Source organism: Hyla sarda, chromosome 1, assembly GCF_029499605.1.
Source record: "Hyla sarda isolate aHylSar1 chromosome 1, aHylSar1.hap1, whole genome shotgun sequence".
NCBI classification, from domain to species: Eukaryota; Metazoa; Chordata; class Amphibia; order Anura; family Hylidae; genus Hyla; species Hyla sarda.
In genome coordinates, this window is record NC_079189.1 from 529,566,294 (window position 1) to 529,638,382 (window position 72,089).

The 72,089-nt window shown below is 43.9% G+C and overlaps 1 protein-coding gene across 3 annotated transcripts; it reads left to right on the forward strand.

Moving 5' to 3' along the window:
* The first annotated feature begins 10,768 nt into the window (after positions 1 to 10,768).
* TMEM171 (transmembrane protein 171) lies at positions 10,769 to 52,952 on the forward strand. Of its 3 annotated transcripts, XM_056552427.1 has the most exons (6): positions 10,769 to 10,831; positions 11,035 to 11,361; positions 19,291 to 19,376; positions 27,566 to 28,231; positions 44,185 to 44,314; positions 51,136 to 52,952. In XM_056552427.1, exons 4-6 carry the CDS (start codon positions 27,604 to 27,606, stop codon positions 51,359 to 51,361), a joined length of 984 nt encoding a protein of 327 aa, XP_056408402.1. In that variant the 5' UTR covers positions 10,769 to 10,831; positions 11,035 to 11,361; positions 19,291 to 19,376; positions 27,566 to 27,603; the 3' UTR covers positions 51,362 to 52,952. The 3 variants fall into 3 exon arrangements, with proteins under 3 accessions (XP_056408402.1, XP_056408403.1, XP_056408405.1); XM_056552428.1 differs by lacking the exon at positions 19,291 to 19,376; XM_056552430.1 differs by lacking the exons at positions 11,035 to 11,361; positions 19,291 to 19,376 and having other exon boundaries at positions 10,782 to 10,831.
* Positions 52,953 to 72,089: the final 19,137 nt, after the last annotated feature.

Sequence of the window (72,089 nt, forward strand, 5' to 3'; positions counted from 1 at the left end):
TAATAAAGGGGGAATGAAATGGCTCAGGGGGATCAAGGGGAAATTATGTGGTACAGGAAGTAAGGGGGGGGGGGGGGGGGGGGGGGAGGGGATAATTTGGCAAAATGCACGGGGGAATAAGATGGCACAGGGTATAAAAGGGGGGAGATAAGGGAAGATAACTGACACTGGGAGATTTTACTGTAATATTGCTTTTTATTGTGTTTTATAGTTAATTACACTCTGGAGTGAGTACAGTATTCTGTCATTTAGGAAGTTTTTCAAGCCTTTTTCCCCAATAAGGGACATCTCTCAACAGCGGACACTTTTTTATTCCCCGTGACTGTCCTCTATTGGGAGATTCTACTGTAGTATCTTATTGGTTATATATGCAGTGGTATTAGGTTTACATTGCATAAGGTCCACCAGGGGAGTTGATTCTAAGGGCCAACCTTCTCTTGGTCCCAGAGAGTTAATACAGCTTGCACTGAAAGGTTTTAGCAAATTAAAAATACTCCTACCATCCTTAGAATCAAGACGCTGTATGCAGTGGCCACAGGGTACACACAGAACATCCTAAAACTAGCTACCAATGGAACATTCTGTGTGTACTGGAGTTTTCAGTGTGACAGAGTAAAGAGCTATAAGCTGAGGCCTACAAGAGCTGCTCAGGAATACTTCCTCCTGGCATTGGCAGATTGATGATCTCATATCATCATGGCACGGTACTTTTTAAAAAAACTTTGATTTGTTTTACACCAAAATATGTACACAAAAAAAATAAAAAATAAAAAAAAAAGCCAGAGCTACATTTGTTTTCCTTAAAGCATACTGTCCTTTTGGTAGGCCATGCCCCCTTGTCAGTGAGTCACAAAAGTATCTAACAAGTGTCTAAAAACACATTAAAATGTGGCACATTTAATGTAATCAGTTTTTTTTTATGCAATTTGCTGATTTTATGCAAAACACAGCTAGTGTGTCTATACAAGTGTGAATTTTAAATCTATCTATCATGGTGGTCAATAGGTATTTATTTCTGTGCATCAAAATATATAATAAGTTTATTTCAAGCATATTTAGTGGTGAGTTTTTTAAAAAAGATTACTGATGTGAATTTTAGAAAGAAAGAAAAAAATTCATATTTCTTGCAAAAAAAAATACCAGCCATGGGGGATCAGAGGGGGAAGTTTTGAAATGGCACGTAGGGTTCAGAGGAGAGATTGGAATGGCAAAGGGGGATCAGAGGGGGAGGATTGAAATTGAACATTCGTCAGCACCCACTTAGAACAGTGAGTAGAGGCGGCAGCTGCTGCAGGTAGGGCCAGGGGTGTGGTGGACTGACAACTGAAGGGGCCCTGAGCAATAGAGGATCATGGGGCCCCCTGTGTGCCCATCCATGTTTACAGCAGGACACATATGGGCGAGTATGGCAGGGCTGATATAATGGGTTACAGTTGGACTCCTATGGGGGAGTACAGGGCAGATATAATGGGGGAGTACAGCAGGGTAGATATGGGGTTACAGCAGGACACAAAAACACATGACTGCCCCTTTCCATCTTTATACACTCACCCATGGGGCTGCAGACCTGTTACAGGACTTCCCCATTGCTGCTTCCTCTCACAGGGTTGAGCATGCAAGGGAGGAGCTGCTGCATTTTCTACACACAGCTTCCTGCGGTACCAGAAGCAGCTGCCGATCTCTGCATATATTGGTTCCAGGTATAGGTGTAATACAGAGGGGGGGAGGAGGAGGATCACAGCACAGTGGAGAATTCACACACTGAGAAATCTGTGTGCTGGAGCAGCCAGGACCAGGAAATGCAGTGAATAAATTATGCAAATGAGCTGACTCCAGAGGAGGGGGGGAAGGGCAGAGCAGCTTTTCCTCCGCACTCCTCTCTGGTCACCAGTTACTGAGGTCTTGCTGCCTTGTAGCAGCCATGCCTACTAAGCAGGGCTGTGGAGTCGGTAGATAAATGTTCCGACTCAGCAGTTTTTTTGTACTTCCGACTCCTCCTTATTAATATGGGAATGTATTTACAAACACTTACAGTTGAATCCAAGAAGCTGTTCCACCAAGTTCTTCTAAGCTCTTCTAGCAGAGAGAGGTAGTTGGGCAGAAGCTTCTCCTTTTTGTGTGCTGATCTGCTGCTGAAGATAGAGCAGTTGGAGGATCCAGGAAGGGGCATTTATTATAAAACATGATTTCCCTAGTAGAATCTCATAGTCATGTTTAAAGTTTGAGCTAACAATCGGAGTTTACAAGTTTTTATAGCCTTAGCTGAATGGCAGCAATTTTTCCAATAGTTTACAGATTCAGTCTTGAACTATTGACCCTCCATTCCCTTCACTTATACAAGTGTCTCTAGTCCTGCAAAAAACATATTTACTTAGGGGGGCATTTACTAAGGGGTTTAGTCATTTTTTTCTGACTATTTTTGGCGCAAAATTGTCGCAATTGCGCCTACCCTATAAATTGTGCGACTTTCCCTAGCAAGAGCTAGAAAGTCAAATTTTTTTTTCCCGCTTAATTTACGCAAGTTTTCAGTTTTGACTTGCAGTGGTCAGGAATTTATTAACTGAGACAGTCGCAGTTGCGCAATAAACTGTCGCAACGGCCGTAAAAATTGACTAAATTTACTCCAGCTCCAACATGGAGCAGGAAAAGCTGCTGCCGCCCGGGCTCCGACATACTTTCTCCCCGCTACCCTCACTGCGCTACCGGGGCACTACAGTCACTACAGTGATTTACATCCCACCCCTCTCACCTGCCAGCGCCACACAACTCCCATCTGTCTGCTGTTGCAAGACTACAAGTCCCAGCATGGCCTTACAGTGAGGACACGCTGGGAGTTGTAGTCTTGGAGCAGCGGGAGCTGAGCGGCGCGGGCGGGAGACAAGGGGGGGGGGTAGCGGGGAGACCGTATGAGGAGCCCGGGCGGGAGACAAGGGGGGTAGCGGGGAGGCCGTATGAGGAGCCCGGGCGGGAGACAAGGGGGGGGGGTGGGTAGCGGGGAGACCGTATGAGGAGCCCGGGCGGCTGCACTGTAATGTCAGCCCGGGCTCCTGCCCTGAGAGCCATAGGCTTTGGCTGTCAGGGCATGCTGGGTGTTGTAGTTTTGCAACAGCTGGAGGGCCACAGTTTGCAGACCACTGGTGTGTGGTCTGTAAACTGTAGTCCTCCAGCTGTTGCAAAACTAAACAGCTGAAGGGGACCGGCGAAGAAGTTCACTTACCCTTCCGAGGCTCCAGCGACGATCGCTGACGGAGATCGTCGCGCGGCAGTGTCGTGCAGCGCTGGATCCTACGGAAGCCGGTAAGTTGCGCAAGCTTCCCAACCAGGGTGCCTCCAAATGTTGCAAGACTACAACTCCCAGCATGCCTGGACAGCCTTTGGCTGTCCGGGCATGCTGGGAGTTGTAGTTTTGCAACAGCTGGAGGCACCCTTGCTGGGAAACACTGGCCTAAAACAGTGTTTCCCAACCAGGGTGCCTCCAGATGTTGCAAGACTACAACTCCCAGCATGCCTGGACAGCCATTGGCTGTCCGGGCATGCTGGGAGTTGTAGTTTTGCAACAGCTGGAGGCACCCTTGTTGGGAAACACTGGCCTAAAACAGTGTTTCCCAACCAGGGTGCCTCCAGATGTTGCAAGACTACAACTCCCAGCATGCCTGGACAGCCATTGGCTGTCCGGGCATGCTGGGAGTTGTAGTTTTGCAACAGCTGGAGGACTACAGTTTACAGACCACAAACCAGGGGTCTGCAAACTGTGGCCCTCCAGATGTTGCAAGACTACAACTCCCAGCATGCCTGGACAGCCATTGGCTGTCCAGGCATGCTGGGAGTTGTAGTTTTGCAACAGCTGGAGGGCCACAGTTTGCAGACCCCTGGTTTGTGGTCTGTAAACTGTAGTCCTCCAGCTGTTGCAAAACTAAACAGCTGAAGGGGACCGGCGAAGAGGTTCACTTACCCTTCCGAGGCTCCAGCGACGATCGCTGTCGGAGATCGTCGCGCGGCAGTGTCGTGCAGCGCTGGATCCTACGGAAGCCGGTAAGTTGCGCAGGCTTCCCAACCAGGGTGCCTCCAGTTGTTGCAAGACTACAACTCCCAGCATGCCTGGACAGCCTTTGACTGTCCAGGCATGCTGGGGCTTGTAGTTTTGCAACATCTGGAGGCACCCTGGTTGGGAAACACTGTTTTAGGCCAGTGTTTCCCAGCCAGGTTGCCTCCAGATGTTGCAAAACTACAACTCCCAGCATGCCTAGACAGCCTTTGACTGTCCAGGCATGCTGGGACTTGTAGTTTTGCAACATCTGGAGGCACCTTGGTTGGGAAACACTGTTTTATTCCAGTGTTTCCCAGCCAGGTTGCCTCCAGATGTTGCAAAACTACAACTCCCAGCATGCCTAGACAGCCTTTGACTGTCCAGGCATGCTGGGACTTGTAGTTTTGCAACATCTGGAGGCACCCTGGTTGGGAAACACTGTTTTAGGCCAGTGTTTCCCAGCCAGGTTGCCTCCAGATGTTGCAAAACTACAACTCCCAGCATGCCTAGACAGCCTTTGACTGTCCAGGCATGCTGGGACTTGTAGTTTTGCAACATCTGGAGGCACCCTGGTTGGGAAACACTGTTTTAGGCCAGTGTTTCCCAGCCAGGTTGCCTCCAGATGTTGCAAAACTACAACTCCCAGCATGCCTGGACAGCCTTTGACTGTCCAGGCATGCTGGGGCTTGTAGTTTTGCAACATCTGGAGGCACCCTGGTTGGGAAACACTGGCCTAAAACAGTGTTTCCCAACCAGGGTGCCTCCAGATGTTGCAAAACTACAAGTCCCAGGTTGGGAAACACTGTGCCCGGCCTCCGCCCCACCTTACTGTAAGGGCATGCTGGGAGTTGTAGTCCTGCAGCTGGGGGCAGGGGACAAGCTTGTCACATTTATTATCTCCTGCTCACACATCTCCTGCACCACACAACTACAACTCCCAGCATGTCCTTACTGTAAGGGCATGCTGGCAGTTGTAGTCGTGCGGGGCGGGAGATGTGTGAGCAGGTGATAATAAATGTACTAACCCATTTTTTTTGTTTTCTTCTCATTTCAGATCCGTTTATCCTGTGGACTCCTTCGGATTCGGTGGACTACTTCGATGACCAGCGTTTTTCTTTGTTTGATTTTAATAAAATGGTTAACGAGGGCTTGTGGGGGAGTGTTTTTTGTAATAAAAATTTTTTAAAACCTGTTGTGTTTTTTTCTTACTTTACTAGACAGGCTTAGTAGTGGAAGCTGTCTTATAGACAGAGTCCATTACTAACCTGGGCTTAGCGCTAGCCACAAAAACAGCTAGCGCTAACCCCCTATTATTACCCCGGTACCCAACGCCACAGGGGTGCCGGGAAGAGCCGGTACCAACAGGCCTGGAGCGTCAAAAATGGCGCTCCTGGGCCTAGGCGGTAACAGGCTGGCGTTATTTAGGCTGGGGAGGGCCAGTAACAATGGTCCTCGCCCACCCTGGGAACGTCAGGCTGTTACTGTTTGGTTGGTATTTGGCTGAGAATGAAAATAGGGGGGACCCTATGCGTTTTTTTTTTTTTAAATAAATAATTAAATATATTAAAAAAACGCATAGGGTCCCTCTATTTTTATTCTCAACCAAATACCAACCAAACAGTAAGAGCCTGACGTTACCAGGGTGGGCGAGGACCATTGTTACTGGCCCTCCCCAACCTAAATAACGCCAGCCTGTTACCGCCTAGGCCCAGGAGCGCCATTTTTGACGCTCCGGGCCTGTTGGTACCGGCTCTTCCCGGCACCCCTGTGGTGTTGGGTACCGGGGTAATAATTGGGGGTTAGCGCTAGCTGTTTTTGTGGCTAACGCTAAGCCCGGTTTAGTAATGGACTCAGTCTATAAGACAGCTTCCACTACTAAGCCTGTCTAGTAAAGTAAAATAAAAATAAAACACAACAGGTTTTAAAAAAAATTTATTACAAAAAACACTCCCCCACAAGCCCTCGTTAACCATTTTATTAACATCAAGCAAAGAAAAACGCTGGTCATCGAAGTAGTCCACCGAATCCGAAGGAGTCCACAGGATACACAGATCTGTAGAAGAAGTAACCAAAAAAAAAAAAAGTGTAAGTACATTTAGGGAGAAAAAAACTGTGTTAAAAAAATTTAATAAACACACACACACACACACACACTAAACGCCGTTTACCACTTCTGAGCCATGACTACAATTTACAGTGATCCCTCAACTTACAATGGCCTCAACATACAATAGTTTCAACATACAATGGTCTTTTCTGGACCATCGTAAGTTGAAACCAGACTCAACATACAATGCTACAGACAGTCCAGATCTGTAAAACGTGTCAATGGCTGGAAGAACCAACCAATCAAAATGGGCATTCACTGGTAAAACCCCTGTATTACTGAAGTGTATGCACTGACTGGTGTCTGGTATTACATGTTCTGTACACTTTACCTGTATCAGGGTTAGCTGCTCTTTTGGACACCAGGTGAGGGCAACTCCATTACTTGTTTTGGACATTGCCTGTACTGTACAGGACCCCTGAAGAAGCTCCTGTCCTCTACATAGACCAGTGTTTGCCAAGCAGGGTGGCCCCATTTTTTGCAAAACTACAACTCCCAGCATGCCCGGACAGCCTTTGGCTGTCCAGGCATGCTGGGAGTTATAGTTTTGCAACAGCTGGAGGCTCCCTGCTTGGGAAACACTGACATAGACAGTGATTTACAGCTCCCAGCAGATCTTTCTTACTTTTATATGTAAGGATTTGCTTTATCTACATTAGTTATCTACTTATTTTTCTTTGTCACTTTTTCCTATTTTTGGATGACATTTTGGTGCCTTTAGAACCAATTACCCTGTTTCCATAGTTATGGTCTCAACATACAATGGTTTCAACTTACAATGGTTTTCCTGGAACCAATTAATATTGTAACTTGAGGGACCACTGTAGTTATTGAATTATTTAGATGTGGTGAAAAAGCTAAAAAAAAAAACTCAAAAACAAAAGATCCAGAAGGAAACCAGCAGCCAAACCTATTCAGACAGCAGGAAAAAGGAACAGACTATTTTTTCTACTACATGAAGTAAATGTCCCACTTTTGCCTATGTGTGCCAAATTTATTAATGCCGTGCAGCAATTTAGTAAATTTGTCGCACATAGTCAAAAATGAAGTAGAAAAAAACAGGGTAAAAACCAGACTACATAGTAAAAGATTAGTAAATGCCCCCCTTAATCCCTTATGAGTGAGAGGCTAGGTTACCCATGGGTTCCCTGTAACAGCAAAACACAACACTATGGAAAGTATATGTATTGCCGCTCCTAATTGTGCGTTGTGTGCCACATAGTGAAGCACATGAAAAGCATGCTTCTTCACGGTCACTTAACATGTTCGTTTTGCGGTTACGTGAGGCACTGCATGCATTGGTCTGGTCTTTATTCTTATAGTAGAGAAGTCATTAATTATAACTTTTTGTGAATTGGGACATTTAAACTTGCTTTATTTTTTTTTTCACTCCAATCTAAATTAAGTAGGAGTCGGAGTCGGTGCATTGTTAGCGGACTCCGACTCCAGGTACCCAAAATTTCATCTGACTCCACAGCACTTCTACTAAGTGTTTAAAAAAAAAAAAAAATGACATGCTGGTGGCGGGCCCCATATCTATCCCAGGCCCGTGGGCAGTGCAAGACCCGTCATTCCCTGGGTTAATCTGATTGTGGCCGGGCCTCTATTTAACATACTAATTTACCAGCAGGAAGATGGAAATACCGGCTGGGTAGCAACCCTAATTATTATCACAGGCATATGGGAGTGGATCATCACAATCCCTGTGTGTGTGGGGTTTTCTCTTGGGGCAAAAATGAGTAGGACTCCGAACCCCCGGGAGTACCAGGGACCTGCAAAGAAAGTAAAAGTGACAAAAATAAATAAAAATAACCAGATTCAGATTTTTCCCTGTGGCTGGGGGTGTTCCTTCTTTGGATGACATCTAGGTTTTTCTCCCTCTCTTTTATAGGACATGAGGCCTGCGTGGAGGTGTTCACAAGCATTGATAAATCAGCATCAGGGCCTGCCAGCCAGAGTTAATTTCCTTGTAGGAAATTATATATAATTATTATTATTATTATTTTTTTATTTTTTTTAATCCCTGGAGACAATGCAAAAGCTAGGGTCCAGTGGTTGCCTGGGATGCAGAAAGACCTGTGTTTGAATCCAATTTCTTATGGTAACAGGAGTGGTCCCGGAAGACTGGAAATTAGCAAATGTCATGCCCATTCACAAGTAGTAGGGAGGAATCAAGCAACTATAGGCCAGTAAGTCTGACATTAGTAGGGTTTCCATTAATTTCCCCACTATTCAAGGATAGGTTTGTGGAACATCTAAAATCCCATGGATTGCAAGATGAAAACCAACATGGGTTTACTTCAGGGAGATCATGTCAAACAAATCTTATTGATTATTTTGATTGGGTGACTAAAATAATAGATGGCAAAGGGGCAGTAAACATTGCATATCTAGATTTTAGTAAGGCTTTTGACACTGTCCCCGATAGAAAACTTATCAATAAACTACAGTCATTGAGCTTGGACTCCAATATTGTTGAGTGGATTAGACAGTGGCTGAGTGACCGACAACAGAGGGTTGTAGTCAATGTAGTATATTCAGGCGAAGGTCCTGTTACCAGTGGGGTACCTCAGGGATCTGTACTGGGACCAATATTGTTTAATATCTTCATTAGTGATATAAAGGTCTCGATGGTAAGGTGTGTCTTTTTGCTGATGACACAAAGATCTGTAACAGGGTTGATGTTCCTGGAGGGATACGCCAAATGGAAAAGGGTTTAGGAAAACTAGAAGAATGGTCAGAACTCTGGCAACTGAAATTTTATGTGGATAATGGGAAAGATAATGCACCTGGAGCGTAAAAACCCTCGGACAGAATATAGAATATTTGACACAGTCCTGACCAGAAGACTTAAAAGGTAGGAAGACAATGTAATAGAGCAGCAGGAAACGCTAGCAGAATGCTTGGATGTATAGGGAGAGGTATAAGCAGTAGAAAGAGAGAAGTGCTCATGCCGCTGTACAGAACACTAGTGAGGCCTCACTTGGAGTATTGTGTGCAGTACTGGAGGCCGTATCTCCAGAAGGATATAGATACTCTAGAGAGAGTTCAGAGAAGAGCTACTAAACTAGTACATGGATTGCAGGATAAAACTTAAAACTAAAGGACCTTAACATGTATAGCTTGGAAGAAAGAAGAGACAGAGGGGATATGATAGAGACTTTTAAATACATAAAGGGAATCAACACTGTAAAGGAGGAGAGCATATTTAAAAGAAGAAAAACTACCACAAGAGGACATAGTTTTAAATTAGAGAGGCAAATATGTTTATATGTTTTTTTTTCTTTGCAAAAAGTTAAAATATTGGGAGCATGACCATTGTGACATTTTGAGACAACTAATATTTCACTGCAGTTAAGAAAAAAATAATTAATGAAATTGTAAGTATAGCAAAAGTAAGCAGTGATCAGAAATGCTTAACTCTTTCTGTTGCTTAGAGCAGAATTCTGCCATGATCCTGCTCCGTACTGGGCAGCCTCCAGTTGATATCAGCCAGGGGCCCAGCTAATAATCAACATAAGGGTATTAACTCTTTAGATCCCACAATCCTAGTCAATCACATGACCTAAATCCAGTAAAATACTGATGCCAGTGGATTGGGGAGGCTGATTGGGACCACTGTGGACTAAACACTGTGTCCTGATCAGCTGACATGATCAAGGGTTGTCATACAAGAGCCTTCATACAACCTGTATACAGAAAAATTAAAGTCCAAGGGTTTAGAATGGGACAATATTAATTGTGTGGCCCTACAGAATAAGACCCCCTTTACCCATCCATTGCCCAGCAGGCTTTCCCTTGAGCACGCACCAAAGGGAAACTGATGGTAGAACGGATCCCATTCATTCCCATTCACAAGTATGTCCAACCATCCGGGGTCCAAGTTAAGATGCCGAATGATTGGACATACCAGACGCTCCCTTGTCTGGTGTCCAGAAACAATGGACGCAGGATGCTATGCAACTGATGACAACTAATGCACGTTGTCATCACTTATGGCATCAGTTGCATCGAGATTAAAGGGGTTATCCAGGAAAACTTTTTTTTTATATATATATATATCAACTGGCTCCAGAAAGTTAAAGAGATTTGTAAGTTACTTCTATTAAAAAATCTTAATCCTTTCAGTACTTATGAGCTTCTGAAGTTTAGGTTGTTCTTTTCTGTCGAAATAATCTCTGAGGACACGTGTCTCGGGAACCGCCCAGTTTAGAAGAGGTTTGCTATGGGAATTTGCTTCTAAACCGGGCGTTTCCCGAGACACGTGTCATCAGAGATTACTTAGACAGAAAAGAACAACCTTAACTTCAGAAGCTCATAAGTACTGAAAGGATTAAGATTTTTATAATAGAAGTAATTTACAAATCTGTTTAACTTTCTGGAACCAGTTGATATATAAAAAAAAAAAAAAAAAAAAAAGTTTTTTCGTGGAATACCCCTTTAAGGCTCAGTTCCCTATGCTGGACACCGGACATATGTGAACCCAGCCTTATCCATTAAGTATGTTGTGTAGAAAATAAACCAGCTAAATGTTCAGCGCAGCTGCCAATTGGACAGATTACTGCATGCATCACAGTGGGCATTGGCTATGACATCACCACGGAACAAGTTTTTCTCCTGAAGCTTCCATGATATTTTCACTGAACGCAGCACCAGAAAGCCATTTTCGGTAGCTAAGCCTTCCTTTGTGTGAACAGGTTCGTCTAGGGGGTGCAAAAAGTTAAGATTTGGGAGCATTGCCATTGTGGGACAAATGCTGATATTTTATTTTATTAAATGTAAAATTTAAGAAAAAAATTATAACTGAAATTGTAAGTATAGCAAAAGTCAGTTTTCAGAAATGATTAAAGGGGTTATCCAGCAAAAATCCCTATACTAACCTCTTACTTGGTCCCCTTAGGCTCCAGTATTACCAATTCCAATCTCTGCCATGTTCCACTTTCTGGTGCCAGGAGTCAAGAATTCTGCCAACTCGATTTCCCCATTTATTTACCAATATATGTTCATTTATTAGATGAAAATAGGTTTCATCATCAGAAAAACTCTTTAAGCCATGTCTGAAGTGAATGGAGCTGGCCTCAGGCCCCTGCACAGCTGGGTGTCCAGGAGCACAGTGCACAGAGAAAACCAGTTGCAGGAATCACAGTGCGAATCCCAGAGGTCAGACCGCCAGCAATCATAATTGTGATACACAAGGAAATACCTCTTTGTCAGCAACTGACCACAAGTATGTCTGTTCAAAATATATATATATATTATATATATATATATATATATATATATATATATATATATATATATATACACACACACACACACACACACACAGCGACCCCTCGACTTATGATGGCCCCGACATATGATCATTTCAACATATGATGGCCTCTCAGAGCCCATCGTATGTTGAAGGCAGCATCAACATGATGCTGCTGGGTGTTGGGGCCATCGTACAAACAGCTATCTGACAGCGCTGACAACTTCAGCAATTGACAGTTGTTTAATGTCCCCGTGTGTCCCGTTCTGCCTCCTGTTACTCACATGCTGTCCTGCTAACTCATACAGGCTTCCACTGTGAGCTCCATGTAAGCCCCCCCCCCCCCCCCCAGTGCAGCCATAGCCAATAGCCTGCAGCATCTTGCTGCAGGCATCCAATGAGCTGCTGGCTGCCCTCCCCTTCCTTTCCCATAGAGCTGTAGTCGGCAGGATGGTAATAGGGGACTTTCTGTCCCCCCTGAAGGTATTTAAAGAACTGTACAGTACTGTATGCGATGTCACACATCACATACAATACATATACACACAATACACCCCATACATCAATGTTTCCCTATCAGTGTGCCTCTAGCTGTTGCAAAACTATAACTCCCAGCATGCCCAGACAGTCAATGGCTGTACATGCATGCTGGGAGTTGTAGTTGTGCAACAGCTGGAGGCACCCTGGTTTGTTAAACACTCCCCATACAATGGTCATCCCAGAACCAATTAGCAGTTTCCAATAGAGATATGTATTCAACATACAATGGTTCCAAGGCCCCAGAACCAATTACATTTTTACATAGACATATGTACTCGACATATGATGGTTCTCCTGGAACCAATTAATATCATATGTTGAGGGACCACTGTATATAAAACTCAACATATGTGTGTGTATGTATGTGTATGTGTATATGTGTGTATGTATGTGTGTGTGTATATGTGTGTATATGTATGTGTATGTGTATGTGTTCCACAAAAACTTCCAAACGGCTAAAGATATTAACATGAAACTTGGCACACATGTTACTTATGTCAACAACAAACATAGGATAGGTGATTTAACCCTTACTCACCCCCATTTGCCAGGGGCGGGGTTTATGTTTAAAGTCCCATACAAGTCAATGGGAAATATGTTACTGCATAACTTCCAAACGGCTGGAGATATTTCGATAATACTTGGTCACATGTTACTTATATGTCCACTTAAAATATAGGATAGTTAATTTAATCCTTAATTACCCCCCATTTGTGAGTGTCTGGGTTTTTGTTTAAAGTCCCATGCAAATCAATAGGAAATGTATGTTCTGACAATATCCATACGGCTGGATATATTTCAATACCTGGTACACATATTACAGGTCGGGATATGAGGTCGAGATAGGAGGACGGGATGGAGGTTGAGGTAGGAGGTTGGGATAGGAGGTCGGGATATGACAACAATATATGAGGACAGGATATGAAGTCAAAAGCTTCCTCTGTTGATTTTCCTCCACAACAAGGATTAGGAAGGAAAAACCGGGCAACGCCGGGTACTCAGCTAGTCTAGTATAAAAGTTAAACAAAAAAGCCCTGAAGGAGAGCCCTATGGATGGCAGGGACTCTTCCTGAGGAGACTTGGGAAGGGTACAGGACCATGTCCTGTATCGGGACACCGCACATGCATCAGAATTAATTTAAGAAAATATATTCTCTGATACTATACATAATTTAACTGTGAAACTCTGGCGGGGCCAACCACCATGTGCTGCCAAGCTTCCTGAGACAGTCCAAAGCCAGAGGGCCATCAGTAGATGATGCAGAAAGCCCCAAGATAAAATACTAACACATGACAGTAAGATGTTCTAGAATGCTCGGAACTTTCTTAGTATGTGGAGGCCACTGGGCGTTAGCAGGACGTACTTTGATTACTTTGTGACGCCAGGGCACCGTTTATACGAACCACGGTCAGAAGGTGGGAAGCAGTCTTCCTGGGCCAGACACGATGAGTCAAACACACCAACGTAAGGTTACGATTAACTGCTTTTACTGAGCTTAGTGAGTTGGTAGAAAAACAAACAGCTGGCCTTAGTGTGAGTGCAGCATACCCATTCTGAGCCGTGTGGTGCTTCTCACTGGACAGAATTATAGAATTTGAGGTTCTGGTAGTTAGGGTCCTTCCAAGGCACTGTAACTGATTCTGCAGGGACATGTCGTTCTCCCGTGAGTGACACTTGTAGGATGACCAGTAGTGAAGTAGGCCTCTGCTTAGGACACACGACACACAGCACATCTGAACTTAGCTGTTGCTCAGGAGCCTGGATGGAATTAGGCCGACTAACGTGGTGTGAACCAAGCCTCAGTCCTCAACCACGTGACAGCCACTTGTGCTGAGACACCACAAGTACAGCTTTTACATTATAAGCATAACAAACACTACAGGTACAGTACTGACTAGGCGACACCAAGCCTTTTTAATTGTGAATTCATCCCTGATCCATGAATGCAGATTACCTCAGCTCAAGGTTAGGGTGTGCCCAGTCTGTGCCTTAATGCACGTCTAGCCTGTTCCTGCTTCCCTGTACTTTAAGGATACATTCACACATTCATATTTTCTGCTGTAGATTTGCTGTAGGAGATTTTACTACCCATTAGGCTAGGTTCAGACTACAGAATTTCCGCCTTTCAAATTCTGCTTTGAAATTGCAGGCAGAAATTCTGCTTGCTAAAATGTATAGTGTAGTGAATGGGTTTCCGTTCACAAACTCACTTCGGAATTTCTGAAGCGGCATTTGTGAACTGAAAATCTGCTCGGAAATTTCCGCCTGAAGAATGGCGTTGCTCATTCTTCAGACAGAAATACTCGCGAAACACATTGCAGTCTATTGGAGACTGCAGTGTCCGCGCGGTCCTAGTGCCGACTGATTCAGTCAGCTCTGGCCGCACTCTGAATCTCCTGGCGGAAACTTTCTGCCCGGAGATTCCAGTGTGAACCTAGCCTTAAAGTCAACGGGAAGCATAATCTGCTGAAGCAAATCTGTGGCAGGAAATATGCACTTGTAAACTTTTCCTAAGGGTTGTCCTATTCAGATGAATGAGGCCTGCAGAAATCTGTGCACGCCCATTAAACCATTGACGTTCAAATAAACGGAATTGATTTTCAGTGTGTAATTAGTATAGGTGTTTTTTCTTTGCCATTTTTATCCAGTCTCTTTCATTACATGTCATGTGATTCTCTCATCATATGACTCAAGGAGTTCTATTGGAGAATTGGTAAAAATGCCAGAAAAAAAAAAATGCTGGTACCTGTGGTTCTTATCAGTTGTCAACGGTGCTACAAGTAATGTGGCAGTCCCATGTAACCCAGCCTTAGCTGCACATCCCTTTTATTAAAGGTTACCTCTCATCAAATAAACTTTTGATATATTTTAGATTAATGAATGTTGAATAACTTTCCAATAGCATGTTAATGAAAAATATGCTTCTTTCTATTGTATTTCTCCCGATCAGTCCTGTCAGCAAGCATTTCTGACTCATGCTGGAGTCCTAAACACTCAGAGCTGCCAGCCTGCTTTGTTCACAGCCAAACAGGCTGTGAACAAAGCAGGCTGACAGCTCTGAGTGTTCTCCTTTGTGAACAAAGCAGACTGGCAGCTCGTAGTGTTTAGGACTCCAGCATGAGTCTGAAATGCTTGCTGCCAGGACTGGTAGGGAGACCCCTAGTGGTCATTTCTTCAAAGTGGAAAATTAAATAGAAAGAAGCATATTTTTTAATAACATGCAATTGTAAAGTTATTCTGCATACATTAATCTATAATATATCAAAAGTTTTTTTTAATGGAGAGGCTGCTTGTGTTGGTACAGTAAACTGTTACTGTGATGTTTTGGTTGCGATGCCCTTGGTATTTGTTGTATGTGCAGATAACTAGACACAGAAACAAGGAGAAGGTGTAACATAATTTTACTTTTAAAACTTCAGAAGTAAACAGCAGTAACAGATTGTTTCACAAAACTCCTAGGCTGAAGGGTTTTCTATTGTGTGCAGAGGAGAGGCGTTCATTCTAATGTATCAGTAGCTAAATAATAAGTGGACCTGACTTAAGTCCCTCATTACAGTATAGCCTGACTTGTTCCATGACTCTAGGGCAATTCTAAGGGTCTATTCACATGTACAGTATTCTGCACAGATATGATGCGCAGGATTTGAAACTGTATTCATTCAGTTTACATTGAAATCTGTAGCAGAAAATCCTGCGCATCAAGTCTGCGCAGAATTACTGCGCAGAACTGTACTCCCTGATGCCGGGTCTTTTTAGGGGTGAGACTGAGGTTATTTTGAAGACTTGTGCACAGGATCCCATATCAATGGAGATAAGTCCCAGCTGGGGCATCCAGATTGGTATCCCCTTACTTGGAAATTGTTATTGCTCACCGGACCAGGACCTCAAGGCAAGTGACACCCTTTTTTTTGTGTGTGTGCCATCAGGCCCTTGATAACTTCTCCTGAAAGCTCCCTTCGTGAATGTAGTAGACACCTTGTCCACATGGGAGGGGCTAGGTGACAGATTTGCTCTCTCTCTCTTCGTTCTTTGATAGGCTTTAACCTACCTACACCTGACATGTAAATTAATCCATAGTGTATGTAAAATTACATTGTGTTTTTCTCCTCCCATAGGAGGGGAGAAAAAAAAATGCCAAAATTTCATGAGAAAAAAAAACGCTATTCCATCAGCATGCTGCAATTTTGGAAAACGGACAGCAAGCTTAAAAATGACATAACAGATAAAAAAAAAAAAAAAAAGAAATATCCCAAAAATCCGCCATTTGGTTTCATATTTGCCTAGTGAATCCTGACTAACATCTGACCAGAGTGTTTTTTGCCCAAAGAAATACCATACAGAGAGTATGAAGTTTTATGAGGCAAATATATATAAAAGTGTAATTCCAGCCTTACACAATTTTTGGTAGGTACAAACTAGGCATGTCCCGATACAGATACTAGTATTGGTATCTGGGCCAATACCCAGCATTTGCATGGTATTGGTGACTTGTTTAATGTCCCCGATACCAAGTCCGATACCTGCTGCAGTGCTGCCCCGTTCTCCTGTCCGCATCATTGTGTCCTATGGAGGAGCATGTGACACATACGTAACTCCACCTCCTCCACTGCGCCCAGCGTAATGCTATGGAGGAAGCAGAGCGACGTGTATGTCACGTGCGGACGGGAGAACGGGGCAGCGGAGCGGCAACACCCGTGCATGTGACACTACTGGTGTATACTACCATTGTCTACAAGGGGGGGGGGCGCATGCTGTATACAAGGGGGGACACTGTCTAGAGGGGGCTGCTGCTAATGTCTGCAACTATCTATTCTGCCTACAAGGGGATATTACCTACTAATAAAGGCAATCTTATAACAGAGTCACCTGCACTAACTTGAATTTATAGGTAGCTAGTGCAGGTGACCCGGTTTCTACCGCTGCTCACAGAGACCCCCCATGTCTGCGATCGGAGAAAATCGCATGTCAATTCAGAATTGGGAAGGCCACTAGGAAGGCCAAACTGCAACTCCCAGCATGCCCAGACAGCCAAAGGCTGTCTGGGCATGCTGGGAGTTGTAGTTTTGCAACATCTGGAGGGTCACAGTTTGGAGACCACTGTTACAGTCGTGCCCAAACGGTAGCCCTCCAGATGTTGCCAAACTACAACTCTCAGCATGCCTGGACTGCCCAGGCATGCTGGGAGTTTTAGTTCTGTAACATCTGTCCCTACAGATTTAGCAATTTTCATGAATTTTTTGAAAATTGCTGCTCTACTTTGAAGCCCTCTAATTTAAAAAAAAAAGTAAAAATATGTCCATTTCATGATGCCAACATAAAGTGGACATATTGGGGGAGATTTATCAAAGGATTTAGACTGGTTTTTCCTGTCTAAATTTGTCGCACAGAAAGTTGCAGTCTAAATATGTGCGACTTTTCTGCGACTTTTGCTCTAGAGGATTTTTAGAACATGATGCATGCTAGTCTATTTTAGACGGAAATGCATTGGAAAATGCATTGGTGCTGAATTTATCAAAAGCGGATTTTCAGCGACAAGTCGCATCGGCTGAAAGTACGCTGAAATGTCAGACCATGCTGGAGCAGGTTTATATATAGACTAAAGCATAGATCCCAAAGTCTGTGCGCAGAATTTATCAAGAGCCGTGCGCCTTTTAATAAATTAGGCGCACAATAGACCGGACTAACCCTCTGTAGTTTGGTCTAAACTGATGCGGGACATAGACAGCTTTGATAAATATCCGCCATGGCAAAATCACGGCATCCCGAACAGCTGTAGGACAGCAGGCATGTTTCTACCTTCCTCCTTGCCGTCCGATCGCTGAATGACTGCTCAGTGCCTGAGATCCAGGCATTAGCAGTCAAGCGGCAGAATTGATCAATGGTTTCCTATGATAAACCATTTTTCAATGTAAAAGATCAGTGTGTGCAGTGTTATAGCCCCCTATGGGAGCTATAACACTGCAAAAAAATAAAATAAAAAAATTTGAAGATCATCATTTAACCCGTTCCCTAATAAAAGTTTGAATCGCCCACCTTTCTCCATTTAAAAAAAAAAAAAAAAAAACTGTAAATAAAAATAAACACATGTGGTATCTCCACGTGCAAAAATGTCTGAACTATAAAAATATATTGTTAAACCGCACGGTCAATGGCTTACGAGCAAAAAAAAAAAAAAGTCTAAAATAGCGTATTTTTGGTCACTTTTTATATAATCAAAAAATGAATAAAAAGCGATCAATAAGTCCAATCAATACAAAAATGGTACAGCTAAAAACTTCAGATCATGGCGCAAAAAAATAAGCCCTCATACCGCCCCATATGCAGAAAAATAAAGTTATAGGGGTCAGAATGACAATTTTAAACGTATAAATTTCCCTGCATGTAGTTATGATTTTTTCCAGAAGTACGAGAAAATCAAACCTATATAAGTAGGGTATCATTTTAATCGTATGGACCTACAGAATAAAGGGAATGTGTCATTTTCACCGAAAAATTTACTGTGTAGAAGCGGAAGCCCCCAAAAGTTACAAAAGGGTGTTTTTTCTTCCATTTTGTTGCACAATGAGGTTTTTTTTCTGCTTCACCATAGATTTTTGGGTAAAATGACTGAGGTCATTACAAAGTAGAATTGGTGGCGCAAAAAATAAGCCATCATATGGATTTTAAGGTGCAAAATTGAAAGGGTTGTGATTTTTTTTAAAGTAAGGAGGAAAAAAATAAAAGTGCAAAAACCCCCAAGGGGGTTAAGGGGTTATGTATAGCAGCAACTTGCAATCCACAAGAGAGTGTTTCCCAACCAGGGTGCCTCCAGCTGTTGCAAAACTACAACTTCCAGCATGCCCAGACAGCCGAAGGCTGTCTGGGCATGCTGGGATTTGTAGTTTTGCAACAGCTGGAGGCACCCTGGTTGGGAAACTCTGTCTTATGGATTGCAGCGGTCTCTGCAAAAAAATAATTAAAAAATGGCTCTGTGTAACATAAAAACTGGGGAAGGAGAGCAAAAATAAAAATCAGAATTTGTTTTAATGGAGAAATCATAAGCGCATGGCTTTGTATACTGGGGGAATTGGCATGATTTGAATTAGAAGAAAGCACTTGTTCATCTCACCTTTTGCACACATACCTGGCCTGCACTAGTTACACAATCTAATACCTGCATTGAGCCTCTGGTGTCTCCTTTATGGCTGATGGAGGCTTTATGACAGCTCCCACTGGCTTTATTAGAATGTTTGCACCACCCAGGTGACTGGTGATTCAGGTGCACCTGCCTGTTCTATTGGTCAGTGGGTGGGGAGCACCTTCACACACCCTTTGCTGTAGCTTTGCTGTGATCAGGTGTTCCTGTCTACCTCTACTGCCAGGTACATTCAGCTCAGGTAAGAGGGGATCCTGCTCCTGTTTGAGGATGAACACTCCATGGATTTAAGCCTAGCCCAGCTCCTATAAGGTAAGATCTAGCCTGAAACATCAGGAAGCAGTAGGATGCAGAACTATACTTCCTAATTATTGCTGTGCCCTCTACCCTGAGCTATGAAAGTACAGACTGTCTGTAACAAAGTATCAGCCTATTGTATCTGATCACTTACACCAACTGTAGAAACATTTCTAAAATATATTTAATCCAATAATTTGCACTATATGATTCTACAGCAGGAAGTTACATGTACTTCTAGGACTTCGGCTGTCTGGGCATGCTGGGAGTTGTAGTATTGCAACAGCTGGAGGCACCCTGGTTTGGAAACACTGTCTTATGGATTGCAGCTGTTTCTGCAAAAAAAAAAAAAAAAAAAAAAAAAAAATATATATGTGTGTGTGTATATGGCTCTGTGTAATGTAAAAACTGGGGAAGGGGAGAAAAGATTAAAATCCAGAATTTGTCCGGGCATGCTGGGAGTTGTAGTTTTGCAACAGCTGGAGGCACTCTGGCTGGGAAACACTATATCTTATGGATTGTAGTGGTCTCTGCAAAAAAAAAAAAAGGCTCTGTGTAATGTAAAAACTGGGGAAGGGGAGCAAAAATAAAAATCTGAATTTGTCCTGGAATGCTGGGAGTTGTAGCTTTGCAACAGCTGGAGGCACTCTGGTTGGGAAACACTGTTTTATGGATTGCAGCAGTCTCTGCAAAAAAAATAAAATAAAATATGGCTCTGTGTAATGTAAAAACTGGGGAAGAGGAGAAAAAATTAAAATCAGAATTTGTCCGGGCATGCTGGGAGTTGTAGTTTTGCAACAGCTGGAGGCACTCTGGTTGGGAAACACTATATCTTATGGATTGTAGTGGTCTCTGCAAAAAAAAAAAAGGCTCTGTGTAATGTAAAAACTGGGGAAGGGGAGAAAAGATTAAAATCTGAATTTGTCTGGGCATGCTGGGAGTTGTAGCTTTGCAACAGCTGGAGGCACTCTGGTTGGGAAACACTGTCTTATGGATTGCAGCAGTCTCTGCAAAAAAAAAAAAAAAAAAAAAATATATATATATATATATATATATATATATATATATATATATATATATATATATATATATATATATATATATATATGGTTCTGTGTAATATAAAACTGGGGAAGGGGAAGTTTTTGCTCCCAGATTTTTTGCAGACTTTTGCCGATCACGCTCGTATTGTTTATGCAGTGTGAACATATTGTTGGCGCATCTTTTTTTTTTCTTTTCTTCCCCCACTGAGTTTAATAAATGAACTGTTAACAATGTAGCAAACAAAAACCAAAATAAATAAATAACAATATAAAATAAACATTTTTTAATTATAGGATAATTAGGGTCCTTATAAATGCCAGGTTCACCAATTCCTTATGTGCATAGGATCAGCTCTTTCTCTGTCATTGTATGAACGGTTTTGCACATCTTTGCATCTGTATTATAGGGGACATATATCATTAATGCAGTCAGAGTGGGTTTCCACTTGGCAGTGTTATCTGGATTACTGCTACTGTAGTTTTTGAGCCAAAGTCCGAAATGTACTCAAAAGGAGTGGGACTTATACTTCTCCTTCCTACTGGATCCACTTCTGGCTTTGACTCAAAAACTGCAGTGTTGGGTTTTCCCCCAAAAAACTACCAATTGGAAACTAAGCCTAAGGGTACGTTCACACGGCGGATTTTCTGCAATTGCGCGGAAATTCCCTTCAGCAAATCTGATCTGGCGGCGTTCACTGCATTTACTTCTGAGTTGCTAAGTGGCATATAGAGGAAATGACAATGTGATCTGCCTCGCTGTGGACTCTCAGCAGGAAGATGTAGAATGATATGGTAGCATTATGAGCAGCCAGGTGTATATCTATACCTTAAGCCCTTAAGCCTCAGGAAGCTTATACCTGACAGTGATGTGCACAGGGGTGTACCTAGAGCATTTGGCACCCGGGGCGGACCCTTTGTTTGGCACCCCCTTAACCCCTTAAGGACCAGGCCATTTTACACCTTAGGACCAGAGTGTTTTTTGCACATCTGACCACTGTCATTTTAAACTTTAATAACTCTGGAATGCTTTTAGTTATCATTCTGATTCTGAGAGTGTTTTTTCGTGACATATTCTACTTTAACATAGTGGTAACATTTTGAGGTAACTTGCATCCTTTCTTGGTGAAAAATCCCAAAATTTGATGAGGGAAAATTTTAAAATTTTGCATTTTTCTAACTTTGAAGCTTGTAAGGAAAATGGATATTCCAAATAAAAATTTTTTTGGATTCACATATACAATATGTCTACTTTATGTTTGCATCATAAAATTGACGTGTTTTTACTTTTGGAAGACACCAGAGGGCTTCAAAGTTCAGCAGCAATTTTCCAATTTTTCACAAAATTTTCAAACTCACTATTTTTCAGGGACCAGTTCAGGTTTGAAGTGGATTTGAAGGGTCTTCATCTTAGAAATTCCCCACAAATGACCCCATTATAAAAACTGCACCCCCAAAGTATTAAAAATTACATTCAGTCAGCGTTTTAACCCTTTAGGTGTTTCACAGGAATAGCAGCAAAGTGAAGGAGAAAATTCACAATCTTCATTTCTTACACTCGCATGTCCTTGTAGACCCAATTTTAGAATTTTTACAGGGGGTAAAAGGAGAAAATGTATACTTATGTTTGTAGCCCAATTTCTCTCGAGTAAGCACATACCTCATATGTCTATGTAAATTGTTCGGCGGGCTCATAAGCGAAGGAGCGACAAGGGGATTTTGGAGAGTACGTTTTTCTGAAATGGTTTTTGGGGGGCATGTTGCATTTAGGAAGCCCCTATGGTGCCAGAACAGCAAAAAAAAAAAAAAAAAAACATGCCATACCATTTTGGAAACTAGACCCCTTGAGGAACGTAACAAGGAATAAAGTGAGCCTTAATACCCCACAGGGGTTTCACGACTTTTGCATATGTAAAAAAGATATTATTTTTTTCACTAAAATGTGTGTTTCCCCCCCCAAATTTCACATTTTTGCAAGGGTTAATAGCAGAAAAGACCCCCAAAATTTGTTACCCCATCTCTTCTGAGTATGGAAATACCCCATGTGTGGACGTCAAGTGCTCTGCTGGCGCACTACAATGCTCAGAAGAGAAGGAGCGCCATTGAGCTTTTGGGAAAACATTTTTGGAATGGAAATCAGGGGCCATGTGCGTTTACAAGGCCCCCTGTGGTGCCAGAACAGTGGATCCCCCCACATGTGTCCCTATTTAGGAAACTACACCCCTCACACAATTTAATAAGGGGTGCAGTGAGTATTTACACCCCACTGGTGTTTGACAGATCTTTGGAACAGTGGGCTGTGCAAATGAAAAAATAAATTTTTCATTTTCACGGACCACTGTTCCAAAAATCTGTCAGACACCTGTGAGGCATAAATGGTCACTGTACCCCTTATTACATTACGTGAGGGCGGTAGTTTCCAAAATGGGTTCACATGTGGGTATTTATTTTTTTGCGTTTATGTCAGAACTGCTGTAAAATTGGCCACCCCTGTGAAAATCACCAATTTAGGCCTCAAATGTACATGGTGCGCTCTCACTCCTGAGCCTTGTTGTGCGCCCGCAGAGCATTTTACACCCACATATGGGGTATTTCTGTACTCAGGAGAAATTGCGTTACAAATTTTGGGGGTCTTTTTTTCTTTTTAACGCTTGTGAAAATAAAAAGTAAAGGGCAACACCAGCATGTTAGTGTAATTTTTTTTTATTTTTTTACACTAACAAGCTGGTGTAGCCCCCAACTTTTCCTTTTCATAAGGGGTAAAAGGAGGAAAAGCCCCCCAAAATTTGTAGTGCAATTTCCCCTGAGTACGAAGATGCCCTAAACTGTTAACCTTGATATACGTCAGGGCTCCGAAGTGAGAGAGCTCCATGTGCATTTGAGGACTAAATTAGGGATCGCATAGGGTGGACATAGGGGTATTCTACACCAGTGATTCCCAAACAGGGTGCCTCCAGCTGTTGCTAAATTCTGAGCATGCCTGGACAGTCAGTGGCTGTCCGGAACTGCTGGGAGTTGTTGTTTTGCAACAGCTGGAGGCTCCATTTTGGAAACACTGCCATACAATACGGTTTTCATTTTTTATTGGGGGGGGGGGGGGGGGGGGGAGAGACAGTGTATGGGGGTGTATATGTTGTGTTTTATGCTTTATTATGTGGTAGTGTAGTGTTTTTTAGGGTACATTTGCACTGGCGTGTTACTGTGAGTTTCCCGCTAGGAGTTTGAGCTGTGGCGAAAAATTTGCCGCAGCCCAAACTTGAAGCAGGAAACTTACTGTAAACCTGCCTGTGTGAATGTACCCTGTACGTTCACATGGGGGGGGGGGTGGGGGGGGGGGGGGGGGGGGCAAACCTCCAGCTGTTTCAAAAGTACAACTCCCAGCATGTACTGACAGACCTTGCATGCTGGGAGTTGCACTTTTGCAACAGCTGGAGACAGACTGGTTGGAAAACCTTCAGTTAGGTTCTGTTACCTAACTCCCAGCATGTACTGATCGCCGAAGGGCATGCTGGGAGATGTAGTTATGCAATAGCTGGAGGTACGCAACTACAACTCCCAGCATGCCGAGACAGCTAATTGCTGTTTGGACATGCTGGGATTTGCAGTGCAACATCTGGAGGGCTACAGTTTTAGAGAACACTGCAAAGTGATCTCCAAACTGTGGTCCTCCAGCTGTTGCAAAACTACAATTCCCAACATGTCCAGACAGCAAACAGTTGTTTGGGCATGCTGGGAGTTGTAGTTTTGCAAGATCTGGAGGGCTACAGTTTAGGGACCACTTTGCTGTTGCAAAACTACATATTCCAACATGCCCCAAACAGCTGTCTGGGCATGCTGGGAGTTGTAGTTTTGCAACATCTGGAGGGCTACAGTTAGAGACCACTGTATAATGGTCTCAAACTGTACCCTGCAGATGTTGCTAGGCAACTCACCAGGTTCCGTCGGATCCAGCCTCACGTCATCGCCGCCCGCCGATCTCCGTCGCCCGCAGCCTCCGTCGCCCGACGGGATCGGTAAGTGGATCTTCGGCGCCGGGAAAACGAAAGTTAACCCCCCCCCCCCCCCCCCCCGCCCCCGATCTGCTATTGGTGGTCGCGTCTAGACCACCAATAGCAGGGATAGGAGGGGTGGCACCCCTGCCACCTCACTCCTATCGCTTCAGGGGGATCCTGGGTGTCTTAGACACCCGCGATCCCCCCCCCTACATTCCGGGTCACCGACTCACTATAGACCCGTAATGACCCGGAATCGCGCAAATCGCAAGTGGGAATTCACTTGCAATTTGCCGCGATCGCCGACATGGGGGGGGGGTCTGATGACCCCCCCTGGGCATTTGTACGGGATGCCGCTGAATGATTTCAGCAGGCATCCCGGTCCGATCCCCCGCCCAGCGCACGGCAGGGACAAGAACTGCCCATGACGTAACTGTACGTCCTTGGTCCTTAAGACCCAGGGTGTCGGGAAATAATGTTATGTCATGGGTCCTGTAGGGGTTAATTATACCCCCTCCCTACCCCCCTCCTCCCCCCCCCCCGTAATTACACCCCCTTTGAGGAGCAGATTGACAACACTCGGGGCCCACGGACCAAAGAAGTGCAAGGGCCCCTACTAGGCTCTGCAGCTCGTCAATCTTCTGCCACGCCCCTATTCAACCTAAATCCCACACACAATAAACTAAAATTTATATATATAAGAAACACTTTAACATAGGTAAATTTCAATGACCAATAATACTGGTATACAAGGAGTAAATATATACCACCACACAATAACTGGATAATACCGCCATACTGTACTGAATAAAACCACTATACACAGACCAGTATACTATAAAGAAGCTGTATACAATATAAGTGATTATATACAGGACCATATGGCGGTAGATATCAGCTGTACACAGGATGTGTATACCATATAAGTGATTACAGTTACATTTTGGGACTCACAATTACGTCTTTTCTGATCAGTGGCGTCCTCTTCCTTTTCTTCTCCATCCAGATAAGACCACCATGTGGATCTCTTAACATCTGCAGGAAGTACGTGTCAGACTCTGCATATATTCAGTGCCCTCCCCTCCTCTACACAATCTTTTCATCTATAGGCCCACAAACTGTAATAATGCCCTCCTTGGTGTCCTGCACAGTAAACGGGCAGGTAGGTAGGTAGCCAGGTAACTAGGTAGGTAGATCAGGAAGCCAGATATGTAGGTAGGTGACAAGTTGGGTAGGTAGGGGGCTAGCTAGGTAGTTAGGCAGCCATGTATGAAGGCCAGGTATCTATATAGTTAGGTAGCTGGGTATGTAGGTAAGTAGTTAGGCATCCAGGTATAAAGTTAGGTAGCCCCCCTTCCCTGTAGGTATAGACAGCAGCGTTAAACCCCCTTCCCAATAGGTATAGGAACAGAGTTAACCTCCCTTTCTCCTTAGGTATAGGCAGCATATTCCCCCCACCCCCTTTCCCTGTAGATATAGGCAGAGTTAAAACCCCCCTCCCCCGGTTTTCCATAGGTATAGGCAGAGTTAAATCCTTTTTTTCCCATAGGTATAGGCAGATCCCCCCCCCCCTTCCCTATTGGTATAGGCAGAGCTACCTTCCCCCCCCCTCTTTCCCATAGGTATATGCAGTTACACCCCCCCTCTTTCCCATAGGTATATGCAGTTACACCCCCCCCCTCTTTCCCATAGGTATATGCAGTTACACCCCCCCCCCCTCATTCCCATAGGTATATGCAGTTACACGTCTCCTCTGTGTAGCTGCAGATGCGGCTCACACAGAGGAGACACCTTCTCCTGTATGTGCGTGTATCGCGCATGCAGGAGAATGTAGCGCTGTCTGCTGGGGATCTGGGACGAGTGTCCCAGATCCTCAGTAGTGGTGGCGGCGGGTCAGGCCGCCCCCCCCCCCCCCCCCCTTAGTATGCCACTGGATGTGCATGTGTACTGTATGTTTCTATACCACACTCATATGCTTTATTTTAAATCTAATAGATTTCTACATTTAGGGTAGGGTCACACACGCCATATTTTGCTGCATATTTTCTGCAACTGATTTTGCTGCCCATAGACTGTGATTTGTAGAAATTTACGCAGCAAAATACGGCACATGGGACCCTACCCACAAACTGTAAAATCAGTATGGCTACAATGTTCACATATTCAGCTTAGCTGAAAGGGACTTGTAAGCTTATGTTAATATCATATGTCACTACATACTCCTCCCCTAAAACTAATGTCAGTGCCACTATGTATAGAGGATAACCTTGGCCTGGATTTTCTCATTAAAGGGGTACTTGGGTGAAGGAAAAAAAAAATATATATAATAATAATAATATATATATATAATTTTTTTTTTTTTTTTTTAAATCAACTGGTGCCAGAAAGTTAAACTGATTTGTAAATTACTTCTATTTAAATACATAGGGGGAGATTTATCAAAACCTGTCCAGAGGAAAAGTTGCCCAGTTGCCCATAGTAACCAATCAGATCGCTTCTTTCATTTTTAACAAGGCCTCTGCAAAATGAAAGAAGTGATCTGATTGGTTGCTATGGGCAACTGGGCAACTTTTCCTCTACACAGGTTTTTATAAATCCCCAGTATCCTTGCAGTTCTTATCAGCTGCTGTGTGCTACAGAGGAAGTTGTATTTCTTTCTGGAGTCCTTTTCAGTCTGACCACAGTGCTCTCTGCTGACACCTCTGTCCATGTCAGGAACTGTCCAGAACAGGATAGGTTTGCCATGGGGATTTTCTCCTACTCCAGACCATTCCTGACATGGACAGAGGTGGCAGCAGAGAGCACTGTGGTCAGACAGAAAATTAAAAAAAAGAGCATTTCCTCCGTAGTATACACCAGCTGATAAGTACTGGAAGGATTGAGCTCTTTAAATAGAAGTAATTTACAAATCTGTTTAACTTTCTGGAGCCAGTTGATCTATAAAAATATGTTTATCACTGGAGTACCCCTTAAAAGCAAAGTAATATCAAAGATTTCCAATCTCTTTATTTTTTCCTGGAAATCCAGTTCATGACCAACTCCGCTTTAGATATTATGATGTAGCATCTTTTAGGTCTTTTGACCATATGGCGTCTTTTGAGATCTGTCTTCTGTAATGCCTGTGTGGGTTCTTTTATTGTATAATACACTTATTTTCTTTCTGTTCTGTCAGAATCTCTTTGGAAGAAGATAGCGGCACCGTCTTCTGTAATGGAGACCTCGCACTGCATCAGGCATGGGACAAACCCTTATGCCACAGTCAGCAGACTCATATTCCTTATGTATTTATTTGGAGGGGTGTTCTTCTGCGCTGGATTCCTTTTATCGGTCTATGTGTTTCAGGCCTGCAAAGTTGGTGTCCAGGACTACTGCACCACCACTTTTAAAGTCTTGGGACCTTCAGTGGCCGTGTTAGGACTGGCATCTGTTGTATTGGCAAAATCTAGATCAAGGATGGAAGCCACTAGACGGCCATTACCGGATGGAATAACTGATCCGGATCACTTATTTCTCTTTGGAGAAAGCAGACAGTTTTTTCAATGTTTAATATTTGGAGTTTTGATGGTGACTTGTGGGGTACTTGTCAGCATTTTAGGTGCCTGGATACCTGGTTGTAAAGAATCTTTCCCTGATCAAAACATTACTGGCTCCAGCACAAACAGAACCTGTGGACTCCTGTCTCTGCAGATATTGGGGCCCGTGATTATTCTCATTGGATTGGGTTTTTTTGTGATGGGACATTTTAAGAAAAAGCGTCATCGTCTAAATCATGAGGATCCGGTCAATGATGAGGAGCAGCCCCAGGCACCACGAGATGGCCAATTTCACGTTACTGTTGGTGAGTAAATTCTCTGTTGTATTGTGAAGTAACTCAGAAAGCCATGACAGAGCCTTGTAATCCTGCTGGGCCCAAGTAGGCGATGTATAATACAACCATTCTCTGTTTGTTGTCCATTAAAGGGGTATTCTGCTGGAAAACATTTTTATTTTTTTATAATCAACTGGTGCCAGAAAGTTATACATTTGTGAATTACTTCTATTTAAAAATCTCAATCCTTCCAGTACTTATCAGCTGCTAAATGCTCTAGAGGAAGTTCATTTCTTTTTGAATTTCCTTTCTGCCTGACCACAGTTCTCTCTGCTGACACCTCTGTCCATTTTAGGAACTGTCCAGAGCAGGATAGTTTTTTTTTTTTGCTCGGGACAGTTCCTGAAATGGACAGAGGTGTCAGCAGAGAGCACTGTGGCCAGACAGAAAGTAAATTCGAAAAGAACTTCCTCTAGAGCATATAGCAGTTAAGTACTGCACGGATTAAGATTTTCAAATGGAAGTAATTTACAGATCTGTTTAACTTTCTGGCACCAGTTTATTTAAATAAATAAATAAATAAAAAAAAATGTTTTCCAGCAGAGCTCCCCTTTAAATTGCTATGTAATGCTCAGCCCACCCAAACCCTACACTGGACATTACAGGGTGAATACGTTTTGCCCGTATTGTGTTTCCACCATATTCACAGGATATGTCTTAAATGACTGGTAGATGTAGGCCCCACTTCAAGGACCTGCTCTATTCTACAAGGAACCACAAGCCTCCATCCCACCTGATGATGGAGCCGCTAGCTGTTGTATCCAGGTGGAGACAGAATGGAGAGGTAGCCGTGCGTGTCAGCTGTCGTCTCTATTCCTTTCTTTGGAAGCCACAGAAACAGCCGAGTAGGTTTATTATACTGTTTCTGTTACTACTATAGAAATAAATGGAGAGTGGTATGCACACATGTGACTACTTGTCTATTCTTTGGGCAGCCACTTCCCCAGGTATGATGAGGTTTGAAGGAGCTGCCTTCTGGAGATAGGTATATGCTCAGAGGTGGGATATATCATAAATAGCTAAAGTGGGAATACCCCTTTTAAATATAGTCAGCAATAACAATTTTCCCGTCTTTGAGATTTGAGCCCTTGTCAGTTTCAAAGTGAATCTGTCAGCTGTATTTGCTGCTAAGAGCTTCAAATACCAGTGGATAGCTGTAGGGGTATAAAAGAAAACTCTACCTTTCCTGGATTGATGGCTATAATAGAAGTTTTCGAACTACACTGCTCAAAAAAATAAAGGGAGGAAAAAAAGCAAATTGGACATAATGTCACACCGAACTCCAAAAATGGTCTGGACAAAATTATTGGCACCCTTAACTTAATATTTGGTTGCACACCCTTTGGTAAAAATAACTGAAACCAGTCGCTTCTTACAACCATCAATAGGCTTCTTATACCTCTCAGCCGGAACGTTGGACCACTCTTCATTTTGTAAACTGCTCCAAGTCATCTGGAAGGGCGCCTTTTCCCAACAGCAATTTTAAGATCTCTCTAAAGGTGTTCAATGGGATTTACATCTGGACTCATTGCTGGTCACTTCAGAACTCTCCAGCGCTTTGTTGTCATCCGTTTCTGCTGGAAGACCCAAGATCTCGGACGCAAACCCAGCTTTCTGACACTGGGCTGTACAGTGTGACCCAAAATCCATTGGTAATCCTCAGATTTCATGATGCCTTGCACACATTCAAGGCACCCAGTGCCAGAGGCAGCAAAACAACCACAAAACATCATTGAACGTCCACCATATTTCACTGTAGGTACAGTGTTTTTTACTTTGTTGGCCTCATTCCGTTTTAAACAGTAGAATGATGTGCTTTACCAAAAAGCTCTATCTTGGTCTCATCTGTCCACAAGACATTTTCCCAGAAGGATTTTGGCTTACTCAAGTTCATTTTGGCAAAATGTAATCTTGCTTTTTTTATGTCTGTGTGTCAGCAGTGGGGTCCTCCTGGGTCTCCTGCCATAGCGTTTCATTTCATTTAAATGTCGACGGATAGTTCGCTCTGACACTGATGCCCCCTGCGCCTGCAGGACAGCTTGAATATCTTTGGAACTTGTTTGGGGCTGCTTATCCACCATCTGGGCTATACTGCGTTGACACCTTTCATCAATTTTTTTCTTCCGTCCACGCCCAGGGAGATTAGTTACAGTGCCATGGGTTGAAAACTTCTTGATAATGTTGCGCACTGTAGACAAAGGCAAATCTAGATATCTGGAGATGGACTTGTAACCTTGAGATTGTTAATATTTTTCCCCAATTTTGGTTCTCAAGTCCTCAGACTGTTTTCTTCTCCTCTTTCTGTTGTCCATGCTTAGTGTGGCGCACTCACAGACACACAATGCAAAGACTAAGTGAACTTCTATCCTTTTTATCTGCTTTAAGGTGTGTTTTTTTTTTTTATATTGTCCACACCTGTTACTTGCCCCAAGTGAGTTTAAAGGAGCATCACATGCTTGAAACAATCTTATTTTTCCAAAATTTTGAAAGGATGCCAATAATTTTGTCCAGACCATTTTTTGGAGTTTGGTGTGACATTATGTCCAATTTGCTTCTTTCCTCCCTTTTTTTGGTTTAGTTCCAATACACACAAAGGGAATAAATGTGTGTAGCAAAATATGTGTTACTGCAATCCTTTTCTGTGAGAAATGCTTAATTTTCTAAAAAAATTTCAGGGGTGCCAACATTTATGGCCATGACTGTATGTGCATATATATCTAGGTGTCCTCTGCGCCAGTGTATACTATTTTTAATACAATTTGCACTTTGGGCAGCAGATTCCATAGCACCGGGGGAACCTCATAAATAGATCTGAATGAATGAACTAATCGTATGAAATTGCTGACAACAAAATCACACAAATTGTCAATGGAAATCAAATTTATCAACCCATGGAGGTCTGGATATGGAGTCACATAGCTATCACGCCCCCTCCCGTAGGCTTGCATTGAGGGGCGGAGCGTGACGTCACACGTGGGCGGAGGCGTGACGTCACAAGCCGCCGGCCCTGCGGTCGACCGTAATCAGACCCGGAGCAAACACGCTGTGGGACTCCAGTGATCGGGCATCTTATCCCCTATCCTTTGGATAGGGGATAAGATGTGTAAGCACCAGAGTACCCCTTTAATGCTCTATGCACCAATGTTTGGGGAATACTACTATGGGATAGTTTGTAAGGTTGGTATGAGTAGGCCTTTAAAGGAGGCAAAAGTTCTTCAACGTTAAGTAGTGAAAACATGAAATATTAGCTTGAAGGGAATGTCCTCCTGTTTTTAATTGTTACATTATTTCATTTCAAGTCCATAGCAGAAAAAAAATTGTTTTTTTTTATAGTGTACCTGTTGTCAACAAACTTTTTATATAATGTAGATAATTCCATTTTATGTATATTTGTAATATACATTGGTTAAAAAATATGTACATTTTTGTCCCTGTAGCTATTGTCTGTGTATCTCTGTGAGGAGACCAAATACAGGAAGTGAGGGAGGACAAGCAGGGCTCTGTACACTGAGGACAAGCGGGGCTCTGTACACTGAGGACAAGCGGGGCTCTGTGCACTGAGGACAAGCGGGGCTCTGTGCACTGAGGACAAGCGGGGCTCTGTGCACTGAGGACAAGCGGGGCTCTGTGCACTGAGGACAAGCGGGGCTCTGTGCACTGAGGACAAGCGGGGCTCTGTGCACTGAGGACAAGCGGGGCTCTGTGCACTGAGGACAAGCGGGGCTCTGTGCACTGAGAACAAGCAATATACACACATTTTTTTAACCAATGTACGATATATTACAAACATACATATAATGTTGTTATCTGCATTAGATAAAGTTTTCGTTGAGGACAGGTACACTTTAAACAAACTTTTCTTGGATTGCCATAATGTTCTACAGTCTCCATAAAGAAGAAACCATTTTACAATTATATATTTTATCTTTTTTATACCATGAGCTGATCTGCGACCTCCTCTCTAGTAGAAATACAGTACCGTGTTAAACGAATAAAGGTGACAAACTTTATTACAGTATCATTGTATGCTATGGAGTAGTAAGAGCACACGGATACTGATGGTTTATGGCTCAGTGAGCTATAAGGACTGTGTGCTGCATTACAGTTCCTTTTGTCATCCTAGTGAAGAATAACTTTGTAATATGTACCGTATTTTTCGCCGTATAAGACGCACTTTTTCTTCCCCAAAACTGGGGGGAAAAAGTCGGTGCGTCTTATACGGCGAATACACACCTATCGCGGCGGTCCCTGCGGCCATCAACGGCCGGGACCCGCGGCTAATACAGGACATCACCGATCGCGGTGATGCCCTGTATTAACCCTTCAGACACGGCGATCAAAGCTGACCGCCGCGTCTGAAGGGAAAGTGACACTAACCCGGCTGTTCAGTCGGGCTGTTCGGGACCGCCGCAATTTCACCGCGGCGGTCCCGAACAGCCCGACTGAATAGCCGGGTTAGTGCTTACAGGACACCGGGAGGGACCTTACCTGCCTCCTTGGTGTCTGCTCCGTGCCGGGATCCCCTGTATGCCGGCGCTCTCCTTCCTCGTCATCACGTCGTCGCGTACGTACGTCGGCGTGCGTAACGACGTGATGGCGGCGACGGAGAGCGAGGATACCCGGCCGGCAGCAGAGACGTTCCGGAACGACGGGAACACGGTGACAGCGATGGAGCGACATTCAGGGCAGCGGTGACGGGTCCGGAGCGGCGGGGACACGTGAGTATTACCTCCTCCTGCAGTGGTCTTCAATCTGCGGACCTGCAGATGTTGTAAAACTACAACTCCCAGCATGCCCGGACAGCCAACGGCTGTCCGGGCATGCTGGGAGTTGAAGTTTTGCAACATCTGGAGGACCGCAGGTTGAAGACCACTATTGGGTTCAAAATCTTTATTTTTTAAGATTTTGCCCCTAAAAATTGGGTGCGTCTTATACGCCGGTGCGTCCTATAGGACGAAAAATACGGTAGTCCAATTGCAGCCAAAGTTGGCTTAAAAAGCATTTATTTAACTTGTAAACTTTAGCTTTAGTACAAAACGGATAAGAAGAAAAAAAGATAATTATTCTTGTGTTATAAATATTACACCCAACACCTTAATAACTTGTAATTGATGGGTGACATAAAAGGGATATTATGTACCTTGGTGTTATATAACAGGTTTATTCGTAAACAGAGGCGGTGAAATGAGTTTTGTTTTAACTAGGTACAAAGACTAAAATAGATCAATGGACTGTATTTCATGAAGTCAGGTTGGGTTAACACTTAAAGGGGTACTCCCGTGGAAAACTTCTTTTATTTTATTTTTTTATTTTTAAATCAACTGATACCAGAAAGTTAAACAGATTTGTAATTTACTTCTATTAAAAAATCGTAATCCCTCCAGTACTTATTAGCTGCTGACTACTACAGAGGAAATGGTTTTCTTTTTGGAACACAGTGCTCTCTGCTGACATCACGAGCACAGTGCTCTCTGCTGACATCTCTGTCCATTTTAAGAACTGTCCAGCAAACATAGCAATGCATAGCAAACATATGTTGCTCTGGACAGTTCCTAAAATGGACAGAGATGTCAGCAGACAGAGCTCTCTGCTGACATTATGACCACAATACTGTGTTCCAAAAAGAAAACCATTTCCTCTGTAGTATACAGACCCTAAAAAGTACTGGAAAGATTAAAATTTTTTTTTTTTTTTTTTTTTTTTTTAAATAGAAGTAATTTACAAATCTGTTTAACTTTCTGGTACCAGTTGATTTAAAAAAAAAAAAAATAATAATAATAAAATAAATAAATAAAAAATAATTTTCCACGGGAGTACCCCTTTAACTCCGAACCCCTATACGCCCTCAGCCAGCTCCCTGTCTATAATGCGGGGCCGCATCATAGCGGGTCGGGCCCGGCCTCTAACAACGCTAGCATCCCAAACAGCTTACAGGACCTACCTGCCTCCCCGCTGTCCGATCGCTGAATGACTGCTCAGTGCCTGAGATCCAGGCATGAGCAGTCAAGTGGCAGAATCATTGATCAATGGTTTCCTATGAGAAACCAGTGATCAATGTAAAATATCAGTGTGTGCAGTGTTATAGTCCCTATGGGAGCTATAGCACTGGAAAAAAAAAAAGTGGGAAAAAAAAAAAGTGAATAAAGATCATTTAGCCCCTTCCCTAATAAAAGTTTGAATCACCCCCCCCCCCCCAAAAAAAATAAAATAAAATAAAAATAAACATGTGGTATTGCCGTGTGTGGAAATGTCCGAATTATAAAAATATATAATTAATTAAACCACACGGTCAATGGCGTACGTCAAAAAAATTCCAAAGTCCAAAATAGTGTATTTTTGGTCACTTTTTTATATCATGAAAAAATGAATAAAAAGCGATCAAAAAGTCCGATCAATACAAAAATGATACCGCTAAAAACATCAGATCATGATGCAAAAAATTTGCCCCCTACCGCCCCATATGCGAAAAAATTAAAAAGTTATAGAAGATGACAATTTTAAACGTGTAAATTTTCCTGCATGTAGTTATGATTTTTTTATTTCCAGAAGTACAACAAAATCCAACCTATATAAGTAGGGGATCATTTTAATCGTATGGACCTACAGAATAAAGATAAGGTGTAATTTTTACCGAAAAATGTACTGCGTAGAAACGGAAGCCCCCAAAATTTACAAAACTGTTTTTTTTTTTTTCCTTCAATTTTGTCGCACATTGATTTTTTTTTTCCCATTTCATCGTAGATTTTTGGGTAAATTGACTGATGTTATTACAAAGCAGAATTGGTGGCGCAAAAAATAAGCCATGATATGGATTTTTGGGTACAAAATTGAAAGAGTTATGATTTTTTTAATGTAAGGAGGAAAAAATGAAAGTGCAAAGACTGAAAATCCCCTGTTCCTTAAGGGGTTAAATAACACCTTTTTCCCAAAAAACTAAAGAAAAAACTAAACAAAATTAAAACTACAACCATTTCTGTAATTTCTACACTAGCAAAAAGTTGGTGTGAAATGTTTTATGTAAAATGTGCTCTTACCCCTTTAAAAATATCATGTAAAACATCAAATTTACATAGCCACGCCCACTTGTGCAAAACTGGTGTGAATAGTGTAAACCTTGGATAATTCTCTTTTTTTTTTTTTTTGGGGGGGAAATTGTATTTTTCCATTCATGTACATCTGGCATATTAGGTTGCATAGTTTTTAAAGATTTGTTACAATGTTCAGTTATGAAAACCCTAAAAATCGTATGTTCCAAAATCCCACATCGTTTTTTTCCTATGGTATTTTTACGTTATCCGTTTTAACCCATTATAGCCCGTTATTAAATTGTGCATGCACTATTTCTTCCCTTCATTCTCCCGTCACAAAATAACGTCCGTTATTAATAACGGGCTATAACGGGTTAAAACGGATAATGTAAAAATCCCATAGACTATAATGGGATTTTGTAATGGCCGTTTTAAAGGACGATTTTCAGGGTTTTCCTAACGGAACATTCTAGCAGATCTTTAAAACGGAAGAATGTATAGTGTGAAAGGAGCCTAAGGGTGAGTTCACACGCTAGTAGCTGACAGCGAGTTTCCCGCTGGGGGAAACCCGCTTTGAGTTACGCTACCATTGATTTAAATGGGTCCGTGGACAGTCTGCAAATCTGACGCTATAGCGAACTGTCTGTGGACCCATTCAAATCAATGGTAGCATAATTTGCAGCATTTTCCTGCATGCTGCTAGTTATAGCGTGTGAACGCACCCTAATAGTGGCTCTGAAGTACTGCCGGAGAAGGGGTATTTCAGGATTTTTTATTTGACTATGCTACAGGGGCTGTAAAGTTAGTGTAGTTCATAATATAGTGTCTGTACCGGTGTTTGATGGCTGGTCTCACAATTCTTATGTGATCTTTGTGTGGTGACCCACGGTGTATGGCGGGACCACAGGGTGTAGCGTTGTAGGTGGTGGGCCAGATGTTATTAACCCTGGGGCAAGATGTTGTGACGCCAAGATGTGGTTGTATGGTATAGGGCACCGCCGACAACAAACTTAGAAACAGCATATATAAAGAGAGTCCAAAGCAGGTTTTGATGCAACTGGAACTTTACTTCTGAAGGCAATATAATGTTTCTTACAGATAGCCAACTTCCACAGAGGTGACTGGGACACAGGGAACCTCTCAGGCTTGCTTGGACTTGACTTGTAGACATAGATGAAACTTCCAGATTAGATGTGGCTGCAGACTTGTAGGCTTTGGCCTAGCTGGACTAAACTGGTACAGGACTGGTGCTTGGTTTCTTGTCCAGGAATCAAGGGAAAGAGAAGAGAGCTAGTGTGGAGACTACATCCCTTTATATATCAGGGCTGGACTAAAGCCCATTGGTAGCTGGTTGCCTGTGGTTACCTGTGCCTCTGGAACTCTGGGTATCAGGTGATCACAGGACCATGACTGTTGAGACCCAATTAGCTCCTAGCAGGCTATAACTACCCCTCCCCTTACTACAATAAATAATGAAATAATAACTGACACAACAACAATTTAACTTTTTCGTGGGTGGGGATCGGCCACAGCTTTATTTATAAAATGACTTATATAAATAACAATTTAACTGTAACAAAGACACTGATTGGCTTCTTACCAACCCAAGAGGTGCTGCCACACCGTCCTGTGTGGAGGTCTACCCTGGGTTGACCCTGTTTTCACCGTCTTCTTACCGCCCCTGAAAGCCCGGAAACTATTAAATCCCTGATTGGTGCACTCCTTCCCCCCACCCATGGGACATACCACTATAGTTACCGACAAGTTTTACAGGCGGGGGAGGAGGCTAAAAACCTTGCCTGTATTATTTCTTAACCCCTTAACTGCTCACCAGTCAGGGGGCAAGCTAGTTATGCACAGCTTGCCCCTCCAATTACATGACCTTAGGAAGGTCCTATAGAGTTTAAACATCCTATTAACCTTTGCACATAGCTCATATTCACTGTACTATACCGATAATAAACATACAGAATTAATGTACAATAGAAACCATAATAATGACCTAGGGGGATCCTGCAGGAGAGCCCTGTGGACTTGAAGGACTCTACCTGAGGGGACTTTAGGAACTGTACCGGGACACGACATTTGCCTCGATGTTCATTTTTATCAGCATGCAAAATGAGTGGTGCCTCAGCTTTTCCCAGGGTGCAGTGTGGTGGGGCCATTTAGCCCCAAGACAAGCAGTAGTTTCATATTTTCCTAACCACAGGCAGCATGAAACAGTGACAGATTCCCTTCTGATGTTGATCTATGATTGGCTCTGGGTGGTTCACTGGCCCTGACTGATGGATCTCTATCCATATAGACTACTCGGACTCAGACCTATTCGTGACCGAAGTTACAACTAAAGTTCTTTGAAACGGCACAGTCAGAGCGAAACAAAATGACACTGACATGGGTTCCTGTCATTGTTACATGCTCCCATTGGTTCAGGCAGAATAAAACTACCGACAGATTTTATTTCCATCACACTGCTTGGAAAATGCTTGTGTACTAAAGGGGTATTCCGCTGCCCCAGCATTCGAAATTTTTTTTTCCTGACGTCACACCACGCCCCCTCAATACAAGTCTATAGGAGGGGGCGTGGTGGACACCACGCCCCCTCCCATAGACTTGTATCGAGGGGGCGTGTTGTTGCATCACAAGAGACGTGGCTGTGACAACACAACCCCCCTCAGCCCACACCCAGCGTTCGGAACATTTTGTTCCGGGGGAACGGAATATCCCTTTTTAAAGGGAACATCCTTACAATGTATTAATGTTGTATATACCTCTTTGGATAATAAATGTGTTTAATTTGTTTTCATCACATTGCTTGTGTATTGAGCTGAAATGTTCTCTAGTGTATCGTATGAGAGATCTGATAAAGGATTGCCGATTTGCTGACATCACATCTTGCTTTTACATGCCTGTACCTGTCTGTTCTGGATACATGTTAGGAATGTTTTCCTTAGTTTGCATTGCATGTCGTAAGGCAGGTTGTACTTATTCCTGGCATCCACATGTATGGACAGTATCTCTTTTGTGGCCGACATTCCAGGCTGTATTGTATACAGTGTATCTCTATAATAACGGCTTTGTTCAGTGTTTAGTATAAATATGTGTGTATGTAGGCTTTCTCAGCATCATGGAGCGCATGCATAGTATACAAAAAAAGAGGGTTGCAGCAGCATTCTTGGTCAAAACATGGAGGCTCTTAGCGCACATTTATATCAAAACGTGGCCCCCCCCCCATCCACCACGCGGAGGTGGCCTCATTTCGGATGGGACCCTAACACTCATTTCACTGACCTCTGCTGGGCATATAGCCTCTGACTGGGTGACATGCAGGATCCACTATTAATATTAAAAAAAAAAAAAACTCCTGTGAACAGGGAGCATGGCTACAGAGGGTGCCATTCCCCCTAACTTGCATAGCAAAAGAAAAATAGTCAGCACAACTATCTAATACACAGGTGCACACAGGGGGATGGGGAATTTAGGTGGCCCACTCTGATCCCCCTATGCCATTTCAATTACCCCCCTATGCCATTTCATTCACAATCCCCCCCCCCTCCAGTGCAATTTTAATTACTCCCCCTCTGATCCCCCTGTGCTGTGCCATTTTAACTACCCCCCCAATCCCCTTGTGCCATTTCATTAACCCCCTCCTCCCCTGAGCCATTTCATTTTCATTCCCCTTCATCCCCCTGTGCCATTTTAATTACCCTCTCTAATTCCCTTGTGCTGTTACATTTAATTACCCTCCCCACAATCCCCCTGTGCCATTTTCCTTAACCCCCTCCCCTCAGCCATTTCAATAACCCACCCCCATCACCTTAGCCATTTCATTACCCTTCTCCCCCCTGTGTCATTACATTAGCCCCCCTCCTCCCCGTGTCATTACATTACATTACCCTCCCTTCCAACTGTGTCATTTCATTAACCCCCCCACCCCCCCTCCCCCTCTCCGCGGCCGCCTCACCTGCCCAGGCTTTGTCCCGGATGTCTAATTGCTGACCAACTGGGAATGAACAATCTGCTAGAGCTGTGGCTGCTCAGCGCTGGAAGAAGAGGTGAGTAACAACTCATGTACGTGGGCATTGCTGTAGCTTGAGCGCGGTCTGTTTAGTGCCATGGATTCTATCATATTAGATCAAGAAAACTTTTTCCGAACGTCCTCTGTCTTTAAATCTACGGCTCACCTATGAAGTTGTATCGTAGTTATGTGATATCCTACGATCTTTCTCCTGTTATTCATGGTGTTTGATATTACACAGAGAATGCTTATCTGGTTTAGGTATATTTACACATAGCAGAGACTGTTAAAGTGGTTATTCAGAAAGAGAAAAACAGAGCTAATTTCTTCTAAAAACAGAATCCCCCCTGTCCTCAGGTGGTGCATGGTATTACAGCTTGGTTCCATTTACTTTGAAGGAACTCAGCAGCCGGGGACTCACTGATAATGGTGGACATCAGCGATTATACTGATGATCGCCATTACACTATAGATGCCGTGATTAAAGCTGATCATAGCCTCTATAGTGAAAATTGTGGGGCTGGTGGGTTTACAAAAATGAAACCTAGCAAATAATGATTTCAACCCAACCCTGTGTGGTGACCCACGGTGATGGCGGGACCATGGAGTGTAGCGGTATAGGTGGATGGTATTAACCCCAGGGGCAAGGTGTTATTAACCCCTAATGATTGTGACGCCAGAATGGTTTTTGGGTACCGTAACCACCCAAACAGTATCTCCGCTATTCCAATAGCTAGTCAGTAAAAGAGTCCACAACCAGGTTATGGTTTAATAGAGGCTTTACTGAGGTCAGATAGGTTTTATTCTCTTCACAGCTAGGCCAGAATCCCAGAGAGGTTGCCGGGAACACAGATGGACCTTGCAGCTTGCTGGGACCAATTATACTTGTAATAGACATTCGGTAATTGACTTGAGGCTTGAATAGACTGTAGATAGTGACAGCAGACATAGACTTAACTTACTGGAATGACTGAAGACTTGAGGCCTTCCAGGTACTGGACACTAGCACTGAGATCTCTGGTGTTTGCTGGTCTCAGTAAAGTGATGATGGTAAAAGAGAGAATTGTAATGGCCGCCCCCTTATATAGAGTGGGGATGAGCCAAAGCCCATTGGTCAAGCTGCGGGTCATGTGTTAAACTGGTTCCCTCTGGGTAACATGTGATAACATAAACATAACATGAAGCATTTCACAGGTCCTTTAGACATTTGCTGGAGTCCTCCAAAGGTCCTTTATACTGACTATACATTGACATACTGACACTAATCCTATTACATTAAATAACACTATAATAACAGCAGGGGAGACGCTGCAGGAGAGCCCCCAGGTCACCGAGGGACTCAACCTGACAGGGCCTAAGTGTAGTACAGGACCATGTCCTGTACTGGGACAACACACCTGTGTATGCAGCAGCTTTAGGTTCAATATTTGGGTTTAGTTTGAGGGAGATTTATCAAAACCTGTTCAGAGGAAAAGTTGCTGAAGAGGGTTTCTTTCATTTCTGAAAACGTCTCTGAAAAATGAAAGAAGCGATCTGATTGGTTGCTATGGGCAACTCAGTGACTTTTCTCTGGACAGGTTTTGATAAATCTCCCCCTATACACCTAGAGCGCCCATGTGTATAGAACAGTGTTTATGAACCAAGTTGCCTCCAGCTGTTGCAAAACTACAGCTTCCAGCATGCCTGGACAGCCAAAGGCTGTACTGCTGGAGGCCTAGATGAGGTAGGGTAACAGTATATACACAGATAAGGCATTGCCCCCAGTCTCTGGGGGATAGACTGCACTCTCATACAACCCATCCATCAGGTACCATACTTTATCATCCCCTAATTACAATCTTGAAATGCATGCTATATCAATAACCAGTACTCAATCTAGTCAGGCTGGTACAAGTTATTGGGTATACCAGATCCAGCTGTTTTTTTTTGTGTTTTTTTAAATCAGACTACTACCTCCTGAGGAATCCTGTGATGTAAATTTATGGGGAACTTTCACACTTCCGTTGTGCCCATGTCCTTAACCTGTTAAGAACGCAGGGCGTACAGGTACACCCTTGCGTCCGAGTCCTTAAAAACTCTTACGGGTTGAACGTGGGTTAAACCCTGTGGGTCCCGACTGCTATCAGTAGCCAGGACCCAGGGTTAATGTCGGGCATCACCGATCGGGCCGATGCCCGGCATTAACCCCTTTAAACGCCGCAAACAAAGTTGATCGCGGCATCTAAAATGAAACTGAAAGCATCCTGGCAGCTCAGCGGAACTGATCGGGACTATCGGGACGAAATTGCGATGTCCTGATCAGCTGCCTACTCACCGTCCGAACGAAGTTAATAAATGTGAATTAGCCCCTCCCCTAATAAAAGTTAAATTCACCCCCCATTTCCCATTTTTTTAAATAAAATAATGTAATAAAAATTAAAAATAATCATGTGGTAATGCCGCGTCTGTAAATGTCTGAACTATTAAAATATAATATTAGCTAAATTGTATGGTCCATGGCATACATGTAAAAAAAATACCAAAGCCCAAAATTGTGCATTTTTGGTCACTTAATAATCCATAAAAAAATAAAGAAAAAGCAATCAAAAAGTCCCATTAAAACAAAAATGGTGCCAATAAAAACTACAGACCACAGCGCAAAAAATTAGCCCCTATACCGCCCCCATATGCGGAAAAATAAAAAAGTTATAGGGGTCAGAAGATGACAATTTTAAACATACTTATTTTGATGCATGTAGTTATGATTTTTTAAGTAGTTAAAAAAAAAAAACACTTGATCAATTGGGTATCCTTGTGACCGTAGGAACCTACAGAATAAAGAAAAGGTGTAATTCTTACCGAAAAGTGCACTGTGTAGAAACAGAAGCCCTAAAAATTGCAAAATGGCATTTAACATTTTTTTTATTTCACCCCGCAAATGTTTTTCCCCCCGCAGATTGTTATAAAGATAATAGTGACGTCATAAAAAAAAAAATACAATTGAGCCTGTAGGTGCAAAATTTAAAAAGTTATGATTTTGAGAAGGTGAGGAGGAAAAAACGAAAGTGCAAAAACTAAAATTGTCCTTAAGGTGTTAAACTGCTGTTAGTCTTTTTTTTTTTTTTTTTCAGCCTTTAACAGCCATTATTGGGATGGGGCACAGAAGGCAATACCGGTTCCTGATCAATCCCATTTATTATAATGGGGTCTGTCGGGCTCCGTTATTTTGCAGCGGGAGAAAAAGTTGGTTCAAGCTGTATTTTTTTTCTCCTGCTATGCTCCCCGACACACCCAACGGCCGCCAAACTGCCGTGTCCTAACGGCAGTGTGAAATAAGACTTAGAATGACAATTTACTGTAGTGCCCAGGGCCGTTGGATGGGCATGTAGGGGCAAGGGTTGGGGTACAAGTTCAGGGCTAGACTAGTTGCCAAACCATCCACTACCCTACTGTCTGCTGCAGATAGGGATCCTCGCGGACTTTCCACAGTATTGACTGACTACTACACCAGAAAGTCCCCACTTGTTATAACCTGGACTTGGGATTTATTTGCTGATCTCATTTGATATATTTATCTATGTTTTGGGGTAAGTTTCAGACCTATTTACCCAGGAGAGTGTTGAAGATATAAATTTGTTAATGTTTGTTGGTCTGGGATGCATTAATGTCAGCATCCGGACTGGTATGTGGAGAGGACACTGGAGGTGGATCCTCTGTGTCAGTGGGGTGATGACGTGGGCCGTACCAGGGGAACGGAGTCTAAGGGGTTACTGGTTTTCACGAGAGCCCGCCGCAAAGCGGGATGGACTTGCAGCGGCAGTTAACCCCCAGGTCGTTCCACCCAATAGCAACTCAACCCCACCTGACAGCTGAGACAGGCGCGGTACACAAGGACAAGGCAAGAGCAAGGTCGGACGTAGCAGAAGGTCAGGGTAGGCAGCAAGAGTCTTAGTCAGGGGCAACAGCAGAAGGTCTGGGTACACAGGCTTGGGAACACACTAAACGCTTTCACAGGGCACTAAGGCAACAAGATCCGGCAAGGACAGGAAGGGGAAGTGGGTTTTTATGTGTTAGCAGGTGTAGATACTGATTGGGCCAGGCACCAATTAATGGTGCACTGGCCCTTTAAATTTCAGAGAGCCGGCGCGCGCACCCCCTAGAGAGCGGGGTCACACGCGCTGGGACAGAACAGCAGAAGGACGGGCAGGTGAGGAGATTGGGATGCGACCCGCAGGCGGTCGCGTCCCGCTACTCGGATCGCATCCCCGCCGGTGATAACAGTGCAGCGCTCCCGGTCAGCGGGTCTGATCGGGGCGCTGCACACAGAAGAACGCCGCGAGCGCTCCGGGGAGGAGCAGGGACCCGGAGCGCTCGGCGTAACAATTGACACATGCAGTTTTACATGACTACTTCTATTATTGGTACTGATTACAATATATTAGGTTATCACTATATGAATTGAACATATGGGTTTAATGCATATTGAATACGTTTTTTTTTTTTTTTTTTTTTTAAACTCGTATTTTCTCCTAACTAATGGTGCTCAGCAGTTAGTTTAGGGATGGGCTGTACTTTATCACTTCCTGGAGACTATAAAAGCCTATGACCTTTCTGTCAATTCGCTTTTTTTCATTTCGGCTGCTATAAAGCACACACCCTGGTGTAGTGACTATACAGGAACAAAGTTTATGTCTTCAAAATGGCCAAGGTTGTTTTGTTTTTTTAAATGAAAAAAAATGAAATAGAAATATGAATTTAATCAGCAGAGAAGTTCTGACTTGAATAGGAATGCTAGTTGATAATGGAACGTATACTTTATCTTAGGCTACAGCTAGATTTGTAATATTTAGTACATTCTTGCTGTTGCTCTCTGTAATAATGCCATTTGTGCTTTACAGGTGATACTGTTATAATATTCCCATCACCGCCACCTCCTTATTTTGAGGATCCTTTATCACAAGTAGCTGGTTCAGTTGGGCCAACCAGGGATGGTAATCCACCCTCCTACAACAGTATTTTTAACATGAGGTAGGCATTATTATTATTTATTTTTGCAAAATTGATGACTGTATCATGACTGACTTCATATGATATAGTACAGTGATCCCTCAGCTTCCAATGGCCTCAACATACAATAGTTTCAACATACAATGGTCTTTTCTGGACCATTGTAACTTGAAACCAGACTCAACATACAATGCTGTGGAATCTGCGAATCAAGTCAATGGCTGGAAGAACCGACCAATCAGAATGGGCATTTCACTGGTAAAACCCCTGTATTCCTAAAGTGCATGCACTGACTGGTGTCTGGTAGCGCCCCCTACAGTACAGGAAGGTATTACATGTTCTGTACTCTTTACCTGTACCAGGGTTAGCTGCTCCTTAGGACACCAGGTGAGGGCGGATTCATTTTACTATTTTTAGTACATTGCGTGTTCTGTACAGGACCCTGAAGAAGCTCCTGTCCTCTACTTAGACCAGTGTTTCCCAAAGAGGGTGCCTCCAGCTGTTGCAAAACTACAACTCCCAGCATGCCCGGACAGCCTACGGCTGTCCGGGCATGCTGGGAGTTGTAGTTTTGCAACAGCTGGAGGCACCCTCTTTGGGAATCACTGAAATATACAGTGATTACAGCTCCCAGCAGATCTTTCTTACTTTTATATGTAAGGATTTGCTTTATCTGTATTAGTTATCTACTTATTTATCTTAAATCCTCACTTTTTCCTATTTTTGGACGACATTTTGGGGCTTCAGAACCAATTACCAGGTTTCCATAGAGTTATGGTCTCAACATACGATGGTTTCAACCTACAATGGTCGTCCTTGAGGGACCACTGTACAGTGATGTCCAACCTGGCTCTCCACAACTCCAACAGATACAGTGGAGCTGCAACAACTGGAGAGCCAAAGGTTTGGGATCAGTGACTTAATACAGTAGCTGTATAGTTTTCGGGATAAGTTAACAATACTCCTGTTGGATTAGGGGTACCATCTGAAAAAAACAACACAGAAATTCAATTATATCTTTACTGTGGTCATATGAAATGTTCTTTTATTTGTCTCTGTCAAAGTTTTATAACCTACTGATAAGCTCACAGCACCATATAGGCAACATAAAAGCTAGCTAAAAGGGGTTATCCAGGAAAAAAATATTTTTTTTATATATCAACTGGCTCCAGAAAGTTAAACAGATTTGTAAATTACTTCTATGACAAAATCTTAATCCTTTCAGTACTTATGAGCTTCTGAAGTTAAGGTTGTTCTTTTCTGTCTAAATGCTCTCTGATGACACCTGTCTCGGGAACCGCCCAGTTTAGAAGAGGTTTGCTATGGGGATTTGCTTCTAAACTGGGCGGTTCCCGAGACACGTTTCATCAGAGAGGACTTAGACAGAAAAGAACAGCCTTAACTTCAGAAGCTCATAAGTACTGAAAAGATTAAGATTTTTTAATAGAAGTAATTTACAAATCTGCTTAACTTTCTGGAGCCAGTTGATTTATAAAAAAAAAGTTTTTTTTCCTGGATAACCCCTTTAACCTCTTAAGGACCCAGGGCGTATGGATACGCCCTCACACCCTGGGCCTTAAGGACCCAGGGCGTATCCATACGCCCTGGCGTTTTCCGGTCTCTGCCGCACGCCGGGCAGAGATCGGAACTGGATGCCTGCTGAAATCCTTCAGCAGGCATCCAGGGCAAACGCCGAGGGGGGCCATGTAGGCCCCCCATGTCGGCGATCGCCGCAAATCGCAAGGGAAATCGCCCTTGCGATCTGCGGCGATACCGGGCTGATCGGGTCTCTGGGACCCGACCTCCCGGTAATTTCGCATATTCCCGGCTGTCACAGACAGCCAGGACCATGCTAAAGAATAGGAGCGAGGTGGCAAACCGGCCACCTCCTCCTATACCCTGCGATCCGTCGGTTAGTTAACCGACCAATCGCAGGAGGGGAGGGGGGCGGTTACTTCCTCCCACCCTGCCCGGCCCCTGGAAGTCCGGAGAGGATGGGAGGAAGACCGGAAGACGCGGCGGGGGACGAGGGAGTGCTGGGGACCGGCCCCGGTACTTACCTCGTCCCTGAAGACCCGGATCTCGGCGAGGAAGATGGCGGCGGCGGCGACAGGTGAGTTGATCTTCAGCCGCGGTCGGGCCCTTTACAGCAATGCACGTCGCCGTAAAGCGACATGCATTACTGTAATGGGACCCTGTAAACTACAACTCCCAGCATGCCCAGACAGCCCTTGGCGTCTGGGCATGCTGGGAGTTGCAGTTTTGCAACATCTGGGGGTCCACAGTTTGGAGACCACTGTGCCCTTCCAGATGTTGCAAAGCTACACATCCTCAGCATGCCCTTACTGTCCAGGCATGCAGGGAGTTGTAGTTCTGTAACATCTGGCCCTTCAGATGTTGAGGAACTACAACTCCCAGCATGCCTGGACAGTTTTGGCATACTGGGAGTTGTAGTTTTGCAACATCTGGAAGGGCACAGATTGAGAACCACTGTATTAGTGGTCTGCAAACTGTAGTCCTCCAGATGTTGCAAAACTACAACTCCAAGCATGCTGGGAGTTGTAGTTCGGCAACATCTGGCTCTAAATATGTTGCCGAACTACTACTCCCAGCATGCCTGAGAATGTTTGGGAGTTGTGGTTTTGCAACAGCTGGAGGCACACTGGTTGGGAAACATTGTCTGTTTCCTAACTCAGTGTTTCCCAACCCGTGTGCCTCCAGCTGTTGCAAAACTATAACTACCAGCATGCACTGATAGACTGTGCATGCTGGGAGTTGTAGTTTTGCAACAGCTGGAGGTCCCCCCCCTGAGAATGTACAGGGTACATTCACATGGGCAGGGGGCTTACAGTGAGTATCAGGCTGCAAGTTTGCGATGCAGCTAATTTTGCGCGGCAGCTCAAACTCGCAGCGGGAAACTCGCTGTAACCCCCGGCCCGTGTGACTGTACCCTAAAAACACTACACTACACTAACACAAAATAAAAAGTAAAAAACACTACATATACACACACCCCTACACAGCCCCCCTCCCTCCCCAATAAAAATGAAAAACGTCTGGTACGCCACTGTTTCCAAAATGGAGCCTCCAGCTGTTGCAAAACAACAACTCCCAGTATTGCTGGACAGCCGTTGACTGTCCAAGCATGCTGGGAGTTTTGCAACAGCTGGAGGCACCCTGTTTGGGAATCACTGGCGTAGAATACCCCTATGTCCACCCCTATGCAAATCCCTAATTTAGGCCTCAAATGCGCATGGCGCTCTCACTTTGGAGCCCTGTCGTATTTCAAGGCAACAGTTTAGGGCCACATATGGGGTATCGCCGTACTCGGGAGAAATTGCCTAACAAATTTTGGGGGGCTTTTTCTCCTTTCACCCCTTATGAAAATGTGAAGTTGGGGTCTACACCAGCATGTTAGTGTAAAAAAATAAATAGTTTACACTAACATGCTGGTGTTGCCCTATACTTTTCATTTTGACAAGAGGTAAAAGGGGAAAAAAAATAAATAAATTTGTAATGCAATTTCTCCCGACTACGGAGATACCACATATGTGGGTGCAAAGTGCTCTGGGGGCGCACAATAAGGCCCAGAAGGGAGAGTGCGCCATGTACATTTGAGGTGATTTGCACAGGGGTGGCTGTTTGTTACAGCGGTTTTGACAAACGCAAAAAACCAAAACCCCACATGTGACCCTATTTCGGAAACTACACCCCTCACGGAATGTAATGAGGTTACACCCCACTGGTGTCTGACAGATCTTTGGAACAGTGGGCTGCGCAAATTAAAAATTTTGTACAGCCCATTGTTCCAAAGATCTGACAGACACCAGTGGGGGGAGGGGGGGGGGAGGTCAATGCTCACTGTACCCCTTGTTACGTTCCTCAAGGGGTCTAGTGTCAAAAATGATATGCCATGTGGGGGTTATTTTGCTTTCCTGGCACCATAGGGGCTTCCTAAATGCGACATGCCCCCCCGAGCAAAATTTGCTCTCAAAAAGCCAAATATGACTCCTTCTCTTCTGAGCATTGTAGTTCGCCCGTAGTGCACTTCAGGTCAACTTATGGGGTACCTCCATACTCAGAAGAGATGGGGTTTCAAATTTTGGGGGGTATTTTTTTGCTATTAACCCTTGCAAAAATGTGAAATTTGGGGGGAAACACACATTTTAGTGAAATTTTTTTTTTTTTTTTTTTTTTTTAACGGATGCAAAAGTCGTGAAACACCTGTGGGGTATTAAGGCTCACTTAATTCCTTGTTACGTTCCTCAAGGGGTCTTGTTTCCAAAATGGTATGGCATGTGTTTTTTTTTTTTTTTTTTGCTGTTCTGGCACCATAGGGGCTTCCTAAATGCAGCATGCCCCCCAAAAACCATTTCAGAAAAACGTACTCTCCAAAATCCCCTTGTCACTCCTTCGGTTCTGAGCCCTCTACTGCGCCCACCGAACACTTTACATAGACATATGAGGTATGTGCTTACTCAAGAGAAATTGGGCTACAAATATGAATATACATTTTCTCCTTTTACCCCTCGTAAAAATTCAAAAATTGGGTCTACAAGAACATGCGAGTGTAAAAAAATGAAGATTGTGAATTTTCTCCTTCACTTTCCTGCTATTCCTGTGAAACACCTGAACTGGTCCCTGAAAAATAGTGAGTTTGGAAATTTTGTGAAAAATTGGAAAATTGCTGCTGAACTTTGAAGCCCTCTGGTGTCTTCCAAAAGTAAAAACTTGTCAATTTTATGATGCAAACATAAAGTAGACATATTGTATATGTGAAAAAAAAATTAAAATATTTTGAATATCCCTTTTCCTTACAAGCAGAGAGCTTAAAAGTTAGAAAAATGCAAAATTTTCACATTTTTCATAAAATGTTCAAATTTTTCACCAAGAAAGGATGCAAGTTACAATTTTTTTTTTACCACTATGTTAAAGTAGAATATGTCACAAAAAAACGATCTCTGAATCAGAATGATAACTAAAAGCATTCCAGAGTTATTAATGTTTAAAGTGACAGTGGTCAGATGTTCAAAAAATGGCCGGGTCCTAAGGTGTAAAATGGCTGGGTCCTTAAGAGGTTAAAGTGTTACTGTCATAAAAAAAAATCTTTATAAAAAAATATATAAATGGTCAGCACATCCAAAAGAACTGTAATAAATATGCAGGTGTATGCTTTCATGGCTTAAAATACAAATTACAGTAGCACGCTACAAGTTATATGTATAATATGAATAAATTGAATTGAAATACTGCTATAGGACAAATGGAGGTTCTTAGTATACCATTGGATCCAATAGTGTGTATTCTCCCACCATGGTAACATAACCCCCACAAGTATGGACCCTACATTATAGACATGCCTTTTGGGCACAGCTAGCACTATAAATTCTGGGCCATTCCAATACAAAAAAGCAAATTGGTGAAATCGTGGGGGGTTACACACACTATTTGATCTAATGGTATGCTAAGAACCAAATTTATGTATAATATTTTTGTGCTTGTATTTCAGCTATGGCAACATGCACCTGTATAATTAGAATAGTTCTTTTGGATATACTGACCTTTTTTTTTTTTTTTTGCATTGAATGTGGGGGAAGTGGCTGCCTCCATTGTGGTGATGCACTCCATCCTTTTATGCAGGGAATAGTTGGATCCTACATGCCCACAATTTATTGGCTTAGCGGTAGCCCAGGCGAGGCATATATAATGTAGGGTCTGTCCCGATTAGGTCATCCTACTGTGGTTGTATGGTTGTTATTTTAGCTATTTCCTACTAGATTATCTAATTCTTTAAATTGGCCAGGTGGTCTATATATCACACCTACGCGAGTTACTGTCTGATGACCAAACTGCAACGTAACCCAAACTGACTCTATGGTTGCCTCACTAACTTGTATTAGGTTAGATTTTATGCTATCTTTCACATACAGGGCCACTCCGCCTCCTTTCTTGCCTTCTCTGTCTCTTCTGTATGAAGAGTATCCTGGTATGGTTATGTCCCAGTCATTACGTTCATTAAACCCTGTCTCAGTAACAGCCACTAAATCTACATTCTCAGATGCCATTATTGACCCAAGTTCATTGATTTTATTACCTAAACTGTAAGCATTTGTAGACAGGACTCTGAGCTTGTCATTTCTTAACCTCTGTGCTACTGACATGTTCTATGTTTCTATACCATGTCATTACACATTTGGATTAAAGGGAAACAATTGTTAATTTAAAAAAAGATGGTGGGGCTTATAAAGGGGTACTCCACTGGCCAGTGTTCGGAAGTAATTTCTCCGAACGCTGTTTTCATGTTGCGGGGGGTCGACCACTCCCCTCGTGACATCATGGCTTGCCCCCTCAATGCAAATCTATGATAGGGGGTGTGAAGGGCGTCACGCCCCCTCCCACAGACTTGCATTGAGGGGGCGTGGTCGTGATGTCACAAGGGGCGTGACCGACCCCCGCAGTGCGAAAACAGCATTCGGAACTTTTACTTCCGAATGCTGGCCAGTGGCGTACCCCTTTAAAACCTCAGTGACTGCTACAATTAGGCAGATGTACCTAGCTTAGCGGTGTGCCCATTCTTTTCCACTTCACACTTGTTTATCTCTTCATAGGAAGCCCAATATGCTGTGCACACATTTAAAGACAGTTTCATGAACTTTCTATATATCTGTAAACTGCTAACTGGCCCAGTGCTTTGCTGACTGCTTTTGCCTCTACCTTTAAGGGATCAGTGGGGGTCTCAGCACCAGGACCTATCGCTATGTCTGGATGATTTCAATGACACCTATCTGACCTTGATGCTCTTTAAACCCTTAAAAAACATACTTTTTTTATTTTTTCTGCAGGGGGCAAAATGATGGAAGCAATATTGCAGACCAAGAATGTACAGTATACACCATTCCATTGCCAAGTTACTCCAATGAATGTTATTCCAATGTGTATTTTGCATCAGACCCTCCACCAAAATATGAAGAAAAAGAATCTGCTTTACCTGAACCCTCTACGTCATCACCCAATACTCCAAGAGACTCAGCAGAATCTCCATCCAATCCTGTATCCGAAAACAACTAGGATGAAATGGAAAATGTTTGACGAGAAAAATAACTATTATGTAAAAAAAAAACAACTGACATCCTGGCAGATGTCACATCCACTTCAGTGGGGAACTGCCTTGGGGGATGTAGTCAGACAAACTTTACATAAAGCCAAATGCTCCTATTGATCTATGAAACCTTTTCACACCTCATGACTACCGGCGCATTACAGCTCCATGCAAATTGTACAGACAGCGATCTATGGGTGTGACAGATAAAGATTGGACCTTGTTCCATTGTATGCTATACTACAGAGCAATTATTATTTTCACTTAAATAATTGCTTCTAAAGGAAAATAAGTCCATTATATGGCACCATGTTACAGCACATGGAGTGCATACAAGCTCAATGGGAACTCTATATGTCACCATGAAGCCCAAGTTCACATGCCCTTTCCCAGGCAAACTTAGGACTACTTAAGGAAAAGTGACTACATTGTATTAAAGGGGTATTCCCCTTTATACATCTTGTCCCCTATCCAAAGGATAGGGGATAAGATGTGTGATCGGAGGGGTCCCACTGCTGGGGAGCTGCTGTGCAGCCCCCTACATTCTGTGCTGGGCACGGTGTCCTAGACGGGGATGTGATGTCAAGGCCACGCCCCCTAGTTACACCACGCCCCCTCCCATAGACATGAATGGAGGGGCGTGGCATGACGTCACTGGGGCCGTGGCAGGGGGCTGCACCGAGATCGGGGATAAGATGTATAAAGCTGGATATTTGGATAGGGGATAAGATGTATAAAGCCAGAATACTCCATTAGACCTAGAGCCTGAAGGGGCAATATTCATTAAAAGGTTTGTCTGGGAAGCAGAAAAGGTGTCTTCTCTTCTGCTTCCCGACGCCTTATTTCACTCAGACAAGAGGGGGCGTGTGTAAGTGGCCATAATAAGTGATGTTGCGATGAGATCGTCCAGCCATTAGACCGCGAATGGCTGTGGTTTTACTTGTACATGTTGATAGCAACTGGCACCCACCTCCCCTCTTGTCATGCAGAGGGCAGAAGTGAGGGAGAACAGACTTTTTCTGTCCCCTGACAAACCCTTTATATATGTCTGTACTGTTTGTCCCTACTCAGTTTTTTCTTGACACTACTTTTTATAGGCAAACTTGGCTGTCTTCTTCTGAAAACAATACCACACCTGCCCACAGGTTATGTGGGTGTTACTGCATCTCAGGCCAGCTTGACCCATTGACAGATGCGGTGCTGTTTCTGGAACAATGTAGCCATGTTTTTCTAATCCTGGGCAAAGACCATTAGTTTTATCCACATTGTCTTGTGTGTTCTTTTATGTCCAGTATCTGGACAACGTTCTTATGGCAGAAAGTAAATTTATTAAAAGCTTAGAGTTAAAGGGGTACTCCGGTGGAATACTTTTTTATTTTTTTTATTTTTTTCCTTTACCCTTCCAGTACTTATTAGCAGCTATATGCTACAGAGTAAATTCTTTACTTTTTGAATTTCTTTTTTGTCTTGTCCACAGTGTGCTCTCTACTGACACCTGATGCCTGTATCAGAAACTGTCCAGAGCAGGAGAAAATCCCCATAGCAAATATATGCTCCTCTGGACAGTTCCTAACACGGACAGAGGTGTCAGCAGAGAGCACTGTGGACAAGACAAAAAAGAAATTCAAAAAGAAAATAATTTCCTCTGTAGCATACAGCTGCTAATAAGTACTGGAAGGGTAAATATTTTTAAGTAGAAGTCATTTCCAAATCTGTTTAACTTCTTGGCACCAGTTCATTAAAAAAAAAGTTCCACCGGAGTACCCCTTTAAATCACAATTTTTTATCATTCCTTTATGTAAACTAATGATCGTTTCTGAATCAAATGTATTAGCTTTATAGTCTTTTTTTTTATTTTTTTATCCTACACTTTATGCAGGAAAGTGTCAGGAATCCAAGTGTCTTTAACACCTTCTAAATTATGTTTGTGACTTTTTTTTTTTTTAAATGTCTTATTCCTGTGCAGCTATTTATTGAACAAAATCTGTAACAAATATTTTTTAAAAAAATGCAAAGAAAGCTGTTTAAATAAAGCAGACGTCCGTAATGAGTGCAATGGTTGATATTATTTACCTGTATTCATCATTGTCTTGAGATTTTACAAGGTGTTTAAATGCTGGAAAGGTAGTAAAATTGTAGGAAACAAGGAATTGTTCAGACAGAACTGCATGATTTCAAAATTCTTCAGCTTGGCCAAAGAAGGGCTGGGGGAGTGGCGTAGCTATAGAGGTCGCAACGGTCGCTATGGCGACTGGGCCCCTTAGCCAGGGGGGCCCTTGCCACAATCACATGATGGCTGGCACCGCCATCATGTTAATTAATCAGTATGACAGCCGCTGCTACCAGACCTGTCCGTCCAGGAGTCAACATGAGGAGGACCTGGGGTGGGACCTGATTGACTATCCCACCCCTGCCTTTCCGCCGCATTGAGTGAGTGGAGGAAGAGGGGCAGGGCGCATACGGCGCCAACAGGAAACCCTGCCTCTCTCCTTCCGCAGTGACTGCCCGCTCATCCATATGGGCGGCCACCTGTAGGACCCTTATGCATGGCCGCCTGCAGGACGCTTCCCTTCCCTCCGGCTAGCGGACCCCGCTATCCCGCCCGGTAGGAGTATACTCTGCGCATTATAAATGTGCAATTATAAACGCCGTTCATTTATGGCATGGCTATGAAGTCAGCGTAGGAACTCCTGCGCTCACTTCATAGTAGTTGCGCATAGTGACATCCTCTGACGTCAGAAACCAGTGTTTTCCAACCATGGTGCCTTCAGCTGTTGTAAAACTACAACTCTCAGCATGCCTGGACAGCCAAAGGTTGTTTGGGCAAGCTGGGATTTGTAGTTTTGTGTCTCCTGCAGTTGCAAAACTAAAACTCCCAGCATACCCGGAAAGCCAAAGGCTGTATCTGGGCATGCTGGGAGTTGTAGTTTTGCAACAGTTGGAGGTGCCATGGTTGGAAAACACTGGCTTACAGTAAATGTTTTAAAGGAGTACTCCAGGATGCAAAAATTGTCATTCAGACTGCCGGCAGTAAAATAATATGCGGTCGCTCCCCAGGTGCCTCTAATATCCCGCTCCGGCCTCCGCTGCGATCCTTTTCCTGGTTGCCGGAGGTCGGTGAGTCATACTGCACTCAGGCAATCACCGGCTGCAGCGAAGTTCCACCTTGGCCGGCGATAGGCTGAGCGGCAGTGTGACTCACCGACCACCGGCAACCAGGAAAAGGATCGCAGCGGAGGCCGGAGCGGGTTACTGGAGGCACCTGGGGAGCACAGCAGGTATATATATTTATTATTTTACTGCCGGCAGTCTGAATGACAATTTTTGCATCCTGGAGTACTCCTTTAAGTTAGAGAAAAAAATATATATTGTCGAAACCTCTCATCAGAAATCATCCTGTACAGATTAACATTAGGGTAGGGTTGCATTTTACGCTGCAGATCCGCCGATGACTTGACTCTATAGAGTGCCTCCTGTTGTCCCCCCCCCCCCCCCGTGTGCTGCTCTCAACAGCAATCTGCCACTAACAAGCAGCCACACAGGGACCTGCGAGTCACTGTGGGCGCATGCTGTGTACTCTGAAACATCATGGAGCGGCTCATAGCGGCAGATTGCTGCTGTAAGCAGGACAAGGGGGAAAACAGCTGGAGGCACACTATAGGGTCAGGTCATTGACGGATCAGCAGAGTAACATACACTACTAATCTGTTACATGTGACCGTACCCTAAGGGTGCATTCACATGTGTGTATTTTTGCTGCAGATTTGCTTCAGCAGATTTTGCTGCCCATTGACTTCAATGGGTAGCAAAATCTACCACAGCAAATCTGCAGCAGAAAATTTATTGAATTTGTGGGGTGGGGTGGGGGGGAACTTGTGGGCTGCAGACGTTCAGCCATCCTGAATAATGGTATCTGCTTGTTCATGAGGTGATCATAGAATTTGGGGTCCAGAGGCAGCGTGTGTGTGTGTGTGTGTTTGTGTGTGTGAATGCACTATAAGTATGATGTGTGTGTGTGTGTGTGTCTGTACTGTATGTATGAATGAAGTGTGTGTATGAATGATAGATGTGTGTAAACAAGATGTATGATGTGTGGAGATGTATTATGCGGGGGGGACTGGAGGCGGCTGGTGTATATATGATGTGTATGTATTATGCATGTGTGGGGGGGGGGCGGAGGCGGCATGTCTATGATGTGTGTGTGTGTGTGTACTGTATGTATGAATGGTGTGTGTGTGTGTGTGTGTGTGTGTATGTACTGTATGTTGCAGTATTATATTCAGGGGGTACAGTGGGTGGCAGGATTATATTCAGGGGGTACAGTGGGTGGCAGGATTATATTCGGGGGGTACAGTGGGTGGCAGTATTGTATGCAGGGGGTACAGTGAATGCTAGTTTTATATTCAGGGGATACAGTGTGTGGAAGTATTATATTCAGGGGGTACAGTATTTAGCAGAATAATAATGATTATTGTCTTCATACAGAGGATGAGGATCTACTGACAGAGTGAGAACCTATGATGTCCGGGTGTCAGACTCTGCAGAGAAGATGGAGCTGGAAGAAGTCCTTGTGTCTGGACCAGATGAAGAAGAAAAGAAAAGATAACACAGAAGACGTCACTCAGGTCATTCATATCATTGTGTTTTCTCCGGACTGTCCCATCAGCTGGAGTCACTTGTAAGTTCCGCAGTGATGATGGGTGACACTGTACCCCAATCTGTGGCTCTCCAGCTATTGCAAAGCTACAACTCCTATAATGCCTGAGGCTCTCCAGACATGATGGGAGTTATAGCTTTATAACAGCCTGAGAGTAACTGGAACCAAGGTGTTTGGGTGATTGGTGGGGTCCCAGCAATTGGACCTCCTCCAGAAAAATAGGCTGCTTATTCTTAAATGTCTGTTTTGTCTGTCTGGCCCTGCCTGTTAGTCACTTATATCGTTGTGTATTCTCCTGACTGTGTCCCATCAGTGCTGTAGTCACTGATATCTTTGTGCGGCCGAGTAAGGGGTCGTCCGGGATTGGGGAAGTGGGTTGTCAGGTGGTAGGGGCGCCTAAGGCAATTTTTCGCACCGGAGCCCTTGGGTTTCTAGCTACGCCCCTGGCTGGGGGAATGTTTTAACAAAAATAAATATGTCCGTCCAATAGAAAAGCCCACTTAATTTTTTTAACTAGGTGCACAAAGGGAGCATTATTACTTTTTTGTGGGTGGTAAAATGGTGGGCAATTTTACATTAGTGAATGCAAAGGAAGTTGTGGCATAATGGGTCACTATTACTTTTAAAATCACAATATTTCTGCCTAGAAGGATCAAAAAATACATTTATGTGTAAGGGACAAAACAGTCGGCATTATTAGTGTGTATGAGGAATAAAGATGGGCAGTGATATTGTGTGGGGAATATTATCATTTGAAGGCACTAAGAAGATCACTATTGATATGTGGTGTAAAAAAGGTGACACTATTTGTGGTATACAGTCTGTTGCACTACTACAGTCGGGGCACAATATGGGACTCAGTTTGTACAGCACTATTATTTATGTGGGATAGGGGGTTGTCTCAAATAGCAAGTAAAGTGATGGGGCAAATGGGGTACTAATAGGCACAGAACTGGGGGTAGCAGCAGGTACAATCAGAAGATACATGTGAGTAATTAGATTTAAATACAATTGGGAGGTCAGTCATTGCACAGGGAGGGGGAGGCTGAGCTGTGAGCTTCATATATAGTCTTTTCTATCTTCCGACATAAGCTTTCTCCTTATCACAAATAAAACAGGAAGTGTCGACTCCATCAGTAGTGGGGAAAATAGAAGCTGCAAGATGTCAGGATTATTTTAAATTATAGATTAGAAAAATTGAAAATTTTAATAAAATAAAAAAATCATCAAACATTGTTAACATATTTAACATTAAAATTGATTGAACCCCTTCATGACCAAGCAATTTTTCTTTTTTTTTTTTGGGGGGGGGGGGGGGGGGGGGGCGGGGGATGGCTTTTTTGCTCCTTACATTCTAAGACCCATAACTTTTATTCTTTCCACTGGCAACATTGTATTAGGGCTTCTTTTTTGTGGGACAAGTTGTACTTTTTACTGGTGCACTTTATTTTATGATATAATGTATTAAGAGAAAAAAATATATATATAAGGCATTGCAGTAAATCTGACATGCTATCTTCATTCTATGGGTCAGTACGATTCCAATGATTCCAAATATGAATAATTTTTGTTTCGTTTTAAGGTAAAAAAATAAAATAAAATGTAACTTGAAAAAGAAAAAAAAAGTTTGTTCAATGCCATATTCTGATCCCTATAGCTTTTTTTTTTCTTTTCTTCTGCCTACGGAGCTATGTTAGGGTTTATTTCTTGTGCCATGAGCTTTAGTTTTTAACAGTACCACTTTGCATATATATCTATGATTGATGATGATGATATGATTTTTTATGACTTTTTATTACGTTTTTCTGGCATTTGGAATATTTTTGCGTTCATGCCTTTTACTGAGCAGGATCAGGAATGTCATTATTTAATAGTTCGGACAATTACACATGTGGCGATATCAAACACCGTTTTTTTTTGTTTTTTTTTTACATTTTGTTTTTACTGTTTCCTATTTAAAAAAATGGGAAAAAGGGGGGGGGGGGGTTAATTTTTATTAGGGGGAACATATTTTAAAAAAAATATTTTTAAAAACATTTTTTTACTTTTTACACATTTTTGGCCCCCCTAGGGGCTTATAAGCCATGATTAGATGGCTTACATAGATCAGTGTAATGCTATTGCATTACATTGATCTATGTTTTCGACACTTGATTGCTAAGGGCTGCCTTAATGGGGTACTCCGCTGCTAAACATCTTATCCCCTATCAAAAGGATAGGGGATATGATGTCTGGGGCCCCCTGCGATCTCCCGAAGCACCCGGCATTCTCAAAAAATGCCAGGTTCCTGCGACAGTGGTCGTGATGTCATGGCCATGCTCTCTCGTTGCATCACGCCACACCCCCTCCATTCATGTCTATGGGAGGGGATGTGTGTGCAATGCCACCCAATTCCCAGGCTTATAACTCACATTTGCTACTGTTCTCAGTGACCTGGTGCGATCAACAACTTTTGATTGTCAGGCCAGTTTCACAAAGTAATTAAACTGTCCAGAAGAAAAATGATTGTCCCCTGAACTTAATATTTTGTCACACAACATTTTGAGGCAGCCACTACAACCCAGCGATTTCTGTAACTCTCAATGAGACTTCTGCGTTTGTCTTAGGTTTAACGGGTGCCTTCTTCAGACCTCATGTTTCAATTCCTTTCACAGCTTTTCAAAACGATTCAGAATAGTCCAGTGTTTTGCTGTTAGCGATTCTTGGGTGTTTTTAGCTGTGTGTTTTGGGTATTTTCAAGATTGCCAAAATACATCTTGACAAGCCACAAAGCATCTGGGAGAATGTCCTTTGGACAGATGGGACAAAACTGGAGTCATATTAGCTCTATCTTAGCACATGCAAAAATAAGGTGTGACCCCCCCCGGGATTATTATTGGTATTATGCTGCAATTACATGGTGTAAAGTAAATTGCACAAGCAAATGAACTAAGCAGTAGTGTTGAGCGGCATAGGCCATATTCGAATTCGCGAATATTCGCGAATATATGGACGAATATTCGTCATATATTCGCGAATATTCGCATATTCGTTATATTCTCGTTTTATTTTCTCATTTGCGAAAATGCGCGTATGCTAAAATCAACATATGTGAATATTAGCATATGCAAAATTAACATACGCGAAAATTCGCATATGCGAAAAATCGCATATGCAAAAAATCGCATATGCTAATTTTCGCATATGCGAATTTTTGCACGCCAGTCTCATACAGTAGTAATACAGCCTTCTTTACACCACACAAGCTGGAAGCAGAGAGGGGTGATCACTGTGATGTGTACTGAAAAAAAAAAAAACAATATTCGTAATTACGAATATATAGCGCTATATTCGCGAAATTCGCGAATTCGCGAATATGCGATATTCGCGAATAATATTCGAATTGCGAATATTCGTGAGCAACACTACTAAGCAGTGACTAGAGCTGGGCAGGGAGGAGTGTTGTGGACATGTGCTGGTAGCCTTATTGGGAAGCAGCTTACCAGGATCTGGCCAAGTTGGAGAGAACTACGGCTGGTTATAGGAAAGCTCTTTGTGAGCAGTAAAAAGAAAAAAAAGCTTGACAGATCTGATTACAGCCTGTGTATGGATAAGCCTGAAACCTTTCTTCCCTGTCCCAGAACAGGACACCCTGAACTCACATACAGATAAAAGACCTTCAGATCCAGTTGTGAACATTTTAAGAGTTTCACCCTACTCCAAGTAACACTGGGGAGCAGGACTTTGCTTGGGCCCTGCTTATTCAATGTGCACCAACTGAAGGTACCCAACAGCCCTTGGGGAGAAGATTAGGGTCGGCGTCAGGTATGCTAGTGGTACTGATTTTTAGGTTGTTTCCTTTATGCAATACAACTTTGATTTAAAGTTAGCTTTGTGTCAGTTTAATGAATGTCTCAGAGATGTTTCCAACAGGACTCCCCACCCATATCCTGGATGCTCCATTATGTGGAGGGACTGCAGCAGATGTGTACCCTAGATCCCAAAAAGATACATTACAATTAGTGATGAGCGAATTGAATGAATCCGAATCCATTATGAGTTTCAGAAAAAATTTGATTTGCAACGAATACGAATATCTCCACGATTTGATTGCGCGAAATGCTTCATTAAACTCCCAAGGAATCTTGGGAAGGCGGGAACAAGGGTAGGCGGGATGACCCTGAATCACATATAGTATGCAGCTTATCAGCAGCCAGCCACCCCTGTGATGTCACAGCCCTATATAATCGGCAGCCATCTTGCAGCCAGTCACTTCCGCCTTTTATTGCAGAGAGAGAGAGAGAGAGAGAGAGACAGACAGCACTCTGTGTTGCACAGAAAAGCTTTTTTTCCAGCAGCAATTTACCTCCCAGTCACATCAGCATTCTAAAACAGAGAGGGAAAGAGAGCAGTGTGTTACACAGAAAAGCTTTTTTACAGCAGCGATTCACCTCCCAAATCCAGCCTAGAAGCACTGATAGGGAAGGGAGTGAGATTATGAGAGTGCAATTTTGGGTGTAGTACACAGCGACTGTGTGCTACAGCACTGGTGTGTACTGCTGGTGTTGTACACAAATACTGTTTTAAGTGTAGTGGAGCGCATTGTCCTCCCCTTATAAGTGCATACCACATGCGTACATCTAAATGGTGTACTATTTTGTTCCTGTTAAAGTCTTAAGGGCATGGATACTGTGAAAGGCCAGGCAAAAGTATACACCTGCTGGTGTGTTGTACACAAATACTGTTTTAAGCATACTGGAGCGCATTGTCCTCCCCTCATGAGTGCATACCACATACGTACATCTAATTGTTGTACTATTTTGTTCCTGTTAAAGTCTTAAGGGCATAGATACTGTGAAAGGCCAGCCAAAAGTACACACCTGCTGCTGGTGTTGTAGACAAATACTGTTTTAAGCATAGTGGAGCGCATTGTCCTCCCCTCATATACGCAATAAGTATGTCAGGCAGAGAAGTGCCAGGATGCGCACAGAGGAGTGGCAGAGGCCTAAATTCATCAGGCAGAGGTCACAGCAGACTAGGGGAGAGTGGCAGCAGGAGTCGCAGCGAGAGGCCTGGGCTACCGGTATCGATTGGTTAACATGGTCATCCACTTCATCACAAGTCACATCTGACACCCCCAGTCAACAGTCGGTGGGTTCCTCAGACACAACCCTCATTTGGCATGGCCCAGGAGCAGTCCCTGTCCTCTCATTGCCTCTGTCCTGTGCTGTTCCCTCCCCCACAGAAGTATCTTATGCTGTGGGTTCAGCTCCACTATTTATTATAGTGAGGACGATCTAGAGGACAGTTAGCAGCTACTGCCCAGCCAAGAAGTGGAGGAGACATCCATCGCTTCCTCCACTAGCCGGGCAAGTAGTGATGAGGAGAGTGGCGTGGGAGGTGGTGTTGCGAGCGTTCAGGCTTCTGAAGCAGACACTGTTGAGGAACCTGAGGAGGAGATCAGTGATGGGCAGACACAACTCGATTATGATGGAGCCGGTCGCAGAAGGGGCTTCATCATCATCAGGAGAAGAAAGTTGCAGGTTGCCCGTGAGGCAGCAGCTGAGCCAGCAAGGTGGTAGCATGGTTGGCAGTCAGCATGGTGGCAGAAGTGGAAAGCCTGGAGTCAAACGTGCCTGGGGAGACCACCTGCTTTGCTGCAGCCTACCTTCTTGGGAGGCATTGGAACGGGGATACCTGGAGTCGGTGGCAGTAGCAGTCAATCAGTGTGGACTGTTGATGGGAAAATCAGCTACTCGGCGGTGTGGCAGTTTTTCATCAAGCATCTGGAAGATGTTAACCTGACCACATGCAAGATGTGTCGGCAGAAGGTGAAGCGTGGCCAGGGTCCCAATGTTGGCACCCCAGCCCTGCATCAACATATGCAGCATCACCATAAAGCGGCCTGGAAGAACGGTGGCTCTGATGTGGTGGTCCAGTCTGCTGCATCACCCAGTGGCACGCTGCTCCCTGTGTTATCTAACCAAGGCTCCACCACCTCAGCCGAAAGGAGCTGTGTGTCATACTCATCTTCTGTCGCTCCAGATGCTCCTGCTCCTCCTACTTCGAGTCAGTCATTCCACCAGCAATCCATCGGCAAAGCCATGTCCAAGAGGCAACAGTATGCACCAACTCATCCAACTGTGCAGAAGCTGAATGTGCTCCTGTCCAAGTTTCTGGTGCTTCAGTCCCTCCCTTTTCAAGTGGTGGACTCTGCACCTTTCAGAGAACTGATGGCTCGTACCGAGTTGAGGTGGAGAGTCCCAAGCCGTCATTTCTTTGCGAAAAAGGCAGTACCAGCTCTGCACAATTTTGTGGAAGAGAAGGTGATCCAGTCCTTGAGCCTGTCGGTGTGTACCAAAGTGCACGGCAGCGCCGACGTGTGGAGCTGTAACTAACTAGGGTCAGGGAAAATACATGTCCTTTACGGCCCACTGGGTGAATGTGGCTCCTGCACAGCCACAACAACAACTTGGACCAGTCACGCCGCTTCCTCCTCCACGCTCTCAGGCCGTTGGTCCTGTGACAGTGTGCGACTCTGACTCCTTATCCTCCACCTTGTCTTCAGCCTCCACTGCACGGACAAGCCTCAGTGCCCCTCCACCATACCATGTGTGCAGGGCACAGCGGTGTCACGCTGTTCGTCACATGGTTTGCCTTGGTGAACGGAGTCACACAAGCGTGGAACTGCTAAAAGTAATTTATGAAGAAATCTGAGCATGGCTTACTCCACGAAAACTTGAAATGGGAACCACGGTAACCGAAATTGGGAAGAACAGTTTGTCTGCGCTGCGACAAGGAAGCCTTAGACATGCGCCCTGCATGGCACACATGTTCAATCTGGTTGTCGAGCGGTTCCTGAAGTGTTCCCCCATTTGCAAGACATCCTAACAATGGGAAGGAAACTTTGCACTTAAGCCACTGGTACACTGCAAAGCACACCCTCCTTGAGCTGCAGTGTCAGAATGGCATCCCCCAACATAGTCTAATTTGCGACGTTTCCACAAGTTGGAATTCCACCCTCCATGTGTTGGACCGACTATATGAACAGAGAAAAACCATCCCAATTTCTTGATGATCCAAGCGGATAGGGGGACTCCCCTGTTTAACTTCAATTTCAACCAGAGGCAGCTCATACGTGACACCTGCCGTTTGCTCAGGCCCATTGAGGAAGCCACATTATTAGTCAGTTGCCAGGATTACTGGATGAACCACGTCATTCCACTGCTTCATCTACTACAACACGTGTTGGAAACGATGGCTGGTCAGGGCAATGGAGACGTGGCACCTACATCTCACGGCCACATGAGCCCGTTGGGGGCTGAACTGGATGAGGAGGAGAAGGGGAGGGGCAAAGTGGAGCACAGTTTAGGTTTCACGAGATGGGTGGTTTTTCTAGTCATCTGACAGGAGAGGAGAAGCAGGAGCAGCTAGAGGAGCTAGAGGGTTATGAGGAAGGTGAGACAGAGGACCCAGACACACTGTGGCAGTATGCAGTGGATATGGAGGCAGGTAGTCCCACCGAGTCACTTGCACAAATGGCACGATGCATGCTCACTTGCTTGCGTAGTGACTGCCAAATTGTCACCATTTGGCAGCGGGATGACTTCTGGCTCTCCATCTTATTGGACCCTCTCTATAGGCACAGAATGGGGGCCTTTTTTACACCCACTGAAAGGGAGGACAAACTGACCTACTACAGAGACATCCCACGTAGTCAGTTGGCCAATGCCTATCTGTGCCATCGTCCATTGTCTCGCAGGGGGGGCCCTCTGTGCTCACCTTCCACTGCCATGGCTGCTGGGGAGGGGAGGGGAGGCAGGAGCAGCACCAGCTCAATCAGCAGCAGCCTGAGTCTACAGTCGCTGCTGAGTAGCTTTCTTCAACCGCATAGTGAAGCAACTCATCAGCAGCAGGTAGACCTGGAGCAGGACCTGAACCAGTAGGTGGTGGTATACCTTGACATTACCGTGCCAACACACCTTGAAGATCTGCTGGACTTCCGGGCAGCCAAACTTGAATTGTCGCTGCAACTACCAGAGTTTGCCCTGGAAAAGTTGTCCTGCCTGGGCAGTAGTGTGCAATCAGAACAGGCGGGCCATAGTAACCCCAAGGAGAACTCGTCTGTCCACAAAAAATGTGGAGAGACTGACCTTTGTGAAGATGAATCAGGCATGGATCAGCCAGGATTTCCACCCACCAATGCATGATGCATCAGAGTAGATTGACCATGGTGCCACACCAACACTTCACAATTATGGATAGTGCCAAACAGATTTAAGGCGCTGCTCCCCAGTTACAGACATTCCTCTGCATCATACCACAAGTAAGTATTGAGGATATACATTAGCTAAAACTTAACTTCTCTTAGGATTAAATATATGTACCCAACATTTTTTTGAGATCAAAGACTGCCATTACCAAGGGTTTTTAGGTGGAAATAGAGAGTTTCCTGTGTGGGGCCACCCTTTTAAGGGCGAGTAACACTTGCCAAGAAGGGAATTAATAGGGCGAGAGTAGGGCCTTACAGAGGAAGTTTTTACCCCCACCTGCTACAATGGACAATACGTTGTTCCCTTCCACCTTTTCGAGGAAAGTGTTACTTGTCTTAAAAAGGGCGTCCCCACCCAGGAACAATCCTTATTTCCACCTAAAAACCCTGGGAAATGGCAGTGTTTGTAGGTGGAAATAGGGAGAGGTTCCTATGTGGGGCCACCCTTTTTAGGGCGAGTAACATTTGCCAAGAAGGGAAATAATAATGCGAGAGTAGGGCCTTGTAGGGGAAGTTTTTACCCCCACCAGTTACAATGGACCATACGTTGTTCCCTTCCACCTTTTAGAGGTCTCTGCATCACATCAATACTTGGTGGTGTAGGTGGCACATGGTGTTTTTTGCACAACTTTCCTTTTGTTTGATTTAAAAAAAAATATGTGGGTCCATATTATTTATCCTAGGCATATTATTAAAAGTTACGTTTTACGTAATGCATATCCTCAATACTTACTTGTGCACACAAACACTTTTACAATAGAGACGGTTTTCTTCCGCCTACCTGCCTCAGCCACTATTCTGATCCTGCCCCCCGCCTGATGCCACAAATCTGATGCCAAGTTCTCCTTTTTTCACCCACCTTCGACACCGGGTACGGGTATTGCCACCCACGGCACCATTCTGTCACCGGGTCACTTTCAGTACTCCTGATGCTGCTGCTGACACCTCCAGGCTGTCTCATTCTGCAACCATATGTTCTCCTCATGCTGATGCCACCTCCAGGCTGTCTCATTCTGCCACCATATATTCTCCTTATGCTAATGCCACCTCCAGGCTGTCTCATTGTGCCACCATATGTTCTCCTCATGCTGATTCTGCAAACTCCAGGCTGTCTCATTCAGCCACTATATGTTCTCCTCATGCTGCCTCCACCTCCAGACTGTGTCATTCAGCCACTATGTGGTCTCCTCATGCTTCCGTCACCTCCAGGCTGTGTCATTCAGCCACTATATGTTCTCCTCATGCTTCCGCAAACTCCCAGCTGTGTAATTCAGCCACTGTATGCTGCCACCAACTCCAGGCTGTGTCATTCAGCCACTATGTGGTCTCCTCATGCTGCTGCCAACTCCAGGCTGTGTCATTCAGCCACTATATGTTCTCCTCATGTTGCTGCCACCTCTACGCTATGTCATTCAGCCACTATATGGTCTCCTCATGCTGCCACCAACTCCAGGCTGTGTCATTTAGCCACTATATGCTGCCGCTAACTCCAGGCTGTGTCATTCAGCCACTATATGTTCTCCTCATGCTGCTGCCACCTCCAGGCTGTGTCATTCAGCCACTATATGTTTTCCTTATGCTGCCGCAAACTCCAGGTTGTGTCATTCAGCCACTATATGCTGCCGCCAACTCCAGGCTGTGTCATTCAGCCACTATATGTTCTCCTCATACTACCACCACCTCCACGCTTTGTCATTCACGGCACCACTCTGTCACCGGGTCACTTTCAGTACTCCTGATGCTGCTTCCGTCACCTCCAGGCTGTGTCATTCAGCCACTATATGTTCTCCTCATGCTTCCGCAAACTCCCAGCTGTGTAATTCAGCCACTGTATGCTGCCACCAACTCCAGGCTGTGTCATTCAGCCACTATGTGGTCTCCTCATGCTGCTGCCAACTCCAGGCTGTGTCATTCAGCCACTATATGTTCTCCTCATGTTGCTGCCACCTCTACGCTATGTCATTCAGCCACTATATGGTCTCCTCATGCTGCCACCAACTCCAGGCTGTGTCATTTAGCCACTATATGCTGCCGCTAACTCCAGGCTGTGTCATTCAGCCACTATATGTTCTCCTCATGCTGCTGCCACCTCCAGGCTGTGTCATTCAGCCACTATATGTTTTCCTTATGCTGCCGCAAACTCCAGGTTGTGTCATTCAGCCACTATATGCTGCCGCCAACTCCAGGCTGTGTCATTCAGCCACTATATGTTCTCCTCATACTACCACCACCTCCACGCTTTGTCATTCACGGCACCACTCTGTCACCGGGTCACTTTCAGTACTCCTGATGCTGCTGCTGACACCTCCAGGCTGTCTCATTCTGCAACCATATGTTCTCCTCATGCTGATGCCACCTCCAGGCTGTCTCATTCTGCAACCATATGTTCTCCTTATGCTAATGCCACCTCCAGGCTGTCTCATTGTGCCACCATATGTTCTCCTCATGCTTATGCTGCAAACTCCAGGCTGTCTCATTCAGCCACTATATGTTCTCCTCATGCTGCCGCCACCTCCAGACTGTGTCATTCAGCCACTATGTGGTCTCCTCATGCTTCCGCCACCTCCAGGCTGTGTCATTCAGCCACTATATGTTCTCCTCATGCTTCCGCAAACTCCCAGCTGTGTAATTCAGCCACTGTATGCTGCCACCAACTCCAGGCGGTGTCATTCAGCCACTATGTGGTCTCCTTATGCTGCTGCCAACCCAAGGCTGTGTCATTCAGCCACTATATGTTCTCCTCATGCTGCTGCCACCTCCACACCGTGTCATTCAGCCACTATATGGTCTCCTCATGCTGCCGCCAACTCCAGGCTGTGTCATTCAGCCACTATATGGTCTCCTCATGCTGCCGCCACCTCCGTGCTGTGTCATTCAGCCACTATATGGTCTCCTCATGCTTCCGCCACCTCCAGGCTGTGTCATTCAGCCACTATATGTTTTCCTTATGCTGCCGCAAACTCCAGGTTGTGTCATTCAGCCACTATATGCTGCTGCCAACTCCAGGCTGTGTCATTCAGCCACTATTTGTTCTCCTCATGCTGCCACCACCTCGACGCTGTGTCATTCAGCCACTATATGGTCTCCTCATGCTGCCACCAACTGGAGGCTTTGTCACTCAGCCACTATATGTTCTCCTCATGCAGCCGCCACCTCCACGCTATGTCATTCAGGCACTATAAGGTCTCTTCATGCTTCCGCCACCTCCAGGCTGTGTCATTCAGACACTATATGTTCTCCTTATGCTGCCGCAAACTCCAGGCTGTGTCATTCAGCCACTATGTGGTATATGTTCTCCTTATGCTGCCGCAAACTCCAGACTGTGTCATTCAGCCACTATGTGGTATATGTTCTCCTCATGCTGCCGCCACCTCCACACTGTGTCATTTAGCCACTATATGGCCTCCTCATGCTGCTGGAAACTCCAGGCTGTGTCATTCAGCCACTATATGGTCTCTTTATGCTACCCAAACTCCAGGCTGTGTCATTCAGCCACTATATGTTCTCCTCATGCTGCCGCAAACTCCAGGCCGTGTCATTCAGCCACTATATGTTCTCCTCATCCTGCTGCCACCTCCACGCTGTGTCATTTAGCCACTATATGGCCCCCTCATGCTGTCGGCAACTCCAGGCTGTGTCATTCAGCCACTATATGGTCTCTTCCTGCTGCCGCCACCTCCACGCTGTGTCATTCAGCCACTATATGGTCTCCTCATGCTGCCAACACCTCAACACTGTGTCATTCAGCCACTATATGGTTTCCTCATACTGATGCCAACTCCAGGCTCTGTCATTGTGCCGCTCCACGACAGTGATTCTAAAAGTGACAACTCTGATTGGACTGAAACAAATTTTGGGGAAAATTCGGCGAATCGGCCAAATAGAATTTTTCAAAAATTCGCTCATTTCTAATTACAATACTAATATCTCTTGGGTTGAAGCCTGGAGTCACTAACAACTCTCTTTAGACCTCCCCTTAAAATGTAACTTTTATTATTGCTAATAAAATATAAATCCTTAAATATAAAGTGAGGTAAAACTAATACTATGATACACCCTATATTCCAGAAATCTGAGTACAGATCAGGCTAAGAACCCTAATATATATATATGTAAGCAGCTCACCGCATAACATGATGTCACAATATGATTGCTAAAACATAAACTGTCATGCCCTCTGAAGCTCAGATTTGGCCTACCAAGCGAAGACAGCTAACAAGGGTAAGGGGCTACAGGAATATAGGTGGACACCCCCAAAACCCTGTTACGGAAGCATGCAAAGAATAGAACACTGTACATTCTGTGAAGCATGGAGGAGGCTCGGTTATGTTTTTGGGGATGCTTTTCTACATCTGGTGGAGGGTGTATTGAATCTGTACAGGGTATAATAAACTCTCAAGAGTATGGAGGCATTCTGGAGCGAAATGTGCTGCACATAATTACTTTTGTCAGTTTCAAGTTTTTTTTAGGGAGTATTCTGGCTTTTTCTGGCTTTAACATAGGGCACCAACAATTTTGTCCACATCTGTAAGTTTTCTGTCATACAAAATATGATGTTATTGTAGTTTGTTAATGTTCAGCTCTATAGTAAATGATGGCAACCCTATTCACTGAATCTCCCTACCACAAATATGAAAAAGTAGAGGTGTTCATCCAATTGGCAACTAGATGTTTGTTCTTTTTTTCCCTAGTCCAAGTAAGATTGAAACCCCATACTATATCACAATATTGTGTAATAAATAGTGCAGCTGTTGCAAAATTACAACTCCCATTATGTCCTGCGGCCTTTCATAGGCTTTAGATTTGTTACCATACAATCTTGTAATATTTTATGTACATAAAACAAATAAGAATTCCATTCTGATCTTTGAAGTCCTCCCGTTGTTTACTGTGTAAATCTTGTGAAAATGAACCTTGAAGCCGCTCATAAACAATAATCGCTGTAGCTCTGAGATCTAGAGGTCATAGAGGTCAAGAGATAAACATAAGTTACTCTCCCTTAAATGAATGGGACTTTTATGCAGGTTGTGTAACTTCATTGCTGAAGATTTTTTATTTTATCTAGTGCTGTACCTGGTGCTGCATGTTTATAATCTGATCCAAGCCTTTATTAGTTTAAAGGGGTACTCCACCCCTAGACATCTTATCCCCTATTCAAAGCATATTGGATAAGATCTCTGCTGCGGCACCCCAGACATCTGAACTTCGCTCAGTGCCACATGACTGGCGATGTGGGGTGGAGGCTCATGATGTCACGTCCACGCCCCGCACATGACATCATGCCATGTCCCTTCAATGCAAGTCTATGGGAGGGGGCATGATGGCCATCTCTCCTTCTCCCATAGACTTGCATTGAGGGGGCCTGGCCGTGATGTCACAAGCGGGGTGTGGCTGTGACTTCACGAGCCTCCAGCATTGCACCCGTGCTCTAAATGAACACCGGGTGCAGCAGAGAGATCGCGGTGGGCCATTTGGATCGGGGATAAGATGTCTAGGGAGTGGAGTACCCCTTTAACAGTAGAGCTGGGTAGCCTTACTTTGCTGCCTATCAACATGTGAGCTGTTGTATGTGTCTAAACCATCATAGAAACATAGAATGTGTTGGCAGATTAGAGCCACTTGGCTCATTTAGTCTGCCCAATATTCTGAAAAAATACAAACATAATTTTATACAGGGTCTGATATCCATTTAATTAAATAACAAAATGTTGTAAAAATACAGATGCAATCTAGATTTCTTACAGGGACATTTCAGTACTTCTCTTTTATGCACCACCCCTCAGGTCTTGCATATATACAGTGGGGCAAAAAGTATTTAGTCAGCCACTAATTGTGCAAGTTCTCCCACTTAAAAAGATGAGAGAGGCCTGTAATTTTCATCATAGGTATACCTCAACTATGAGAGACATAGTTGAGGTATACATTGTCTGATTTTTAAATAAGTATTTGGTCACCTACAAATAAGCAAGATTTCTGGCTCTCACAGACCTGTAACTTCTTCTTTAGGGTGCATTCACACTGTGGAATTCTGTCTGGTGGCCGCTGCCAAAAACATTTCGCTGCTGGGGCTGCGGGGCACTGAGCTGGAATCCGCGCAAGTGGGGGGCTAGTGAATGACCTGCAGAGAGCTGGGACCAAAGTAACAAAGGCTACCATCAGTAACACACTATGCCACCAGGGACTCAAATTATGCAGTGCCAGACGTGTCCCCCTGCTTAAGCCAGTACATGTCCAGGCCCACCTGAAGTTTGCTAGTGAGCATTTGGATGATCCAGAAGAGTATTGGGAGAATGTCATATGTTCAGATGAAACCAAAGTAGAACTTTTTGGTAAAAACTCAACTCGTTGTGTTTGGAGAAGAAGGAATGCTGAGTTGCATCCAAAGAACACCATACCTACTGTGAAGCATGGGGGTGGAAACATCATGCTTTCAGGCTGTTTTTCTGCTAAGGGACCAGGACGACTGGTCCTTGTAAAGGAAAGAATGAATGGGGCCATGTATCATGAGATTTTGAGTGAAAACCTCTTCCATCAGCAAAGGGCATTGAAGATGAAACGTGTCTGGGTCTTTCAGCTTGACAATAATCCCAGGCAACAACTGAGTGGCTTCTTCAGAAGCATTTCAAGGTCCTGGAGTGGCCTAGCCAGTCTCCAGATCTCAACCCCATAGAAACCCTTTGGAAGGAGTTGAAAGTCTGTGTTGCCCAGCGACAGCCCCAAAACATCACTGCTCTAGAGGAGATCTGCATGGAGGAATGGGCCAAAATACCAGAAACAGTGTGTGAAAACCTAGTGAAGACTTACAGAAAACATTTGACCTCTGTCATTGCCAACTAAGGGTATATAACAAAGTATTGAGGTGAACTTTTTTTTATTGACCAAATACTTTTTTTCCACCATAATTTGCAAATAAATCTTTAAAAATCGGACAATGTGATTTTATGGATTTTTCTCATTATGTCTCTCATAGTTGAGGTATACCTATGATGAATACTACAGGCCTCTCTCATCTTTTTAAGTGGGAGAACTTGCACAATTGGTGGATGACTAAATACTTTTTTGTCCCACTATATGCTGATGCTATACAGCATTTTAAACCGTCACAAAGTGATAAATCACAAAAATGAAATCAGTAAAATAGAATTCAATAAATGTCTTAGAAAATAACAAAAATAACTAAAAATGATAGAGTCTCAGCCAGTAAACAAATCTAAACTAGGCAGTTATAACATTTTTATGACATAAAATATAGTTATAAAGTTTTCTGACATAAAATTCATGACTATAATATGAAACACAAGAAAAACAAGCAGCAATGTAGACCGATAGTGGAGACAATAAATCAGCTATTCATAAGTGTATAAACTCCATGTAAATGCTCCAATATTTTATGGTAATTAGAGATGTCATATTATTTATACCAGGAGGACAGCCGGCTGCGAAGTAATGAGGTTGGGGGCCAAGATGGATGTGGTCTTCTGTGGAGCTTTTTAGGAAGAAACATGGGCCCCCCCCCCTCCCCTAACCTTATGTAACTATAAAAGACACCTCCTGCCTAAAATTCTGTGTTACCACCCTGGCCTATGCATATTGCTTTCCCTTAGCAAAAGTATCATTGTTAGGATTGTACAGACCTTAGAAGTCATTCAATTCTTATAATATTTTGTACTGCAGTAGGTTGTGAATATATGATTTTTTTGGGGGGGAAGCTAGTCAATGATATGGCTCATCTAGGATAAAATAATACAGAATTCCACCATTTGGTAATGATACACTACTCAAGGTGGCC

Coding starts and splice junctions, on each gene's coding strand:
- TMEM171 (XM_056552427.1), top strand. CDS start 27,604: ATGGAGACCTCGCACTGCATCAGGCATGGGACAAACCCTTATGCCACA. Junction 28,232..44,184: donor CCAATTTCACGTTACTGTTG/GTGAGTAAATTC, acceptor TGTGCTTTACAG/GTGATACTGTTATAATATTC. Junction 44,315..51,135: donor AACAGTATTTTTAACATGAG/GTAGGCATTATT, acceptor TTTTTTCTGCAG/GGGGCAAAATGATGGAAGCA.